Source organism: Amblyomma maculatum, chromosome 9 (genome assembly GCF_055883805.1).
Source record: "Amblyomma maculatum isolate TAMU_Amacu chromosome 9, ASM5588380v1, whole genome shotgun sequence".
In the NCBI taxonomy this organism is placed as follows: Eukaryota; Metazoa; Arthropoda; class Arachnida; order Ixodida; family Ixodidae; genus Amblyomma; species Amblyomma maculatum.
In genome coordinates, this window is record NC_139352.1 from 73618738 (window position 1) to 73689978 (window position 71241).

Sequence of the window (71241 nt, forward strand, 5' to 3'; positions counted from 1 at the left end):
GCAGAGCGCCATTTTTAACGGAAGCGCGCATCCACTGACGTCATCGTGCGCGGGTCACGTGAGTGTGACGTATTTTCGTGCGTGGCAGCAGGAGAAACGTGTGTGGGGTTGGCTGCTGCCACGGGCGTTTCTCCAGCCTCGGCCTTTGTTTTTCGCATTTTTTTTTTCATCTTCAAGTTGGCATTCGATAGCCCTCTGTCGTGTATCATTTGTGAGATTATTTGATGTCGAATGCTTTCCTGCACATGCTGGACTTTAACGCTGGTATGCTGCTTTGTCACAAAACCGGTAAAAAAACAAACAAACAAAGCTAGCCTCGAAGCTCGGAGGCTACATCAATTCTAACTTGCAATATCATCATCACCAGTACCAAGCTCGCGCTTCTCTCACCCCCCGTGCTGTCAGATAGGTGTGGATTACCGCTACACTAATCTACGCAGAATCATCTGGTCGGTCGGTCGTGCAGCGGCGCAGTCAGGTGCGGTGGCGTTGTGCTCATCCTGAGGTTCGGACCACAAGAGAAGGAAAAAAAAAAAATTGCTTGTTGTGTATTGCCCGCGAGCGCTGTACGCTAGCACACCGCCAGGCATCGGGCTGACGACGGAACGACCCATCGCTCGGCTCGTCGATTTGCACAGGTTATTTCATTCGCGCATTTTGGTCTTCCTTTTGCATTCTCGGTCGTTCTGAACTAGTCATATCACTGCAGTGCAAGCGACCGGGAAACGTCGGAGACGCGTTTCCAGAGGGCCCCATGCAACATGGAAGAGAAACGTCTTGAGAACAAGCGGCGGAAGGAGAAAGAAAACTCGAGCAAGGAAGCCGACAGCCGAGCCGAAAAGAAGCGTGAGTTTTCAATCCTGGTGCAGCTTCCAGAAACTAGGTGCGAGCGCGGCAGTGTAGCTTTCGCAACACGGAAGGCATGTGGACTGTGTTGACACGGTTTTGGCAGCTTCCGTGCTACTACGCAACTCCACTCGCGCACAATCGCTTCAATGTTAGAAGACCGACCAGTCATTACTGGAACTGCGCTCATCTTTTTACTCACTCAGTTGTGCTCAATGAATGAATGATAACTGTTGTTGCTGATAGCAGACGATCCCATGTGTCTGCGTTCGGTCATTTGCGGCTCTCACTGGAAACTGTGAGCAGACGAACGACTTGTGCTAATATTGGTATGTATGCGCATTACTCGTTCAAGGAATCCTGAAACACGACTGGAGTCAGACTCATTCTGAAGTGAGCGCTACGCTGGACGTTGGCTTCCCCGTCGATTCCAACCAGGTTACTCTCGAATGCTCCGACTGCCAATGCTCCGTCACGCTGCCAGGTGAGTCGGCACTTAAGTTCAACGAGGACGCAGTGTGATCTTGTATGCAGTTAAGGACACAATAATCGCTCGCCAGTCTATGCGTGTACCATTTATTGATGGGATGGTACAGTGTCAAGCTGTATTTAGAAGCAGCTGCTGCTTTTCACTTCAAGGCTTCTCTAAACTGCTGTGTCAGGACTGTTGAAGCAAGGGTATGACTTTGGATGACGCTTTTGGTTTTGAATGCCTTCAGGTGTGCCGTCCTTCCTTGTCGTTTTCAAATGATGAAATGGCAATAGATGACTGTAGTCAAGGGCTCAACAGAATATTACCGGTTCAGGTTACATATGTTAGACGTGAGCTGCAGCCACTTGCAAGCAAGTTGCTTGTTGAATTTTTATGACGGAACCTTGCGCAGATGGTCGCCAATGGCAATGTGAGCTCTATGCCCCTGTGGTGGCCGAATGCACTAGCCTAGTGCACAAGTCCAAGAAGGTTGTCGTCAAGATGGTCAAGCAGGACCCAAGCATCGACTGGCAACAACTCGAGGTAAGCTGTGGTGATGAATCAGGCAGAGGGCTGGGGTGTCCTTCCTGGGTTTGAACACCAACGACTGCATAGAGTATGGAATAACTTGGAATGCGAACTGGAAATTTGTGGTGAGGTGTTCCAAGACATGGAAGGAAGTGGCTGAGGTGAGTAGTTCTCGTGGCCTCTTGGAGAGAAGAATAGATTACAGGAGATATTCACTGACGTGCTCTGCGCGGTGCATTGTGGGTAATTGAGGCGCAGTCGGCCATTTTTGTGTCGACGGAATGAATAGGGCGAACGTACGTATCAAGTGCTGTCGTGCGGTTCTGCAAGCAGTGGCATCTGCAGCTATATGTTGTTTATTGAGCTATCATAGACTAATAGACGCGTGCGTGCACAGTGTGAACAACAGAAGCTGAAGAGCTGCACGAACGATTTCGGCATTTTAAGGTTCCGGAAGTACACACGAACAACTCCACTCGAACGAGACATCTCACCGAGATGCGACGTCACGTATGACTGGCACGGTCCAACTGCACAAGTATCATGGAATATGAGAAATGTATGTCAAAATGGGCTGGACTGGAATCTTCCGGATGTGCCCTAGCAGCCAGCTCTTGTCACTATCCGTGCACGACTGTTCTTCACGCACTCGGAAGACACATTCCCAGTAAAAGAGCAGTGCGGCAATGTATCGCTTCCAGTCATGGGCATGCATGCATCGTGCCGCCAACACCTCCTCGTCGTGTTTTGCTGCAATAAAATCCTTCAAAGAGGGCTCACTAAGCTTTGTGTTTGCCGTACTTGCCTCATTCGATCAGAAGTCGGATGCTCACATCGTCTGTGTCGGCTGCTAATCAAAGCAGACCGCATGCAGATTCGGTGAAGGAACGTAGGCGGGCAGAGTTTTTTTGCAGAAGGTTTGAAGAACTTTATAAACTTATTTATCTCTCATAACAAATAAAGTTTAGCTTGGCCAAAACTGCGCTGTATTTCAAGAGTTTTGTTGCAAAAGGTTATTTTGAGCCTGCAAGGCAACGAGGTGGCGCCACTGGTGTCATCGCTGTGGCCTGGGGCAGTGGTTTCTTTTGCTTCCTTACCGCCACAGACGATGCAAACATCCGACTTCTTCTGTTCGATTGAGGCAAGTACACCAAACAAGTTTTGTATAAAAAATACTGACTACCAAACGCCATTTCTATGCAGAATATCAGCTACAAAAGCTCAGTGGTTTAGTTAGCATAAACGTTGGACGGAACGCATGTAATTGCACAAAGAGCGAGTTCGTCTGCTTTAACCACAGCTCTTAACCAAGCCGCTTGTAACATAGTTGCGTTCTTCGAGTGGTCAGTAGGCTTGCGATTGGCTTCTTGTGACGAAGCTCGTCCGTAGGACAAGGAATTCATGAATGTCGCACATATTTATGCGTGGGCACAGGCCGACACTTACCGTGCAGTTACGCATATTGACTGCACACGGGTTGGTACCAAAGTTTTGTTTCGTACAGGCCTCTGTCTGCATCGCGCACACTTTGCCGATAAATCGAACTGTCACTCATGATACCGATTGAGTTTTCATAACAACGATGCTGGCATGAGGCAGAGTGACGGAGCAAACGGACGTGCACGAACAGCTAAGCTAACCGTCCGCCCCGTACTAGTACTAGTCAGAACAGGATGCAAAGATGGAGTCGGCTACATACTGACGTCAGCTGTGATGTCACGTTAATACCCCTATTACATGTTGATTGATCCAGCCATGCCGAGCGGGTTTTCTGTGCTGCAAGCGCAGAGTTTCACATGCTACAACAGATGAAGATTGATGTAGTGCTTGGTGGGGAAAATTCCATTTTTCATTTGATATTCATGTAAAGGTGGTAGCCTCAGACCCAAATCCTATCTGCCTTACATCCATATTTCTCACCTACATGTTGGCTGAATGTCAAAACAGCGACGTATAGAGTGACGGAGACTAAAAATGGAGAGGCGTCCGTGTACTGTACAATGTCAGTGCACGTTAAAGATCTTCAGGTGGTCGAAATTACTCCATAACCTTCCACTATGGCCGCCTCTTTCTCTCTTTCCGCTTTTGCTCCCACCCTCCTCTCTTCCCTTATGGTGCGGTACAGGTGTCCGAAGGGGGAAAGTGGGACAGATGCGGCACCTTTTCTTTGCTGGAAACCAATTTTCTTACACATATAGAGCATGTACATTTAAAGGAAAACAACGAAATCCTTGAATTTTTAGGCTCATAGAACGGTATCTACTGTGGTAATTTTTTTTTTGAAGGGAGGCATGGGTAGTGTTTGGGTGAATTTTTGTTTTTCTGTGGAATGCCGAGCCACCACGATGTCACTGGTTGCCATAGAAAAGAAACTGTAGCCAGGGCATGAAATCTTTTGAAAAACATGTGCAAGTTTACATCAGTTGGTGGCATAACAAAAGTGCATGCCTGCTGGGGTTATAACATTTGAAAATGACCTTGGCACGTCCTCCTGCAGGCATCAGTCAACTTCGTTAACCCTTGTAGGAAAAGCACGCAGAGTCAAGTGCTTTGGTTGTTTTGCAGAAACTTGAGGAGGTACCATCTCTACCTTCTTCGGATGAAGAGCCTAAAGAAGAAAACCGAACAGTGGAACTCATCAATCCAAAACATGACTACTACGAGAGTGGGGTATGTCTACGTTTGTCTCTACTTGCCGTGCTTGTATTTCAAGAGGAAATGCGAGGTTCTTTGCCAAGCCACTTGTGGAGTCATTAGGCCACATCTAGTTTAGCATAGTTAACCTGTTACTCCCAAGTGGGTATCTTGTCAAATGTGTGAGTAGGCAAAATATCTAGCATAGAGCAAAAACAAAAATTAATTCTTTCTTCAGATTTTTTATTCTTTTTTAATTAGGTGAAGAAAGATTTGTTAAACGCATGGCTTTTTCTTCATTAAATCATCAAGCCCACTGTCAGTTTCCTAGTTCAGAAATGCCGTGGCAAAGTTCAGCACATCTACAGTTGTGTATGTTGCATGGTCAACATTAGACTAACTAATTTGTCTAAGCTACATGGTTGCGACATCAGTAACTGCAATTCTACTTTGTTTTAGGGTAAAAAGCTTTTTGACCCACAGAAATGTAGCAGCTTTGAAGAAATAAACTGTTCTGTGTCTGTTACTCTGCAGATATGCTTTTGGAAAAAGTAAATTTACTTGTATATTCTTCCTGGGTTAAGGTGTTTGTTGCTGAATTTCACACGTTTGAATATTTTTATGGTTATGCTGTGAAAACGCAGCTTTTGAAATATAATTATTGAATCACTTAATTAGTGCATCTTTGCAAACAGCAGGGCTTCTAACAATAAATCGGCGCAGCTAAGGTAATGGAAGTTATCTACATCTTTTGCTTTTTCTAGTCCCCAATTGGGGCTTTAAGAGCCAACTAGTAAATTTTCGATAGCATAGCTTGATAGATGTACAGTCTTTGTCAAAAGTGTAGAGCCCAGGGGGTCTGCTTCGGAGTCACTTCGTGTAGCTTGTAATGGATTTCTAGTGTTCCGAATCTTTTGGTGGTAAGATTTTCTGTCCTACCCTCTACAATGGGGAAGACCTCCACTAATGCTACATCAGCGCCTCTACATGGCTGAGAAGCGGACCCCACGGGCTCTACACTTTTGACGAAGGCTGTACATTGGTCATTATTTTTTGAATGGATGATTTGAACGGAGGACCTGATACATTAACAGTGGGTTTTGTGTATTCTGGCATATACAGAGCATAGAATTGGTGTTTGTTGAAAGCTTTTAGTCAACTTGCGTGGTTGATTATTTTCGTCACAGGTGAACGGGGACACGGTCACGGTCACTCTGTTTGTCAAGAGTATCTCCAAGGAGGCCTTGGTTGTGGACTTTGATGAGAGGAGCTTCTTGGTGAAGTTTCGCACTAAGTATGGGCCACATGCTGTTTGCAGAAAGCATTTATTTGTGTTCCGTACTCCTTTATCAGAGTGATAATGTTTTGGCTGATATGTGCATACAGCACCCTATATAACATTACACTAGGATCGTGTAATTTACTGTAAATTATTTCTATATAAGTGGCAGTGTTCATAACAGAGCTTTTACATTCTTATGGGTGTTAATTTAACCTTCAAGTATTTGCACTTTGAAATAAGTACTGGCATTTTATATCTTGAGGACAACCCAGAGGGCTATGGAACGAAAAATGGTAGGGGTAACATTAAGAGATAGAAAGCGTGCAGAGTGGGTCAGAGAAATAACTCAAGTTACCGACATTCTAGTAGAAATTAAGAAGAAGAAATGGACTTGGGCAGGACATGTAGTGCGAAGAGAGGATAACCGATGGTTGCTGAGGGTAACAAACTGGATTCCAAGGGAAGGAAAGCGTAGCAGGGGGCGGCAGAAAGTTAGGTGGGCGGATGAGATTAATAAGTTCGCAGGGGTCAAGTGGATGCAGCTAGCACAGAACCGGGTTAAGTGGAGAAATATGGGAGAGGCCTTTGCCCTGCAGTGGGTATAATCAGGCTGGTGATGATGATTATTTTATATCTTGTCCCGCATCTGCATCCACATTTTTCTTTTTTTAAATCTGTTAGCTTTTTGTCATGGCCCTGTTATGGTTTATTTTGTAGCAGCACATTTGAGCTGCAGTGATGAGCTAACTCATTGTAATTATTATTTAACATTTTAAATCATTACCATACATACTGCTCTTTTTCTTGTTTCTGAAAGAAAGTGATAAATAGCATTATGCAAATCTTCTCGCGTTGACCTACAGTTCTGTTTTAGTTACTACAGCTGTTACAACCAGACATTGCTTTTTGGACAATATATCAGACCAGATTCTGTTGCTGGCAGTATGTATTTGTTGATCTTTGCTGTCTTCAGAGAAGTGTAGCTATAAAAATCAGCTTTGTGGTCGAGACTATTAGATGAAAATACAGAAAGAAAGGCAGAGAAGACTTTACATGACCGAGCAACAAAAGTTTTCTCATATGCACTTTCATGATACCTGGCTCCTTTGTGATTTTGTGATAACGAGAGTGCTGCCCCTGAAGTGTACGTCTTCCTTCTGAAAATTTCTCTACCCTCGATAGGAAGTGGTGATTGGTCATTTACTTTATACTAAATGTAGATATGCAATTTGATTTAATATAAAACAAGTTCTTATTCACTTACGTAATGTGCTTTGAAATGTTTTTGCCGCTAGATTTTAAAAAATTGTGGCGCAGAGAACTTGCTGAATGGCATGCCACTGGTTTTTCCCGATATTAATGAATGCAATAAGCTTAAAGTTACCATCCTGCCTATCACAGAACTTGAGTTATCTGGATTTTTAAAGTTGCGGCTTCAGAAACTAGCGAAGAGGTCTACCCTTGTATCTGGAAAGGCAGCTTCAAAACCTAATAATTCAAGTACAATTTGTTAAAAGCTCAGAACAAAATTATTGTGCAAGAGTGTAAGGACTTGATTTGCGTTAAATTATGTGGCATATTTGGAATCAGCACGCAAAAGTACAAGTTCACTGCAAATCTATAGTTCTTACTTGATATAATAAAACTTTTCTGGTGCAATTTTGTCATCCCCATTAACTTTTTCAAAACTTCCAACTCAAAAAAGCCAAAACACGCATTTGGGTGGCCTGAGATCCTGTTAGGACCTTTTTTAAGAAGACTATTTGGATAGGAAGAACAGTTTTATTCTGTTTCATCGTTTTTTACCCATAGGAGACAGTGGGATAAAAATTTGCTTAAGACAAATTGCTTCATGTGTTGTTCAGGCGAGCCGAACTTTTGCATCAACTGCGAGCCACGGTAGCCCCGTGTGACAGAACTCACGGGGCAACCTTGCGGCGCTGCCAAGGAAAGATAAAACAACAAAGTGCTTCTACGCAAGAAAGCTCACCCCCACAAGATGGCTTCCGCACAACTTTGAGCGGAATTCGCGGGGAATAGCCATCTTGTGGAAATGCTCTTTCTTGGTGGAATCTTTCTTGCTGGGGCGAGATTTAGCATGTTAGGCATTGGCATCATGTCCGGGTCGCATTCCGCCTAGTGCCTAATGGGCTATAAAATGCAGGTATGCGCAAAGTTTACCTGCTGGTTGACTACTGGCCACTTTTTCAACTGGCATGGCAATCAATCATCTGATTGATTGATTGATTGCACTGCATGCATTTACTGCGGTGTACTGAAAGGCATATGGTGTGCCCTTTAATGGAGTTGGTTGCAGCTATGTTGCAGAGTGAGGGATAGAGAGATAAGAGGAAGAGATACGAGAGAGAAGAGAAAAGCGCAGCTTTCCTGCTATAGGTACCTATAGTGTGTACAGAGCAGGATGGAATGCTGAAATGTGAAGAAAGAAAAAACAGAAATAGCAGCCACTCTGGAATACAGTGTGAAGTAAGATTAGAAAAAAATATACATAATAAAGGAAACAGTGGCATTTTCAAGGGTCATCATCATCATCAGCTCGACTATACCTACTGCAGGGCGAAGGCCTCTCCCATATTTCTTCACTTAACCCGGTTCAAGAAGGGTGACTTAAGCTTATTTAAGGCTCACAGTCGCTCATGCCATGCCTTAAATGCTCTGTTTGCAGAAATCATGCTCTTGCAGAAAGGCTATTTTATTTAGTGCTTTTGAGTAACTTGTATGTAGATGCCCACATGTCATTTGGCACTTGTGTTAAAGTGAATAGGTTTTCTGGTCCCGTTAAGTTCTTTTGAAAGGGAGTTTACTGTATTTGAATAAACTTTATTAGTAGATGCATGGGCAGGCAAATGAGTCTTCTCAAGTGCTAGCATTAGAACCTTCTCGCATTACAACCATGGTTTGTCTTGTGTGTTCAAACTTTCATTCGCTAAACTTCAAAGTCTTATGTCCTGTGCCTGCTTTTCATTATTTTTTTTTTTACAGGAACACGAATTCAGAATTCCTAGAACAGCACGGTGCTACAGAAGAAACAACATTTTTGTGGCGTGTCAACGTCAAGTAAGCCAACACATTTCCTCCTATCTCTGAACATCCTTGAGCTGAGTGGGCCTTTGAAAACAAATAATGTGCGGAAACTGCTTTGGGCTCGTGCAGTCTAAAATGGGATACTTGCAGTCAAGGCTGACCGGTTTCTACCTCTGTATTTCTTGCTTGCTTTGTGAATGAGGAGTGAGGAGATTAAAAAAGAAAGCTTTGAGTGTATGCTAGAAAATGGGTTGCCTGTGTGACTTGAACGTGTATTTCATGCGCTGAAGCTACAAGTTGTAGTCACATTTTTGTTTGTAGTGTAGGTTTGACATTATAACCGCCGGCAGTCCAGTGCAATTTTGTGTTCCACATGCATCGCTTGCTATGCTGCATCGCAGAGAAGCCATTCATCCTGGGGAGTGCCGGTACCGGCTGAGCCCCTGCAAACTGGAGCTGGTTCTCAAGAAGCAGGTGGCCACGCGCTGGTCCTCACTCGAACATGCTCCTCAAACTAAGAAGACCGGTGAGAGTTAATTCAGTGAAACCGGAACCTTTTAGTGCCGTGTGCTGCTTCTAAAAAAAAAAATGCCAGTTTTTAAAGGGACACTAAAGAGAAAAATAAAGTGGGCTTGCATCGATAGAATGCCAGTTCCTGGTCACAAAAAAAGCCACTCGTGCTGAAAACAGACCTGTTGTAAGGTAGTAAAGAGGAAGAACAAGAATATAGGTATCGCCGCCAAAGCTGAAGCGGCCAAGGCTCGCAACTACAAATCACGTGACGCGCAAGGGAATCCCGGAGGCTGACAAATGCGAATTACATTGACCGTTTGAGTGTGGTAGTCAGTTTTATCTCGAATATGATAACGCTTTTATCACACGTAAACGACGGCGCAAAGGAAAAGACAATGTAAATGTTGCAAGGCAAATATAAAAATATACATTTCGTCCGCTTGTTGGTAGATGCCGCTAGTCTCTAAGCTAACATGGCGCTACAGGCGTCCACTTCAGTTTTGGTTATGTTCCGGTTCAGGTACTTCGTGTGTGCTCGTATAGTTTGATTTGGGCCTGTGGCGCCTGAAATACAAGCTCGGAGCAGCAGATGTGCCTACCCTAAGTGCGTATCGAATGAAAGTCATGACTCGGCACGCACCTGCGAAGTATTCTCCGCTCCCCACGTGCCAGCAATCACGGAGTCTTCTCTTGCGTCATAGTGTGCGTCATCCTACCCTACTACGTAGTAGGAGAAAACAGTTTGAATTCGAACGGTGGGAACAAAAAAAACCTCAACTTCTTATCGCAATATCTCAGCAATATAATTAGATTTTTTGCTGCCGGATATGCGGCGACAGTGGCACCAAATGCCGTTTATTAGATTTTGATAGCATATTTGGGTGTCTTTAGTGTCTCTTTAAGAGATACCGAGGACGCCATGAAGGGAACAGAGTAGAGGTTGTTCACACGACAGCTTTCATCAGAAGCTTACTATCACACTGTAATGTAAACAAGCGATAGAAAGCTGACCACGGTATGTATAAACCACATGCAGAAAAATAAAAAACTGAATTCAAAGAATTCCAGCCACTTCTTAGCCATTTCAGGGTAAGGCTTGGTCTGATTGAATTTCATATGTCAGAGCCATTCTGCACTATCAGCTGGAACCTTCACAGACACAATCCGTGCAGAAATTTGAATGCATAGGCATTGCATGCATTTTACTTTTCACCGAGTTGACTCTGGGGATCTTGCAGAATGATGCCTTTGTTGACGTTGTATACCAAAGTGGAGACCTAATTTTAGTTTCATGCTTTCCACTCTGTGATGGCGTGCAAGACAGACTAACCATTACGTGGTATTTGCCTGCGTCCTAAATAATTTATGGTTAAATTTTTCTGTCATATTGTTTGGTTATTCAACTGAATGACTGTAATGTTAGGGGTGGGTTTAGTTCACGCAATAGTACATGTAAAAAAAGGGACTATAATTTTATCGTTTCTGGCAGTTTGCATACTTAAATAATGCTTGAAACATGTTTCAAGAGCTCGAATGACAATAAGCAATATATCAGTGATTATATTGTTACGGGGATGTACTTAATGTGACAGCACTGCGATGGGCTGAACTCGACGCTAAGACTTCGGTAGCCGTGCAGAATCTACTCTCTCAGCGTCGTTCTCTTTTTCAACGCTTCGTCGTGCCCGCGTTCCTCGATCGTCGTCTTTGTCAGTGAGCGCACTTTGGTCCCGCGTTTCCCGGTAACACTACCCCCCTCGGCAAAAGGCACCGTCCCGGTGCGTATTAGGCGTGCGGTGTGGAGGGGGAGTAATATGGCTTGAGGCGGGCGACATGTACAATTTCGGAAGTAGGTGTAGCAGTCGGTGACTTCGAGTGGAGCGGTGCAATCTCATAGGTCACGTCGGTCACTGGGCGTAGTACACGGTAAGGACCCGTGTAGTGGGGCAAAAGTTTCTGACACAATCCCACACGACGGCACGGAAGCCAGAGCAGCACCAGAGATCCGGGAGGATAGTGCACATCGCGGTGGTGAGCGTCGTAGCGGCGTTTTTGAGCTTCTTGAGAGACGGTGAGATTGTGACGAGCAATCTGGCGAGCAGCGTCGGCTCGGGCGATGGTATCGCGGGCATAGGTTGTGACGGGGCCAGCGGCGGGAAGCAAAGTGTCGAAGGGCAGTAAGGGGTCTCGTCCAAAGAGAAGATAGAATGGAGAGTACCCAGCAGTGTCATGACGCGAAGAGTTATATGCAAAGGTGACAAATGGCAGACTAATATCCCAGTCGCGATGACTGTCGGATACGTACATTGCGAGCATGTCGGTGAGTGTGCGGTTAATACGCTCCGTAAGGCCGTTCGTCTGAGGGTGGTACGCAGTGGTGAACTTGTGCCGAACGGAGCAAGAACGAAGTATTTCCTCAACAACTCGGGAAAGGAAACAGCGGCCACGGTCGGTAAGTAGTTGACGGGGAGCACCATGATGTAGTATGACGTCGTACAAAAGGAAGTCAGCAACGTCTGTGGCGCAGCTGGTTGGAATGGCGCGAGTGATCACGTACCGCGTGGCATAATCGGTGGCCACAGCGATCCATTTGTTTCCTGACAAGGACTCGGGGAAGGGCCCTAGGAGGTCAAGGCCAACACGAGAAAATGGCTCAGTCGGGATAGCAATCGGCTGCAGGTGTCCAGGTGGCAGCACAGGGGGTTTCTTCCGGCGTTGACAGACGTCGCAAGCGGCTACATAACGTTGGACAGAGCGGTAGAGTCCAGGCCAGAAGAAACGCCGGCGCACGCGGTCGTATGTGCGTGAGAGGCCAAGATGACCAGCTGTAGGAGCGTCGTGCATTTGTTCTAGAACGGCAGAGCGTAGGTGTTGGGGAACGACGAGCAAGTGCTCAGCGCCATCAGGTCGCATGTTGCGGCGGTATAGCATATTCCCATGAAGGAAGAATAGGGCGAGGGAAGAGTCACGGCTGTGTGTGCGGAGGCGGTCGATAAGAGAACTGAGGGTTGGGTCCAAGCGCTGTTCGTCGGCTATGTGAGAAAAGTCCGATATAGAGAACACACAGGGGTCCGACTCGTGGTCAGTAGAGGAAGGGGGATCGACGGGATAACGGGACAGACAGTCTGCATCCTGGTGGAGCCGACCTGATTTGTATACAACAAAAAAGGTATACTCCTGCAAGCGCAGTGCCCAGCGGCCGAGGCGGCCAGCAGGATCCTTGAGGGAAGAGAGCCAACATAGGGCGTGGTGATCGGTAATTACAGTGAATGGTCGGCCAAACAAGTAGGGTCTGAATTTTCCAACGGCCCAGACGAGAGCCAGGCACTCCCGTTCCGTAATAGAGTAGTTCTGTTCCGCTGATGACAGGAGACGACTGGCGTAGGCAATCACGCAGTGTTGGCCGCGTTGTCGCTGTGCAAGAATGGCACCAATCCCGTGGCCACTGGCGTCGGTGCGAAGTTCCGTCGGGGCAGACGGGTTGAAATGGGCCAACACAGGAGGATTGGTGAGAACAGCGATGAGGGTGGAGAATGCGTTAGCCTGCTCTGGTCCCCATGAGAAAGGAACGCCTTTCTTCAGGAGATTGGTGAGAGGACGAGCAACAGCGGCAAAGTTTGGGACGAACCGGCAAAAATAAGAGCACAGTCCTATAAAGCTGCGGACATCACGGGGTGAACGGGGAGATGGAAAAGCACTGACAGCACGAACTTTGTCAGGATCGGGTTGCACGCCGCTGGAATTCACCAAATGGCCAAGCACTTTAAGTTCGCGGCGACCAAAACTGCACTTCTTTGAGTTCAGTTGAAGTCCGGCACGGCGAAAAAGTGCGAAGATGGAAGAAAGGCGACGAAGATGGCTTTCGAACGAGGGCGAGAAGACAATCACGTCATCCAAGTAACATAGACAAGTCGTCCATTTGAAGCCGCGGAGTAAGGAGTCCATCATTCGTTCAAACGTAGCAGGGGCGTTGCAAAGTCCAAAAGGCATAACCTTAAATTGGTAAAGACCATCGGGTGTGACAAAAGCTGTCTTCTCGTGGTCTTGTTCGTCAACAGAAATCTGCCAGTAGCCGCTACGAAGGTCGATAGAGGAAAAGTAGCGGGCTCCATGTAAACAGTCCAAGGCGTCTATTCGCGGCAGCGGGTAAACATCTTTCCTTGTAATCTTGTTCAGATGCCGATAGTCGACGCAAAAGCGCCAACTGTTGTCTTTTTTTCTAACGAGCACGACAGGAGAAGCCCAGGGGCTGTTCGAAGGTTCGATGATATCGTTGGCCAACATCTTATCGACCTCCTGCTGGATGACTTGGCGCTCAGAAATGGACACACGATAAGGCCTCCGATGTACAGGTTTTGCATCGCCGGTGTCAATGCGGTGAGTCACAACTGATGTTTGGCCCAGAGAACCGGCAGCAAAGTCAAAAATGTCGGAGAAGGATAACAAAAGGTTGTGCAGGTCCTGAGCGTGTTCGGGGCTGAGGTCAGAGGCAATCATTGCGGAAATAGGGTCGGTAATTGTGGTGGGGAGTACGGATGTTGGAAGGACGCTTGAATGTGGGCCAGAGTTGAGTGCACAAATGGTGCAGTCTGTGAGAGGAGACAAGGTAGCAAGGGATATTCCTTCGGGGAGAACTTGGGGTGACAGACTGAAGTTCAGGATAGGAAGGTAGGTGTTGTTCTGTGTAACGCGTACGATGAGATGAGGAAGAACAACGTTACGGTCAAGAAAGACCTCGGTGATAGGGCAGGCAACATAGTCACCGTCAGGCACAAGCGGGAAAGGTGACAGAGGTAGGTAAACAGCAGAGTCAGGGGGCAGGCGAGCGAACTCGGTGGAGCGAAGGCGGGGTGCAGATGGAGGATGTTCTGAGCAGACAGGTAGGTCCAAACGAAGAAGGCCGCTGGAACAGTCGATAAGGGCAGAGTGGGCCGTTAAAAAGTCAAGGCCGAGGATCACATTGTGAGGGCACTGGTTGAGGACGGTGAACAAAACAGGGATGTGATGACCGGCAAGGGTGACTCGGGCAGTGCACAGCCCAGTGACGGCAGCAGTACTGCCATCGGCAACACGAACGGTGGGCGAAGCGGCGGGGGTCTGTACTTTCTTGAGGCGGCGGCAAAATGATGAGCTCATGATCGAGACTTGGGCACCAGTGTCAATAAGGGCAGAGACGGGAACACCATCCACGAGCAGGGAGAGGAGGTTACAGGGCGAAGAAATGGGCAGAGGATTTCCAGGTCGGGGTACCAATGCAGCGTCACCTCCGGGAGCTGCATCGGCTAGTTTCCCGTGAAGCGGCCGGCAGAGGACGGCGAGGAACTGCGGCTAGGAAGAGGTGAACGGGAACGGCGGGCTGGTGGCGAAGGAGAGCGACTGGACACAGGAAGAGGCGGAGTGGTATCGGTGCGGGGCGGCTCATTACGAGGCGTGAAACGGCGGTGACCGTAATCGGAGTAGCGGTCAACGTAAGGGAAACGTCGAGGTGGTGATGTCCAGCGGCTGCGGCAGTGGCGAGAGATGTGGCCAACACGTGAGCACGTGAAACAGATCGGCCTGTCGTCAGGGGTGCGCCACTCCTCAGGATTGCGGTATCGGTAGCGTGGCGTGTAGGTGTTGCAGGGTGCAGCGTGGGCGACCATGGGAGGGATGGGGCTCGAACTGTGGTGTTCCACGTTGTGGCTACAGGGGACGCCCAAGTTAGCAACCTCTTGACGAACGACGGCTTGAATGAGAGATATCGTCGCTAGGTTACTGTCCGAGGAGGGCGGGTTGGGTGCAGCAGGAGCGAGCGCTTCCAGTTCACGACGCACGATGCGGGTCACATTGTCAGTGTTGGAGGGCTGCCTTAGGGTCGGCAGATCCTCGCACGTGGAGCTAGGGGCAGTGTTGGGGAGCCGATTGAAGCGATGTGCAATGCGTTTGTGTTTGGCCTGCTCGAAATGTCGACAAACTTGCAGAACGGAGTCAACCGTAGAGCAGTCTCGACAGAGTAGAAGATTGAAGGCATCGTCGGCTATGCCTTTGAGGATGTGCCCCACCTTATCAGGTTCTGTCATGTCTTTGTCGACTTTTCTGCAGAGGGCCAGAACGTCTTGTATGTACGTAATATAAGGTTCGGTAGATGTCTGGGCACGTGTGGCGAGGTCCCTCTTGGCGGCGAGTTGACGGCCAACCGGTTTTCCGAACAGGTCACGGAGTTTTTGTTTGCAAACATCCCAAGAGGGTATATCTGCTTCGTGTGTTTCGAACCACACGCGTGCCGTGCCAGTAAGGTAGAAGATGACATTGGCCAGCATCAGCGTGGCGTCCCACCTGTTGTGCTGGCTAACACGCTCATAAAGTGAAAGCCAGTCCTCGACGTCGACCTCATCTGTACCGCAGAATGTGCCAGGGTCACGGGGGTGGGCTACGACGACAGTTGGAGTTGCGGAGGTTGATGGAGCCGCGTCGGTTGTCATCGTGACGGTTCCGAGGTGACGGCCGCTGCGGAGATCCAGTGTCAGATTGTGTCGAACCCGCGACCTCCACCAAGATGTTACGGGGATGTACTTAATGTGACAGCACTGCGATGGGCTGAACTCGACGCTAAGACTTCGGTAGCCGTGCAGAATCTACTCTCTCAGCGTCGTTCTCTTTTTCAACGCTTCGTCGTGCCCGCGTTCCTCGATCGTCGTCTTTGTCAGTGAGCGCACTTTGGTCCCGCGTTTCCCGGTAACAATATTGAAGCTTATTTTCTTTCTTCATATGGCCTAAAGCCACCAGTAATGTCGCGCCGTTGTTCAATTGATGAAACCAGAGCTGAAATTCAGTCGGGTTAGTACTTTAAAGTCTTGCTGATTTGGCCTCCAAGGGACCAGGAAAAATGTTTGAATTATTTGAAAGTTTTAATTATCAAATGTCTGTGAAAAACTGTTGAAAGCTGTTTGCAGCATAGTAATATTATTTAAAAGAACACTTGGAATATGGTTGCGTGTGCATTTGAGATGAAAAATAAGCCGCGGTGGCTATATTTTGTTTTGTTGTAGTGATTTTCTTAGTGCTGTAAAATTATAAGTTCCTCTAGTACCCTTTTCGCAGCACGACGCAGCAGCATAGTGCTCTTCACCTAACCTAACCTAACCTAATTATCTCTCTTGCATCCATGAAGTTGCACCTGCTGATCGAGTTAATAGCTGTTTTGAAGATGCTTATCTAGTGAAGCATTCACGCAGTATTGTGATTGAGCATACTCAAAGTATGAAGGAAGTGCTTAGATGCAAGAGAGAGAAATATTTGTAGGCATTATTAGAAACAGTGTGACGGCATTTCAAAATAAGAGCAGTGACACTCAAATCGGCTTCCGAAATAGTGCGACTAGCTAATGCGTGCTGCGTAGGTAACACTTTTTTTCATGCAATTCAGGTTCGAGGATATCTGCTTGTACGATAGCAGGTTTCGCCAGTCGAACCTTGATGTGATTACCTGTCCAAATTAACCCGTGCGAGTCCGCTCATGTCCGAATTAAGTGTCCGACACCATAGACCATGGGGCCAACCATGCTCCTGGTTCGAATTACCAAGTTTCAAAATTGATAGATTTCACTGTATTTAGCTGCTCATAGGGAAATGTACTACTATGGGCTGGTTCAGTTTGAAATGGTCATTGGAGCTGTCTTTGCTCCTAGCATCACAAGTGTTAATTTATTTGCAGGAAAAAAAAAATTCGAGTTCTGTTTCTAAATCTAAATTTTCTCGACATTAAATGTCTTTTCCTGCCAGAGAAAAAAACCACCCAGTTGGAAAAAACCTTAGAACCTCTTTTAACTGAGAAATAAACTTAGATCTGCTTATTCCCAGTGTCCCTTTGATCTAGGCTATTGATGTCATCTGGAACGTATGTTGAGAGCACCATGGCTCGGCACCAAGTCGAAGTTGACTCCACATGGCAGACCCTTAATGTTCAGTGTGCTGTGCCGGCTTTGTCCGTGTTTTTCCATCAGGAGAGGCTGTGCCTGCTCCCAGCAACACGTGGGTGCCCGTCCAGCGGAGCCTCCCAGAGAGGAAACCCTTGGCAGCTGTCCACCAGGCGGCGAACATGCAGCCACCCAGGCCTGACCCCTGTGCTGGAGATACCGTGGCAACTGTGCTGGATGACCCTGTCGCCAAGGTGAGGAGAAGTCAGGACAGTTTTTTGGGACAGTTAGTCTGCTCATCGTCTGCTGTCACGCATGATTCCGTTATCTCGAAAGCACAGTTTCCACATGGATGGATGGATGGATGGATGGATGGATGGATGGATGGAATATAGGAGCGTCCCCTTTGAAACGGGGTGGTAGCAGTAGCTATCATGCTCATTTCTCTACCTATATCTTAATTATTGATTTAGATTGGTTAACTAAACCATCATTCTATTTATTAAATTTTTGTTTCTACATTACTAACATTATGTCACTTCTCTGCTTTTAAGCCACCAATCTTCCAGTGTTTGTTTCCACCGCCGGTTTACTAACCCGGTCACTGGTATCTCTAAACCCCAGAGCTTCAGGAACAGTGACTGCGCCTGCATCAACTTCCGGATGGATACCATTACATTCGATACCATTACGCTCGGCTTTTCTAGGGGTGTGCGTTTGGGAGAAGCTCCGCAAACCCCACTGCGCGCCCCTCCTCCGCGGTGGGCCCAAACCCAGTTTCGAACCTTGCAGCCTGCAAAGGTGGTTCAGTTTGTCTTGCAAAGGTACTTCCTTTGAGCCTCACCTGAAGTGCTCCCCTTGAGCCTCAGCTGCAGCAGTCCCAAAAAAAAGGGCCACATAATGGGCTTTTGCCGCACAAGGCGGGCTTGTTGTCCAATGATGGAACTGATCACTGCCACATCGGAGCAACTATTTGAGACCTATGACCCCTTTCCCAAACATTTCACCCCAAAGAGCCGAGCACCAGGCTGGGGGGAAAGCTTGTACCCATTGAAAAGCCGGTGGGTACCCGGCGGCACCAGGGATCGAACCTGGTACCTCCCGAACATGAGGCGGATGCTCTACCACAAGGCCACGCTTTGGTGCAATAGTTGTGCCGATGTGGCAGTGATCTGTTTCGCCATCGGACTACAATAAGTCCGCCTCGTGCGGCAAAAGCCCATTATGTGGCCCTTTTTTTTTTCTTCTTGAACCAACATTTTGGTTCATGGCCCCTTTTCCCAAGCATTTCACCCTAGAAGAGCCAAGCACCAGGCCGGGGGAAATCTTGTACCCATTGGAAACCGGTGGGTACCCGGCCGCACTGGGGATCGATAGCTTCCAGCTAGTAGCGCCACCTAGAGGGATATAGGAGAACTATTATAAGAGCAGATAAGAGCATAGCTTAATGTTTGTTTTGTGGGGTTTAACGTCCCACAGCGACTCGGGCTATGAGAGACGCCCTAGTTGAGGGCTCTGGAAATTTCGGCCATCTGGGGTTCTTTAACGTGCACTGACATCGAACGGAATACGGGCGCTTTGCTTTTCGCCTTCATCGAAAAGCGGCTGTCGAGGCCGGGATTCGATCCTGCATCCTTGGGAACAGCCGTCGAGTGCCGTGGTCATTCACTTGATCCTGTGGCATAATACATTGCCATATTTTTCAATAGGGAAGATAAATTGCAATCCTGTTGGTGAAAGTATTGCAGAATCTTGACGATATGAATCTCATGTGGCCATGGCAAAAATTGAACAAAACCTGAATGCTGAACCGGCCATTTACACAGATCTGTTTATTGATTAGGAGATTTAACCTTGGCTGCATGATCACATCTTGCTGCTCGCAGCGCATACAGCGCAACTCCACCGGCCCATCCTGCCGTGGAGGCACAGTGATTAGGGCACTCGACTAAAGTGCGCAATTATGTGGGATCGAATCATGACCTTGGCGGCCGCTTTTCGATGGAAATGAAAAGCAGCGCACCCATTTGCTGTGCGATGTCGGTGCACGTACCTAGGTGGTCGAAATTTCCGAAGCCCTCCACTGCGGCGTCTGTCATAGCCTGAGTCGATTTGGGATGTTAATTTAACGTCCCAAATCCAGCGGCCCATGTCCCGCTGAAACTGCTCCCTCCATGTACTAGACAACTAGTGGTTGCCGACTGAGGGCGTGTAGGTCGCACACTGCTGCAGATTGTTTTCTGTGCGTGCAGCACAATTAGCAATCGGGGTGTCAAATCTGTATGGACTGTGCATAGTCGTGGTCGAGGCTGCGGTCGCGACTCTTGTGTCCATATTGTAGCGGGCCGGGAGCATGCTCGGGACTTCCGAAATTGTGTACATTGTGCACAGTGCACTCCACTCAAATATTATAAAATTTTATCGACCAGGTTTGTGTCAGCGCTATTTTACTACCCCCCCCCCCCCCCCCTTTTTTTTTTTCGCCTTTTGTAGCACCCAGATTTATATCAGCACACTGATTATTTACTAGGTCTTTTGATTGTGTGCAACCTCTTAGTTTGATATTAAGATGCTTTTGAGTCGATAATCTGAATTCTGCAAGACAAGCCATGAGGTCAAACTCAAAGAGGTGGAGGTAGGCGAGGAAAGAGTGTTCTACACTTTAGAGAATGGGATTACACATCTGCCACTTATTGCTTTGCTGACTTGCTGGTTTTATGTAGTGATAAAACAGCATAGACATTTTTTTTTTTAGCCTGTGAGCTTTAAACGGCTTTGCTCGCCTAATTAATGTTTCCTGATCAATATTTTGGAAGGTTCAGACGTGGGTGCTGAAAAATCCAGTAATGATGGCATCGTGGGTTCTTACTTTCTCCTTCTTCAATTGCTCTTGTTCCGTGCCCTGCCTGTGCAGAAGGTGCTGCCCGCCATTCAGCCACGGCCGCCACCTGCCCCTCCAGCTGTGGTGGCGCGTGGCTACACTGGCCTGGACAACCTGGGCAACACCTGCTTCATGAATGCCGTGCTGCAGTGCCTTGCCAACACACGCGAGTTCCGAGACTACTTCCTCAGTGAGCGCACTCTGCTTCCCTCTCACAATTGACAGTTTGTGTTGATGAAGTACCAGCTTAACCCTAAGAGGCACGGCTGTATTAATAGGGTACCCCTGTGACAGGTAACAGGGGTATCACCCCTTCACTGGGGGGGAGGGTTGGCAGAAGTGCTATGTGACAGAGGTAATACTCCTGTCATACGAGCATTTCGAAGGCCATCAAACCGATAGTCCATCGACTCGACGGCCGTTGAGGGCTCAATGACCATTAAGTACATAATAAATAGTCAAAAGAGCAGCTCTGAACTGTATCGAGATCTCTGAGGCCTTCGAGCGGCAGTCGCACGCATTCTTGGACACAGAGCGCTCGTAATGCTAAGGAATCAAAACAACGGTGTAATCACTGACAAATTATGAAACGTCAGATTATGTGGCTTATTTTCCCCCCTCCTCCCCCACAGAGAGAGTCCTTGCTTCGAAGCGCTGGAGCAAGCACAATACCATAGTTGCTAGTGATACAACAATAACCAGCACTAGCTCCCTTAACTCTTTCCTGCCACGGGAAAAATGGTGGTTTTTGGGTGGTGTCATCAATATTTTTTTTTTTTTCTTTAATTAAAACCACTTAGTACAGGACTGTCTGGTATCAACTGCCTAGTATCAAATTGTAGGGGAGGAATTCCTCTTCACAGTGATATTTATTGCGTGAGTGATAAAAAAAAAGACACCCTCAGAAGAAAAAAAAAGCGCGTAAAAACATCAAAATTTCTTGATACAAATAAAGCATGAAAAATTTTCAACATATACCTTTTTTACTACAGAGACCAATGCAATGCTGAAAAAAATTCTAGATTTTTGTATGTAGTATTAGCTGAGTTGGGAAAGAAAACAATAGTTAAGGTCGACGCCTGACTGTCTTCTCATGGAAAAACCGACTCTGCGCTGCCAGTGGCAAGTAATCCCTCCTGAGAGACGTTGGCACCCTGTAGGTAACAGTTGTGACCTTCAGAACACGGATTTCTTCCTATCGGCGTGCAGCAAAAGTGGATTTTCTCGGAGCATGGCTGACGACGTTTCGGGTCAGTCTGATGCAGTTACGTCGTCAGTGCTAAAATCTGAAGAGCTGAATTCGTCTTCCGAGTCATCACTGCTGCTGTTCGCATCCAAAAAACGAGCTCTCAGATACGTCAACTTCCGTGGAAACGCACCGTTTCCACGCTGAAGCGCTACGTCAACGCCATAATGCAAACAAGGAGCGCCGATTACCTGACTCCGAAGATTACCTGAATGGGCGCGGCATGGCGGAAAAAATAAAAAAATTAGCTGAGGCTTAGCTTTAGTTAAGCCCGGTAGATTGTGAAAGCAACAATAGCATGGCTACGCTGTAGTTCCGTTGCTGTTCTTCTGTTTCCTGAACGTGTCGTTGCCGTCTAGTTGCATTCTTACGTTCTTGACTGCTGAGTGAGCACGTCGACAAAGAGTCTTCACTGTTCAAAGCGTCCATTACATTCCATTCGGAGTAGTCACCGGTTGAGGACAATTCAACGTAAGCGCGACGCGCTCGTCTAGCTGCATCTTGAGCGTGCCGTCGAGCGAGACACTTCCCGTTCTTCATCTGTCTCTGTAGCCCGCTGTCGTTTCCTGGATTCGAGACGGCGTGACTTTTCTTTCTGTTTATCAGGATGCATAGCGAGTACCTCAGCTGAGCAAGCGCAAGCATTTATATACCCATCGCTTTCCTCCTCCTCCTCTCAACTGTGAGAGGTGACAGCAGCACCTCCACTCAGTAGCAGCGCGGCTCCAGCTGCAGCGCGCCGTGCCTGCCAACCGCCGCCACTCAACCACTCGACTTGGTAGCCCATCTCTCGCAGCTGGTATGACGTCACAACCATCGGGGGTCATTAAAGGTCAAACGTGCCTACCGACCGTGGCTACGCGAAGGGCTGCAAATGGGAGTAGTATTGCTTTCGCAATAAAACCAAAAGCGAAGCTGAAAAAAGGGTTCTTCTATTTCCCACTGGATGACTCCACTTTTTAAGGAGCACATCGAAAGCAGGAAAATTCGAATCTGGAAACCATTGATAGCGGGCTATCGATGGGAATAGGTGCGAGCAGGAAAGGGTTAAAAGAGCATGAATGTGATAGTCGTCTCTAAAACTATCAGATTTACTTCATGAGTGAGTAATATTAGTGTAACAAAAAATAATTGTGTTTTTAACCTTTTGGAGGTTACCGTATAAACGCGTGTAAGGGCCGCACCCGTGTATGGGCCGCACCCTGTTTTTCCGAAGGAAATATTTAAAAAAAAAATATCCTTGTAAGGGCCGCACCCAAACTTTCCACGACCCACGCGGGAATAGCCCTCGCAGTGCATGCGCACAGGAGCTTCCACGTGCTGCCTACAGATGACGCCCGAGGCCGCGGGTCATCATCATCGTCAACTTTTTCTCCCTCGCGACCACTATCCATATCGGCATCAGTATCATCAGCTCCATTTTATTGTGGCTGTCAAGGGCACGCGAGTTGTAGCGTGGCAGTTTGTTCTAGTTGTGGCTTTCGTGCGCTGTCTGCTTTTGTTCATGAACTTGCGCCCAGCGTAGCAACTTTAGCACGATGGGCAAGTACCTGAATAGCTACACAGCCGGCTTTAAACTGAAAGTAGTGGAGTTTGCTCTTGAACACGGCAAGCGTGCGGCGGGCAGAAAATTTGACGTGGACGAGAAGTGCGTCCGACGATGGTGCCTACAAAAAGATGCACTGAAGAACTCAAGTTGCAAAAAGCGCGCCTTCCGAGGCAAACCGTGCAATTTTCCGGGACTGGAGAACGAGCTGCTCTGCTACGCTATGGAAGTGCGGAACAACGGCTACGCGTTAACCACGGACATGTTGCGGGTGAAAGCGCAAGCCTTGGCGCGTGCGAAAGGCATACCGCGCGACGACTTCAAAGCTAGTGCAGGCTGGATGCGAAGATTTTTAAAGAGGAAGGGCCTGTCCCTTCGGCGAAGGACCACGCTGTGCCAGCGGCTGCCGCAGGACTATACTGACAAGGTGCTCAGCTTTCAAAAATATGTAATCGGTCTGCGCCACGAGCACAACTACATATTGTCACAGATAGCGAACGCCGATCAGACCCCCGTGTGGTACGACTCTCCCGAGAACTGCACAGTTGACGTGAAAGGGACGAAGAGTGTCGTCGTGCGGACAACCGGCGCGGAGCGCCAACGGTGCACAGTTATGCTGTGCGTCACCGCGGACGGGCGAAAGCTGCCCCCTTATGTTGTGTTAAAAAGGAAAAGGGTTCCTAAAGACGCTTTTCCCAAGGGAGTAGTAGTTCGAGCCCAAGAAAAGGGCTGGATGGACGATGAGCTTGTGCTCGACTGGGTTAAAAGCGTATGGCAAAATCGCCCAGGCGCCATGTTGGCCAAACGGTCGCTCCTCGTCTTGGACAGCTTCCGCGGTCACTTGACGGATAGGGTTAAAGAACGCCTGCGCAGTATCGGCACAGACATGGCCGTGATTCCGGGTGGCCTCACCGGAATGCTGCAACCCCTGGATGTGAGCATTAATCGCCCTTTTAAGGTAGAATTCCGAAGACAGTACAGAGAGTGGATGGCAAGCGACGATCACGAAGAGACGTTGACCGGACGACTCAAGAGGGCACCGCTCGCAACTGTGCTTGGGTGGATTGTGTCCGCATGGAACTCCGTGTCTGCGGACATTGTATTCCGCAGTTTTAAGGTGACCGGAATATCCAACAGTTTAGATGGGACTGAAGACGATTTCTTGTGGAATGACCATGCATCAGAGCACAGCAACAACTCGGAGTCGGAAGACTCCACGAGTGAAGATTGAGCCTAGAATAAATGCCGTACTGCTCGTTCCCTGATTGGTGTGTTTTTAGTAGAAAAAAACAATTTTTTTTTCGTATATTCCGTGCAAGGGCCGCACCCCGAAAATTGGCCCTCGAGTCTGGAAAAAAAAGTGCGGCCCTTACACGCGTTTATACATAACTTGTAAACTGATTGCTTGCATGCCGGTGGAGTTATTGTGGCGACTGTGGCACTACAAGACCTTGATGTGCTATGATGGAACCTCTCAGTGGTGATCGACTTTGTTGTGTAGCAGTGGCACAACCCCTTCAAGCCCTGCCGCAGTGGCCAAGGCACTTGGCTGCTGTACCCAAGGATGCGGGATCGAATCTCAGCCGAGGTGGCCACTTTCTTGCGATGCTCCCATGTGGTGTGAGATGTCGGTGCATGTTAAAGGACCCCCAGGTTGTCGAAATTTCTAGAGCTCTCCACTATGGCAGCTCTCATAGCTTGAATCGCTTTGGTACGTTAAACCCCATAAACCAAACCAAAACAACCCATTTGAATTTGAGCGCGATTGAGGATCTCGAAGGCACTTGACTCGGTAGCACGACAGGAATGGACACTGTACAACGGACGGAGACACATGTTGTGTCTCCGTGTATTGTGCACCTGTCATACCTGTCATGCAACACCAACGTGCCCAAACTGCCACGTTAGTCTAGACTCAGCAGCCTTTGAAAGTGGCTGCGTGACAGGGGTATGAGAGACAATTCTCATGCACTCAGTTGAGGTTGGCCTACCTGTCTATCTCATTAAGCGGACCTGTTTCGTAACTGATGTCAGGTAGGGAGAATGTTCATTGTCCTTTGACATTTGTTCCAGTCTTGCTTATAATGGACATTTTAGCTGAGCTTATGGGTATTCTCATTCACTCCACAGGTGCAATGCCATTGTTCATACACAGCAGTTGTGTCTGTGCTTGAATAAGGGGTTCTTGGTTGATTTTCTTCGATTCCGAGTGGTAATAATGCACGGACTGTTGTGGCTGCTGTGTGCAGGTGCCACCTTCCAAGGCGAGCTGAACCGCGAGAACCCGCTGGGTATGCATGGCGAGTTGGCGGTGGCATTTGCCGTGCTTGCCTCGTGGCTTTGGTCGGGCAAGCAGCGGTCATTTGCGCCCGCGCGGCTCAAGAGCCTTATCAGCATCAAGGCGCCCCAGTTCACGGGCTTCGCCCAGCACGATGCCCAGGAGTTCATGGCTTTCCTGCTGGATGGCCTGCATGAGGTGAGTGGTGGCGACGCATGTGTGCCGATTGGGCTGTTCGGTGGCGCTGATGCGCTGAGCGTATTGCGGCCGGTATTGGTCCTTATTTATTGGAGACCTGTCACGGGGCTGCAGTGGTTACGGCACTCGACTGCTGTGCCCAAGGATGCGGTATCGAATCCCAGCCGTGGCGGCCGCTTTTTGGTGGAGGCGAAAAGCAAAGCACCTGTGTGCTGTGCGATGTCGGTGCACGTTAAAGAACCCCACTTGGTCGAAATTTCTGGCGCCCTCCACTACGGCATCTCTCGGTGCCTGAGTCTCTTTGGCACGTTAAACCCCACAAACCCAACCAACCCTTATTGATTGGGAGGCAGAGAATTTGAAGTTACAGGTCAATGAATCACTTACTAGTTGACAGGGAAGGATGCAGTTGGAAGCAGCTTTTGCGAGAAAAAAACTGAAAGTTTGCCTTGGGGAATGGAAAGGCTTGGCAATTGTCTCACTTGATGGTGCCGTGTAGGAAGGGATGGAAGGAGTGGAAAAGGAAAGGGGGGGCAAGGTGTGCTGCTGTAGAGGGCTCTGAATTTAACTTCGAGATCCAGCTGCTGTTCTTGAATGTTCACTGATGGCAGAGTTGACGGACGCTTCACCTCCAGTGGAAGGAGGGTGATGCCTACCCACCTCTGAGCACCCTGTTGTTAGATGTGGCATGGTTTTTCATTTCTCTCTGTTACAAATGGTTTTTCTGCAGCATTGCTTGGTGTTTTGTAAAGGAATTGGCAACGGGGCTCTTGTTGGTCATTCCAGGATCTGAACCGCATCCACAACAAGCCTTATGTCGAGAGGGTGGAGTCAGCTGGCCGTCCAGACAGTGTGAGTACTGGCTAGCTCTGAACACCATGCTAAGCATGCCAGCTTTCTGGGTTGTAATTCTTGGCAGTTTTATATGGCTCCTTTTTCCGGGGAAAGTTGTTCCCGCTGGGTGGTGACCTTGTGCAGTCTCACGATTAGATATTGTACCATGCACAACATTCCAGCATTCCTTATGCAGTGTTTCAAATAATTAAGCAAGTAAAACTATTAATGCCAATGGGAGACCAGTAACCGATGCTTTATTTGACCACAGTGCTAGGTAAAGTTCTAACTGTTAGCCAACCAAACTGCTGAACAAACTTTCTGCCCTGTTTATGTGCACAGCTCGGGTGTCATTTAGTGATGTTCGGTATTTAGTGAGACCAAAAATTGATACTTAATGCTTGATTATGCTCTGATAGCTAAGCAAGCGCCTGCCAAGATAAGTGGTGTTGGTTCGTCCCCCCTTTCTCACCAGGGAGGTTAAGGCAAAAGCCTTTTTAGGCTCATTGGTGTGCGTAGAAAGTGCCTCCATGCGAGGCATCCACCCCTGCTAGCACTTGAATGAATGAAGATAGGGGAGAAAAAAGGATTGTATGAGATGGAGGAAAAATTGAATCTAGAATCTAAGTTTGATGAGTTTAGAATACAGTAGAACCTCGGTGATATGAATCTCACGGGGTCTCAAAAAAAATGCGTATCATAAAAACGAACGAGAATAAGTATGCAGAAGCATGGGAAAGGCAGTTGCGCAGATCTGTTACCTCCGAGAAGGTTTATTACGGTTGCACAGTCACTGCTCTCCACTCGCAGCGCACAAAATGCTACAGGCGACGCACGGGACGCATGCCTCCGCGGACATCTCGCGGTGCGTACAGCACGACAAGAGATGGCGATGTGCCTGCCGCACGGCGCCGCAGACTGCTCGTGATGCGTACAGTGTGACTAGCAGTCGTGAAGGCTACGATGTGCGGCCCGTGCACGCCTGCCGTTGCGTGCGCCGCTGGCTACTACTCACGGCCGCGCACCATTGCAAACCTTTCACGACATGGAAAACGATCGCGATCCGCTCGCCTCTGCGCGTTTCTCACGGCACATACATCATGACTGGAGATGGCGACATGCGGGCCGCATGGCGCCGCAAACTGCTCGCGGATCGCGATCGCGGAGCCAGTGATGTCTGGTCCGTGCGCACCCACCACGTACGCCGCCGCCAGCCACGGCGGTTGCGCAGTCTGCAATTTGTTAGCCACATGCCGCTGAAAGCTTTTCGCGGCGTAAGCCCAAAAGGAAATCGCAACGTCGGCGAGGTGTGGACCACGTGTCACCGCAAACTGCTTGGGATGCATACATACAGCGCGGCTGGTGATCACTGAGCCAACGATGTGCGGGCGGTGCGTAGTGTTCAAGGTTGCGGCCGCAGTTCACGCGCTCGTATCATCCGTTGTGACGCGGGAGAGTGTTCGGACCATCCAAAATTTTGCACATTGTACACAATGCACTCTGGCCAAGGAATTTCGCAAATTCGTATTAACTGGATTCGTGTCACTGAGATTTTACTGTAATTAGTTCATTAATTAGAGCCACAAATTTTGAATTCGTGTCGAATTATCACCGGATGTCGACATAGTCAAGGGATGTGAAAATAGCTCGGACATCGAAATAGTACAGAAACATCAAAGTTGGGTTAGAAATGCCGGATTTGTGTCAATATAGGTTAAAAACGTGGAATTAAGATTAATTAATTAATACCTAACAGTGAATGACCTGTAATTTGGGTTAGAAAACAAAAACTTGTCTGATGACATCACATCCAGTGGAAAGATGTTGAGTCAGTGTGAGATCTTTCAAAATGAGTAAAAGCTCCAGATTTGTGTTACATTAAATAAATAAACATCTAATTAAGCATAATCAATACTTAAAATCACTGAAGGGCTTATAATTGGGGTCGCTTTGTCTCAAAAACAAAGGAACCTGGATGGTGACGTCACATCCTTCAAAAAGACGCGGCAAATAAGTATGAAGAGTCACATAAGGGCTTTTGCCTTACCGCACTTGAGAGGTGTCAAAGTGCCTTCAGCGAATTTTCTCTCAGGTCGTTGCTGATGAATCGTGGAGCAACTACAAGCTTCGCAACGACTCCATCGTGGTGGACCTCTTCCAGGGCCAGTACAAGTCTACCGTCATCTGCCCGAAATGCCACAAGGTGGGTTCAACAGGTTCTGTTTTTTGTTTTTTTTTGTCAGCTCTGATGCGTGATGCATATTTGAGTAATTGATTGAGTAAGCTTTATTTCTCGTCACAGCGAGAAATTGGCTCTTGGCTCTTGTAGACAGCCACGTCGCCATTACAGATAAATTTCCATTCAGTGAAGGAAAACTCAGAGCTCTACGAAGGCAAAAGTAAGTAGGGTGCTCGATCAGGCAAAAAAAAAAAGGGGGGGGGGGGGGGGGGTGTTTGTATTAGCATCCAAAATTGGATGCTTTTGGTATTGCCTTGAGGATTTGCAAATGGGAAAAAAAATATGATACATGTCGATATGTTAGCACCGAATGAGACATAAACGGCAACTGAAAGGCAAACACAAATGTAAAAATATTGGTAGCTGCTGGTGATGAGATATGGGTAGCTTCCATTGGCACTTCCTAAGTACTATAGTCTTCCCATATTCAATGTGTAAATCGAACGCTGTAGTATTCAGTGTCCCTCAAATAAGGGTTTTTTGTTTAGCTCTTTGCAGTTGTCTTGTTTGCTTCCAATTTCTTGCTGATTACCAAACGTTAATGTAGATTGTAACAGAAATTTTATGATCTCTTTTAATGAAGCAGGGACGTATGTCATGTTTGTTATATATATATACTTGCAGTTCAGTGGTCTATCTACACGCAGGTCTCCATCAGCTTTGACCCCTTCCTGTACTTGACGGTGCCCCTGCCGAAGAGACAGCGGGTGTTGGTTGTGCACTTCTTCCCGCTCGACCCACATTCTATGCCAGTCAAGGTCTGTATGTCAGCCTTTCAAAAGAGCTCTGTTCAGGAATTCTGACCGCACTTTTAACCACGAAGGCAGCTTTTCTGCAGGTTTCAATGGGTAGCCTCAAGGCTACTCCTTGAAGGAAAAAGCTAATATCATACCTTCCCTTGCTCCCACAGTTTTCCTCCAAAGGAACACTGTGGGAGCGGGGGAAAGTGTGATCTTAGTTTTTCTAATGCCTCTCGATTAAAAATTATGACAATCGTTATGAAAGGATTCTGTTGGATGTGTATGCCAATGAGGCCTAGGCTCAGATATTGCACATGGTAAACTGTGCTTTCTTCACAATTGCTTATGAAAATATCTGTTTTGAGTAAAATATGTATTTCACTTTTAGTTTTTCTAGTCTATAATTGCATTGTGATTAATGAAAACAATGTCAGGACTAAGTAAATCTGTCAGCTCAGTCTGTCCTCGGGGTCTCTTTGAACATGAAGCAAATGTGTCTGTTCAGCTCTGAAACCTGCCTGCGTTTGAAGCCATTGAAAATGCACGGTGCAATGTTCACAACCGTTTTTTTATTCCTTATTTGCCTCGCATTCCTTATTTATCCTTTTACAGCTGCGGGTCAGACTGAACCATGATGCTAAAGTCCAGGACCTTAAAGAAGAAATCTTCAAGAAGACAAACGTCCTCCCTAGGAATGTATGTTCTGGATTGTATATTGATGCTTTGGCTGTTTTCCCAACTGCTTGTTGGTAGTGCATATAATGGCAAAGGGCACTGTAATTGGGCTTGCCTCTTTTTAATTAACTATGGTTGCTTTAGTTTGCCCGTGATTATTTCGACTTCCTACACAATCGCTACATTTTATCAGAAAATTAATAAAAACCTTAACTGACCATTTACTTAATTGGTATTGAATTGATATTGAATACAGATATTAAATATAGAATTGGTGCTTCCAGCTGCACATACTCGAAGTCTACAACCGGAGGATCTACAAGGTCTACGGCAAGGAAGAGAGCCTCGGTGGAGTGACTCCCAAGGACCAGCTCTTTGCGTGAGTGTAGCTGCGCCGTAGCCCACGGATTTTCAAACCAGATTCTAAGGAACCCTTGGGTTCCTTGTGAAGTGCTTTCTGCATTCCCGAATCAGTGAACCCGCACACTTTTCATTGTCTACCTCTTCTTTTTAACGTGTTGGCATAAAAACTCCGCTCTGGCCCGGTGGTGTTGATTCTGCAAAGCCTCAAGGCTGTTTTGATGATGTCACAGGGTCACAGGGGTGGAAGTGTTGCTCCAATTGCTCCATTCTGCTCCAGAACACGGGAACACGGGAAGAATTTACCAGAACACGGGAACAATGTCACAGCACCAGGGGCAAAGATATAACTCATCTTGCCTTGGGCTTAATACAAATAAAATTTTTGTAAGGGAAGGAAGTATGGAGCAAAATATATATTCGTTCGCAAGTAAATTTAGTATGAGCCACAGGTAATTAAAGATAGATATAATTGCAAAAAAATGCACTGTGCGTGGGACGTAGCGCCTCTTCTTAGCCTTTTGAATCGCCAGTGGAGAGATTAGCGAGAGCAGTAAACGAAGCAGATGGCATAAACTACTGCTAGCCGTAAGGAAACTTGTCTTGCTGCAAAAAATACAGTCTTTGTAATGCTTTTACTATGAAAACAAGCCACTACTTCAACATGGAGCCCTTTTGTCCATGATAAGCATGTCAGGCCTACGTCAGACAAAATTATACTTAAAGCGTTATGGGTTGCTACGCCAAAGCTGTCAATCACTAGGAAGCTTCTCAAGAGTGTTGGAAAGGCATATGGCCTATTGCAAAGATATTAAAAATGAGCCCGAGTATTGCTCTCAAGCAAAGAATGATAAACTATTGGCAGGAGGCTGTGAAGTAAATCTGAAGGATAGTATATCCTTTAATGTCATCTGTCTGCATCCCAAAGCTGCTCCAAAATACTTTAGCCTGCTTCCACCCCTGTAGACCTCCTCCATGTTTACAAACAAAAAAGGCGATAGAGGTGGTTCTGCAGTCATCTACAATCCCAGAGTAGGCAAAAAGCACGAGAGCGGCACTGGCGCCAAGCTTGTCAAGGCGCGGTATTGTAGTCTGAAGGCTCCTTTTTGGCAGACAACATAACCAGGGCTCAGGAATTTATCAGCCCAGGCATAGGATCAAAAAGGATCATGTAATACCCCATATCAGGGGACTTTGAGGTTATTCTAAATAAATATGCACAAGATAGGGAGATTAGTATCGCTGCATCAAAGTGGTGGACTCAACATTTGAATCTATCAAGTCAAAGTAGATTAACGCATTAGGTCAGACTAGGTGTTCAGTAACGAAGTGCACCAGAAAGCGTTCAGTTTGCTGCTAATCTGTTCCAAGTTGTTGCTAAGGTCAGCCAATGTTATATATCTTTACATACTTGGGCTGTTTGTCTTGTCAGAGGTGAGTACGAAGTTGGAAAGGCATTGAGCCTGCATAACAATGAATCAGATTAGAGATTTTGTATTTCAGAAAGAGAAAACGGCAATTATCAAAGGTGCTTGACCTTAAAACCGTGCTCCAAAACCTAATTAAAATGCTCCAAAACTCGTTTCATTGCTCCAAAGCTGTTCTAAAATGGCTTTATTATTGCTCCCAAAGCTGCTCCAAAATGCTCATGTCTGCTTCCACCCCTGGGGTCATGTGACATTATCAAATGCTCAGTGGTAAGCTGTATGTGGCGTCATAACACCACATGACATGGTTGAGTTGGCAGGTATGCTTGCAGCTGTCAGTTAGATGCCCTACTTAAAAAATAATTTCAACTGAAGCCTCGCAGCTGGTGTGGAGGGACTGCAATAAAAGTGGAAGAACGAGCAGGGAATGAAAAAGGTAAAGAGCGTAGGTCAGCTAGGGAGAGGGGAGATAGGAAGCTAAGGGAGCGTCACTTGAGAGAGGGAGCAGCCGGATGGAAAAGAAGGTAAAGAGCAGAGCGGTGGTGGCCAGGGGAGAGGGAGATAGGAGGCTAAAGCAGTATGGTGGCGGCTTTTTTGATATGCCGTTGCAGCGCCTGTATATACGAATTTCGAAAAAACTTTGCCCGTAAGTTCTGTTTCGTAACCTTGCATTTAAATGTAGGATACCAGGAAAAAAATATTTTTCACATTTTTTGGTTTAAGACCCTTATTTTTTTATCTTCTAGGTTAGGAGAAAAACCTTTTTTCGAATATGGGAGCAGCCGATAACCTCCAAGAAGCATGATGAGTATAGTGGTGACAGTATTTTTGAGGCTAGAGAATGTGCTTTTGAATTCTGAGCATCTTGCGAGTAGTAGCCAGGTAGCAATGATAAAGACAGGCATCCAACTTGTTATGCTGGCCATTGGGAAAAATTGCAGAGATTTAGCTTTAGCTAAGCTTTAGGCTTAGCTAAGCTTGTGTTAGGCTTAAGTAAGCCTAACACACTCAGTAGGCTTGGAAGAGCTCAATTACGCCAATTATGCCATTCAGACTTCATTTCGTGACCTGTGCTTGGGTGGTCCTAATTAGCTTTGTTCTTGACCTTGGTTATGGTCAGTCATGGTAGTCATGGTCACTCATAGAAAGTGATGGTATAACCATGTATAGCAAAGCTACGCTTGGTTGATGCCATTGCAACATTTGGTTAGGCGGACAGAAATGTAATACAGAAATCAGTGAAATCTACTGTGCTGGGATAAAAGTGTGCACTAAAAAAGAAAAAGGCTCGACAGTGTTACAAACGCAGAGCAGTCAGTCAGTAGCAAAGGTCGTTTGGAACAACAGAGGTGTGCATTTGCAATTTGAATGCAGACTAGAATGCTAAATTATATGAACAAAAGCTGTAGGCAGAGCTAGAAAGAAATGAGGCCGGCAACTCACGCTGGCCATTGACCTAAATGCATGGCCAGAAAAATAAGTTTTCTTTTGTATGTAGCTCATGAAGAAGTTTTTGCGTTGTTGGCGAAGATGCAAGGCAGTACTGGCAGGATATGTGTTATTTTGTGTGACCTGTGTTTTGGTTTCCCCTCTCCCAGGTTTGAAGTCCTAGACAAAGAAGCTGCACGGGAAAGGGTGGTGGAAGTGGCCGTTGTCCAGGCAAGTGCTTCCCGCGTGGCTTAATACTAGTTAACACAGCATACTTCCTGTCATTTGCCACTCTGCTGTGGCTGCATATGTTTTGTAGCTTTGCACACGCCATGTGATTGAAATTGTGTCACCACTTGTATAGATATATTCTTATTCGGATATATAGGGATGTGTGGCTCTTGTTCGAGAGTTGTCTGCCTTGGAGCAAAATAAAAAAACACGTAGATGTAGCGTTTTGGGGCCTTCTATTGGGCTCAGCTCTGGCTGCGAGCAGCAGTCATAGTTAGCCGATAAAATGGGGCCGCATTTTTGAAGTTCACGCTGAGCAGCGATTCGAGCTCAGCTCTGCGAAGCAAGCAGGAGTTGCAGAATTGTTTTTGCAAGAAAATCGCAATTCGTGTATTCAGCAGACAGTGTTAGGCAATGAGGGGATTATTTTGACAGACTAAATGTGGAGGATGCTACCAGTGCCGAAACAAAACAAAACAAAACAAAAAAGCATGCCAGATGTTTGTTAATTTGTAATTTGTTTAATTTGTGGTGCCGGTCAATCGGAAATGAACAGCATAATCACTCTTAGGCTGTAATTGGTTTGAAAGTAGAGGAGCTAGGATCTGAACCGATGGCCTCCAAATTTTGCGGGCGATGATCTACCTACCGAGTTACGAAGTCTAGCCTGCTTGCCCAGGCTTGAGCGGACCTGCTTGCTTGAACGGTGCAGTAACGAGACTGTTGTCCCCCATTCCTAGAGGGCGCTGATGCCTGCTCTGGCAAGCACGTGCTCTTCGTGCGGCAAGGAGTGTGTGGCGGAGCACGACAAGCTCAAGCGTTGCACCCGCTGCTTTCGTGTGGGCTACTGCAACCGGTGAGCTGGGGGGTTTTGAAGCATCGCTTTTTTTTTTTTTTTTTCTTTTACACAAGTCAGCTGTGAGGCTTTTTTGTTTATGCCATCCGCACTTTTTAAAAATTTTTTTCCATGCACGGCGATGCTGTTTTCCAGCACCTGCCAGAGCAACCACTGGCATCTGCACAAGAGCGCCTGCAAGTTCTCCCCAGAGCTGGTGGGCCAGCCGTTCATGCTGAGCTTGCCCGCGTCCCAGGCAACTTACCAGAACCTCTGCCGCCTCATGGAGGCCCACTCCAGGTGACCTTCCCATGATGCATCGTGATTCTTTGGCGACACCCGTGCAAAACTCCTCTGCAGATGATTACGGCTGCAAGCAGTGGTGAACCAAGAATTCTCCTATCGGACCCTGAAAATTCTTACTTTGAGCACTTGTTTCGTGCGTGCTTTTTCTTTCTGTGAAATTTCGTAATGTTTCATATAAGCCTAGCTGTTCATGTGGATTAACAAAGGGTATTGTGCAGGAACGTTGCAGAGGATGTGTACAAACATACTCACACACAAAAAAATAGCATCGTGCATTTTTTTTTTCAATTCCAAACATTTCCTCCTAATACTTCTTAAGCCCCATTTTAGACGAATTTTCCTGAAGGATGAAAAGTTCCTCAAATGGAACACTACTGGTTGCGTATTGGAACACTATTAGGTGTGTATGGATGCAGATGTAATCACTTTGAAGGCAGTTGCACTCCACCCGTAGTGGCTTCATGCAGTCAAAAGTGTTTCACTCTTAGACAACGCTTGAGCAAACACCACGAGTCGTTACTTTTTCTAGTCAGCCCTGCATTCACGTTTTCTACTTGGGCAGGCTGCAGGGAGGTCTCGTTAATTTCAACTCTCTTATTAGTACAACCTTCATACTTTGTTCCAATCAGTATGTGTGCCTTAGAGAAGGTCCCCTTTAGTTTGAACTCTAAATGGAATACATTTTTGTTCTTCTTCAATTGTCGCCAGCCAACTCTGGGTGCAAATGTGTGCATTGTAAATTTGGGTGTGTTCCACTCCCATTCCAGTATGTTCCCATAAGCATCTAATGGTCTGCCTCTAATCAGTTAGCTGTTGTGGGAGGTGCGTGATAGAGCCAAATTGCGCATTGTGAGGGTTAACTTCCCTAAGCGGCAACCAGTGGGTTGTGAGGGTGCCGTAGTGGAGGGCTTTTGATTGAATTAGACCACCTGTAACGTGTGCAGATGTAGCCCAGCCCTTGGGTGTAGTTTGTACTTCGCCGCTATCAAAATGCCGTCTGCAGCCTGCATTGAACCCGGGTGCTCTGGCTCTGCAGTCAAGCGTCCTAACCACCGAGTTTAACACTGGGGTGGGTTTCTTTGTTTCAGGCATTCTGTGAATGTCTTCCAACCGCCGGTAGAGTCCAAACGATCTTTGGACGCAGCTGCAGGTGCGACCAGCTGCAACAACGAAGTGGCTAGTGACAACCAGCAGGAAGTCGAGACGCATGTGAGTGTGTTAGCGTTTGCGTTTAACTTCGTGCTTCTAATTTGGCCTTGATTTGGTCACATTATAAGCTGCTTTGTCCGGAGTCCACACTGTGGACCGATTTTTATGTCGAGTGCTTCGGCTCAGGTGTGTTGCCTATATAAATCACCATCGCAGTGTGGCTTTGGGCTCCGTATTGCTGTTGTTTCGCAGGGTTTGCGGCGAAACATGGATCGAGCATTGCCACATAGTACCCCAAATTTCTGAATTAACCGGGCTGGCACAGGCCGCCAGTTTGAATTATCTGGCCAGATTTACATTGAAAAATATGGGACCACAGAAAAGCTTTGAATTATCCGTGAGTTCGAATTAACCGAGTTCGAATTATCGAGGGTTTTACTGTATAGCTTTTACAAGCTTGGAGGAGCCGTAAAAAATGAAGTACAGGTATGATCATCGATTTTGGCAAGTAGAATGCTCACATTGACACCAATTTTGATGAGGATGTCAATGATTTGAATAGACCGTTGAGAAGAATTTGCTCCCCGTGGTTTTTAGGATGTGGCTTTTTTTCGGCCAGTGCTATGACCATCTCTGGGCAGTGTTCTATACTGGGAGCATATGTACAGTACAGAAGCAATGCAACTTTGTACTATCTGGAGCTGAAAGGAACAGATGAATTTAGCCTACATGTGGCAGGAAGTAGTACAACTAATGGTTGTCTATTAGGGAGGAAGGCTATACGGGAAACAAAATATCATGACTGCAATGAGGTGGTCACATAATTTCATGGTGAGAATAGTACTTTCTTGACTTGACTGACAATGGTGATGTGTATGGACTAACCCAGGGTGACTGTTCGAACCAAGGCAGTGGAGACGGCAGTGGAGCCATGTTTACTGTTACGAGCATAAACACGGAGAATGCTGCCTGCAAGACTGACTTTGTTCTCGAAGATGAAGGTGAGAGCCATCACATTCCTTGCCTTAACTATTAGCTTCTTGGGCAAACTGACTAGTACAGAGTTGCACTAGGGTGGGGTGGCTGTGGTCAACTGGGGCACACAATAAAGCGCTGCTCTTTATTGGGAAATCAAATCATTGCATGCACTGCCGTTCTGATACATGAGGGCAAACTTGACATCTGATCTGAGTGCCACCGATGCGCTCCCTCTGTTTTCTTCTCGCTGTTGCCAGGGAACGAACCCTTGGACTTCAGCGGAGTGGTCCGCTTGGCGATGGACTGGAAGAATGACCAGCGTCAGGGGAACTACGTGCTTGTCGAGTCCAAGGAAGTGGTAGGTGGCGCACGGCGGGTGTCTCTCAGGGGTCTTCACCTCGTCCTATAGCCATAAGCGTTTCTTGCCTCTGAATTGCTTGCCCATTTAGGCTCAAATTTCGTACAGATGGGACCTTTACTGGTTGAACTTAATGGTGAATTGGTCGAGCAACAGTGGAATGCGCTAACACATTCGTCAACACAACCTCTTGTTTGGTTTAAAAGAAGTACGAGTTCTTTACCGTTGAAAATGTTGGTTCCGGGCAATGTGGCAGCCTAATATGTGAGATGAACCAACTGGTAGCTGTAGCCTAATATATCAGATGAATCAACTGGTAAGGGAAGGGCTATTTTCTATGGCTGGAATTATGGCCTTTATGGAAACTGCCCGCAGAGAACAACATGTCTCAAAGCTTCATCTCTCTCGACTTTGCCCAAAGCCTTCTACAAAAAATTAACTTCACATCAAATTTAAATGCGTACTTCTTCAACGGTCTGCGAGTTGGCAGCATTTTTAGGGAATAAATGGTGGGCGAACTGCTGGCTGGTTATTTTTGGAGCTAACCGATTTCATAAGTAGACTCTGCAGCTTCCTTCCACAATGGCTGGGCATTCATTTATTTAACGATTTCTTTCTCCTTTCAGGAGTATGCCATGTCCGATGACGACCGCAACGTGTCCATAAAAGGTGCGTTCTTCACTTCGTTTCTGTGTGAGTTGCTGTATAAGTTGCTGTATAGTTATAGGCTGTGTGCTTGTGTAATGTGATGTATTTGGGTTTTCCGCTAAGAGCTTGTAATGATGATGAGGATGATGATGAAAACATTTATTGACATTGGCTTAGAATAAGGGAAGGCTGGTCGGGTCCCTAGTCCGGGACACTGTTGGTAAAAGCCACTGCCTGTGCCCTTTCGACGAGGGCTCGTTGTTCCTTGAGGTCCGAGCTGGACAGGGCCGCCTCCCAGCCTTCCCACGTTGACTGATTTATTATATTAATACTGGTATTTTATTGACAAGCCCATACCATATGGTATAAGTTTGCCTTCTGGCCACAAAATTTGCACTGTGCCGAAAAGGATTCTGGCTCAATGGCGTGAAGTGTGGCTGGATTATTAAATGACATAGTTTGTAACCTTCGAAGGTGACACTCTTCTGATTTACTAAGGCCCTTAGCGGGCTTCGGGGATGTCTGCCTTTCAAGGCGCGAATGCTGTAATATCTCTGAATATGTTGTTAACGGAGAGGGTGAGCCTAAATCGGCAAAGGAGGGCGTAGTAGGATTCCGGGGAAGAAAAGCTCGGGTTTAAGCGTGTGCGCACTCGTTTCTTTCAACTCCCTGGTGATCTGGTACCCATATTAGCTCCTTCTGTGCAGCTGAAGTCCTACATTGACTCAGAATTTTCCCGGCTAGCGGCGTGATTCTGCCACGCATATAGTTTCTATAAGCCGCCTGGGAATCTGTAACTGTATTTCGATGCGGAGTGCGTTCTTACGTTGGCCTTGCTTTTTTTTTTTTTTTCTTTTTGACCAGCTGCCATGTCTGAAGCTCCGCATCTTTGGTGCATTGGCACGCTTGAAGCCTCCACGGTACATGCAGTCATTTTTGAAATAGTGTATGTCAAAACATCTGTTCACCATGCTGTCGAAGAATGCTGATAAGTTCCGTTTTGCACCTCGTGTGTGTCTGATGCAAATGTTATGCATGGTGACAAGGATGACATGAAGGTTCATATCGCTTCGCATGTACGCCAGGGATAGAGCAAGCCATGGACAACCAGCAAAGCTTGGTAGTTACGGATGAGAAAATGTTAGCGAGCTTGTCGTCAAAAAAAAAAGAACTTTGAAAAAAAAAAAAAATGATTCTGCCTTCTCGCCTCAGATGTTCATTCCATGAGGGTTTTCATTCAAACCCACTTATAACAATATTCAAGTGCCTTGAAAATATCATTCTTATAACCGATAATTGCTATAATCGGGTTAGGCTGAAAAAACAAAGAAAGTATTTAAAGTGCACATTTAATGGGGACGAGTTAGCTTAGACTTTTTATTTCATAGCGGGAGGAAACCCGTAGTCCGTAAGTGTTGTCCATTTCACTATCTAGCCGATTTAGTCAACATCTTTCTGCAGGGCATTCAACTGCTGAACATAGTGCATTGAAACGTTCTTAGCAAAAACAAAGTCCCGCAAATAGTCAATCATTCTCAAAGCCTCCTGGTGAGATGCAACCTGCACAGGTTCCGATTCATTTTCGTCATCACTACTGTCAGCGGTTCTCCGTGCCAGTGACTGCACCGATGATAACCTTGTCTGTCAGCTCTTCATCTGTCGCGACAGTATCGTCGGCATGTAAAAATTCCTCAAGTCCTGGCACGTCGCTGGGACTTCAAAGTTCGGTCATCGCTGTGTCAGCAGGAGCTTCGCCACCTTCCACATCGCCGGCATCCCCAGCGAATCCCACCTTTCTGAAGCAGTTCATGATGGTGGAGGAACTTCTACCCATGTTCCAAAAATGAACTGCTCTGCCATCAGGAGTGAAGTCTTCAAGTCTGATGCCTGTCGGTGTTCTCGGACTACCCTCCATTGCTGTTCACGGAAAATCCAGGGCCAGCAAAATCATGGCAACGATGATGGCACATAGATAACCACGCTAGAAAGACGTGCACGAATGCTGCTGTATGACTGCCACAAAACGTGTGCAATCACGAAGCAGTGACCTGGACAAGGCAAATACGTGGAGGATAGTGCTGCGCACAACGGTCAGCGCACCCACAAAACGAACTGTTCAACCGTGGAGATGTAGAGAGGACTCGAGTTCCGTAGGTAGCGGGCAGTCTCGAGGGGGAGCGCTCAAAGCTCTCCCTCAGAACGGCCGTGCCTAGCAGCGCCTTAATCCTTCTGTCCTCCTCCACGGGGGGAAGCGCTCTGTCCTCCCCCGCGTCTCCGTGGCATGCAAGCTTCCCCGGCGCACCCGACCAACGCATTGGCTCGATGCGGTCTGTCTCGATTTCTTTTTTCCTTTTTTTTTATTGTCGCTGCATCGCTGTCGTCGGCGTCTCTGTGTACGCGCGCGCTTTTTTGGTCAGCGCGTTTCTGCGTTTTTATTGACTCTGAGTGACCATATTTATTTGATTGTTATAAGTGGTAATATAATATGACATCATTGTAATAACTAGTTTATTTTACCATAGGACACATGGCGAACCTGACGATGCAGCGGCTGCCCATTGTTATAATCAATATATTGTCATAAGTGGGTTTGACTGTATGAAAGTCTTCAGGTTGTAAGGTATGCCTATTGCCTAAGTGCTAAATGTGCAACAACTTTATTTTATGTGAAATTAAGTGACATATATGGCGGGGTTAGCATTCAAAGATAGATTTTCTGAAAAATTCATAAGTGCTACTGCATTGGTGAAAATTATTTAATCCCCCCCAAGCAGATTTTAAATGAGCACGGCCCATCGCAAGCTGACTGTTATTCTTGGCTCTCGACAAGTTGAGCTGATTACACGTCTTGTGGCAGCGTGTGTCCATTTTGTAGCCGAATATGGCTCGTCCAGCACAAATTTTTGTTCTGGTGAAAGATGGTGATATGAGCAAGAACAATAATTTTGTCTGAAATTCAGTAAAAAGAAATTTCTGTTAGAATGTTAATGCAGGTGAGACACGTCACGAGCCCAGAATTGGTTGTGTGCTGGCAATTGATTGGTCCTATGTTGGACCAGAACAGCACCAATATTGGACGATAGTCTGTGCCATCCGGGTTACTGTTACTGCCTCCTCTGAATTTGCGTTCTTTTAGCAGTGTGTGTGCTGCTGCCGTGGTTGGAGAAGCAAATATGCTTGTCTGCGCAGAGGAAGACGACATCACACTGGACCAGTGCCTGCGTCTGTTCACGGAGCCCGAGGTGTTGGACCCGCAGGAGGCGTGGTACTGCCCGGGCTGCCGAGAGCACCGCCAGGCCACCAAGGAATTCTCTCTGTGGCGCCTGCCGGTGGTTCTCGTCATACAGCTCAAGCGCTTCTCCTTCACTCGCTCCATCTTCCGCGACAAGATCAACAAGATGGTTGACTTCCCGGTCTAGTAAGCGCGGAAGCTTCTCTTTATCGATGAAGGCAAATTGACTGCAGTCAAATCTCGATATAACGAATCCCGCGGGACTGCAAAAAATTGTTCGTTATTTGAAATATCGTAATGAAAAATCTGCGATTATAAGTCAGCGGTGAAACCTAGGTGTGAAAATGATGTACCTTGCAGTAAGCGCATGTGTAGACAAGTGAAACCTCAAATGAAAATGTTGCACTAACTTCAAAGCTGATTTATTTGAAGAAGTAAATTATTTTCTTCTGCTGGTGTGCAGCAAACAGGATCATGCACTACATTACACCACTACAGCACATACACCTTCCACTTTGTGCAACACCTCATCGGTGCGCGATTGCAAGAGGGATGAAAGTACGAACTTTGTCCATGCGCAAAGAAGCATCAGAGTTCGATATGACCTCATCTTCAGTGCTCCCTGAAGCTTGAAAATCTTGTCTTGGTCTTTCAAAATGATCGTGCCAGGCGATGGGGCAATGCTAGCTGTCTGCAAAGGCCAATTCGCTTTTTCCCTGCATCAATTTCTTGCATCTGACATGGGAAAAGGTTAATTAGAAGGTGTTAGAGCTGTGTTGGTCCTGCAGGGGACATCATTTGTGTGACGGTGATAATTACTGGCAGCCACATTCGTCTTTCAAAGGTGAGAGCTCCATCTTCCACAAGGTAAGGGAGCATTTGGAGGGTGTGTAATGTTCACTGATGTGACAAAGGCCGTTCTGATCATAGAGGAGCAACAATTGGTGGTGAGGTGCTGGAAGAAGCACTAGAGAGGGGATGGCAGGAAGGAAGTGCGGCCAGTTTGAAAGGTTTGTAACAAATGGTGGTGTCCTAAAAATGTACCTTTCCTCTCTCTCTTCGCAGTGGCCTGGACATGAGCCCGTATTACTCTGGCCCCGAGACCGTCGAAGGGCCTCCTCCTGTGTATGACCTGTTTGCCGTCACCAACCACCATGGTGGCATGCTGGGTGGCCACTACACCGCGTTTGCCCGCTGCGTTGATCCTGTCGACACGCGCATGAGTGAAATTGGTAAGCAGTGGAAGCGAAGGGGGGGGAACAGTGTTCCTCTCGTTTGTTTCGGTTCGGGTTCAGCTCCAAGATGGAGGAAAACATTTGGGTTCGGTTCGGTTCCGGTTCCGGGGGAAAATTCGGTTTCGCTTTTCGGTTTGGTTCCGGTTCCGGGCGAAAATTCGGGTTCGGTTTCGGTTTTTGGTTCGGTTCCGGTCCCGGTTCGACACCCTGCCTGACACGATGCGTACGAAACTTTGATATGTCACAGCTGTTGCTTGCATGGTGAAACCAAAACGATGGGAGGGAAATAAAAATCATTTTCAAATTGCCTACTGGTTGCAGATGAGTAGCATGTGGCAAGTGATGTGTGTATCCTATTTATTGCGTTGCATAGAATTACAAAAACACACAATCAAAATTTAGTGTTAGTGCAGTAGAACCTCACGGCAGTAAACTCTGATGCTGTAAGGTCCCTGATATAGTAAAAACAAATTGCGGTCTCATTTTGTCTCCCATGCATGACACTATATTTCTTATATAATAAAGACACCTTTAATATGAAAAGGTTATAGTAATAAGTATTTTGGTTGTGGTGACATAATTTCTACTGAATGATTCGTGCAGTTTGAGATTGTGGGGCCAACACTCATAGCAAATGGATATTAAAGATATGATAAAACGGCTCCTTTCATTTCTTTTTTTGCCGTGGCGGGGGAATATGGCATAGCCACAAAGCTTTTAAGGCATGGGGAGAAGTCATTGAGCCAAATGTTAGATCGCGATTATCTGTGAGTTGCCTCTGAGTGTGACGAGGAGGGTAGTGCGATATGTGGGGGAGCGAAATTCCAAACGTCCTAAGCTCAGTATGAAGAAATGCAGAAGAGATGGAAAAATCATAGTCGAGTGCAGGAGGAGTGAGACCAGCATATTTTATGCAATGCCTCTTTCTTGGGCAGGGTGGCGGCTGTTTGATGACAGCCGCGTGGTCGATGTCCCGGACACCCGGGTCGTCACGATGTCGGCGTACATGCTGTTCTACCGGCGCCGAGGCACTCTCTTCGAGCTTCCCACCTTGGTGCCGCGCCCCGTGTCCTCTGCCGCGAGGCTCGTGCCCGTGCAGTCGCAGAAACTTGTCAAGGATCAGGAGAATCTACTTGACCAGGAGCTGGCCTGCCTGAACGACAGCAACAACAACCGGCACGCCACCACCTGTGACAGTTCCGATGACTCGACGATGGAGGATGATGAGGACGACATGAACAGCCCTGATTGACAACGGTGGTACTGGAGTATTAGCAACTTGCAGCCACAACAGCCTAGGTGGTTTTGAAATTGTTACATTTCTGTTTTGGGAGAGGAGCGCTTGTTTCTTGTTCTTTTTGACCTCTGCCCTCTGGTTTATGTTTTCAGTGAGCAACTTTTTGTGTGTTGCTTGCTGTGGACATGTAAACAATCGAGAGCAGGGCAGCTCTGTCCATGCAACGTTCATCCACATGCAAGATGGTGAAAATTGTCCGCGTCTGACTTCAGGCTTGGGAGTCATTGTCCTGTGCGGTGTTTAAATTGCTTTCTTTTTATGTGTGTGTGTTTCTTGCAAGACATGTGGTTCTGCGAGCAGCTCTTTCTATTTCCGAGAACGACTGTTCACTCCGTGCAAAAACCTCTAAGATCAGGATCTATGGAGCTCTAAGATATTTATTTAGACACACACCATTACCTCCGATCCGATTTTGGTCCCTGGAGGTTCTTTATGACATCGGGATACTTCAGAAAAATTGCATGGTGTCCCACTTTTCAACGAATTAAACACTGTTGCATGTCTCTTCAAGTAGCCAGTTCCCGCTGTATTGAAAAAAATTGGAACTGGATGAGGCTTTTGTTTTTTGACAAAAGAAAAATTCAGCAATATGTCTTGAAGTTCTTGCTTCTTTTTTTGTTATCCGGGAGATTTTCCCTATCTGCATAGCGCCTTTGTTTACGTTTAAAGGCCTAGACAGTACTTGTCGCCGTCATCCCTATGCAGTCCTGCCATATTTCGTGCTGATGATCAGTGCACAGCGAAAATCTAGGGTTTGAAAAAAATGAATTACAACAATGCACACCATCGACTGGTAGCTCAAAATTTAGCGAGTTTTCTGTTGTTTAGTGATGTCAACCTGTCTTGCGATAAAGGCATGCATTTCAAGCGTTGAAGACTTCGGGACAAATTCTGCTGGTTTGCTCTTTAATGATGGCTTCCTTATACTGTTTAGGGTAGAAAAGCAAAGTCAGGGTAACCATTTATGCTGAGCCTGTGTTTGCTGTACCCATACATGTTTAGTCAACTCTTTTCGTTATTTCTGGCCAGTCTCCCTTCTTTACTCTCTACATCTACGGCAGCTTCTAATTCATGCATCCCAATGTTCAAAGCATGCAGAACCTTGGTGGCATAATGGCCGTGCACGTGTTGTGTTCATCTGTGGTCTGGGGTCTGGCCGAATTAGGAAGCGCTGCCACTGTTCTGTTTTGTTGCTCATTTTTGTTGTTGCTGTTCTTGTGGCAAACTGTAGATTATGTCTAAACTTGCTCATGTGACAGAGCATTTTCCTCAGGCTTTCCAAACGCAACAAGCTTCACATGCAACTCATGTTCAATCTCTTTTTACTGTGTAACTCGCAAAACAACTGTCTGAAAAGGATGAAAGTTAGCGAGATGTCCTCACACATGGTTCAAAGTTCAGCGGTTCGTTCAGACTGCCTATCGGAGTCAAAAGTTTGATGGAAACCTGCTTGTAGGTATCGCCTACCACAAGAAATATGAAATTACATTTGCGAACAAGGCTCCTGTGTGGGAGCCAAAACATCAGTTCACATTTATTTTGGTCGGTGCGTTTTATTTTTCATCCGACTGCCTATTGCAGGTTCATGAATGTCTTAATTGCCAGTCTAGAATGTTGCCAATGTGTAATTGCCGCTCTAGAACATGGCATTCATTCTCTTAGAGGGCAACTTTGCCTTGAAACGTACAAAAATGTTAGATGCTCATGCTTTATTTTAGCCTCGCAGTGTTCATGTGACTCACTCAGAAAAGACGAGTAAGACCATGAAGTTACCCGTACTTTGTGATAGCTATGTGCTGAGCTTTGAATGGGTCCTAAAGACTGCTGGCAGGTAAGGACGCTCGAAACATATTTTGAGTGAAATTACCTTCCACAGTAAGATACTGATATGGTATATTGAAAGAGTGAGTGAGCTTGTTTTCCTCAAGGAACCCTGGGAGGCTGTCAATCATTCACTACGAACGGCTGAACTGATCTGCAGCTTTTCCTAGCTTTTCCTTGCAACCTTCCAGTAGGGAAATTGTCGTGTCTTGTCTCATGACTCTGCTGTTTACAATGAAATAGGGGTGTTTTACCCCGTCAGCACCATTTATAATATAAAGATGATGCCTAAGCTAGTTGATACTAAATATTCCTGGGGAGTATAAAATTTTAGTGTTGGGGGTGGCTTTCAGCATGGAATGAAAGACACACTAATGGGCAAAGCAAAATCGACCTAGGTGGCTACACTGAGGTGCCATAGATCTTGTGGTTGCTAATTTTATTATTGGTGGCAGCCACAGTGTGCATATTGACTAAGAAGTCTCAGCGTCGGAAATTTACAGTGCCGGGCCTTTCTCGCTTTTCTTTTTGATGAGATTATTTGCGTTTCCTGCCACCTTTCTTGCCCTGCGGTTGTAGCGTTCCCGATTTACGAGAGCATGGATCAATCTCCATGCAGTCCCTTTGGTTGCAGGAGGAATATTCAGAGCCGAAGGGAATTTGGGACTTCTGTGATTCTCAGCAACAATCGTCTTGTGGCGTCAGGAATGCACTCTATTTCCGTAAGCGTGGTTTTGTTGTCTACCTTAATTTATTACCTTGTTTTCTTTTAATGCCTATTGTAAGCACTGTCACATGCACAGTCTGTCTTGCCGCGTATGTGGAATGATTCACTTCCTTGCTTCAGGCGCACAAATGGTTTTGAGTTATTGCCAGTTTGAAACTATGGACATGCGTAGCAGCGCAGCTACATTTAGAAGAGCTGTTTTATTCCAATTTTTCTTGATTTTGCTGAAACTTAGATGTCCCGTTTTTCAGGCAGGGTGTCTGGAGAAATTGGAAATGCACCATACTGCTCTAAAAAGAAAGAAAAGAAAAGCTTTTTAAACTTGTGCCAAGAACGTATGAGTCTTGTATGACTTTTAGTGGCTCCGGTACTTTAATGCTTAAATGCTAAAGTATGCTTAAATGCCGTGATGTACCGTGACCCAGACTATAGTTGTCTAGCACATCTTTAGGGACGCACCAGTGGCATTTTCTTTTGAGTGGTTTCATTTCAGTGCATGCATTTTTGGGTCATTCCCCAAATCAATATTTCGAGGTATGCTTATCTCTGTGCGGTTCGATTCCATCAGCATAACATGCTAAGCTGTAATTAACCCAGCAGTCACAGACTGCAGGCAGTGCTTCTTCACCTCGTGTGACGTTTCAGATGCTGCCATGCTGTCCGTTCTCAATGTTCATTTTTCTTTTCACAGTGTTGTCTCTCTACAACAACAGTGTTGTTTATTTTGTTTAGTTATTGATGTGAGTGTGGAGAGCATTCGATCTTCAACTTGACGTACGTCTTGTGTGCACATGTCTGCCTTGTACCAAAGCTGTATATATTTTTACCCCTGTGGTTTGATTTGTTGTTTTATCAATAAAATTATGGTCAAAGAACATTAGATTTGTTTGTGTGGTGCACTTTATATTTCTTTCTAGTGTTGTTTACTACGCCTTGCCGCGGTGGCTCAGCGATTAGGGCGTTCAACTCAACTTTGAACGCAAAGGTGTGGGTTCAAACTCGGCTGCAGCAGCCACGTTTCCTTGAATGTGGAATGCGAAATGCCAGTGTATTGTGCACGTTCAGGGCACCTTAAAGAACTCAAGGCAGTCGAAATTTCCAGAGCCCTCCCCATGGCATTCCTCATTGTCCTGTTTGGTTTGGGACATTACTCTACAAAACAACCAAAATCGAAATTTTTCACTGCTTTGTTGTTGCCGTGACAGGCTGTTCCCAGGTCATTTAAAGAAGTCATTTTGCACTGTCAGGCACCACAGTACACTTCCATCAAGATGAACTTTGTTAAGATGTACTTTCAAGTAAGATTGTTTGAGAAGGACACTTTGTGCATGCTAATTACAATGAACTTTCACAGCTGACTGCACCCCAAACATGCAGCTCTACTATAGAAAAGAACAATGCAAAAATGACCAACAATTGCCATACCTGGTGCGGCAAAATTTGATATGCGGCTCTCCAACTACCTTAGTTTTGCACTTCTCGACTTGACAAATTACTAAATTTGCGCCCCTTTTATAGCACACGTCATCCCAAACACAAAGCATATAATAGGGCAGTTATTTTAGCCCACACAAGCGTGGCAAAATTGCAATGTGCCTAGAGTTACTCTGAATACTGAAGTAAAACTTGTTGCTGGACTAGTTGGTTCATGATTGTATGGAAGAAGAGTTACTCTGTATACTGAAGCAAAACTTGTTGCTAGACTAGTTAGTTCATGATCGTATGGGATAAAAGTTAGCGAAAAACAGACTAACACAAGACGGAACACTGCACTTCTGGCAACCGATTCTTTTATTGAAAGACGCATATAACAGGCACGTTGTTGCATCACCTATCAGCTACCGTACTCGTTGGGAAGCCATGCAGTTATCCAAGGATAAAGAGGTCCATCTTTAAGATAGGCTGGCCTAAAACGATTAAAAACGACCGATGACTTTACAAACGACATATTAGAAGGGATAAGAAAATAGTGGTACCAAAGGCAAAATTTGGATTGTTAAAACATTTACAAAATAAGCTGCCAGCAGACTGCAGGACCAGGGATTGCATAGATACAAAAATAGTTTCGATGAGCATGCTTTTCTGACTCTTAGCACTTGCATATATTATGAAGCTTTCTCGGATGAGTGCCACATTCTTAGACTGTTTCTTAGTATTGCTAATGCTGAAGGCCAGGCAGTAACTACTGATATATAGTCAATCCGATTCTTGACGCCTTGCCCCACATTAAAAACAAGATCGGAAACAGCACCTTGTACACAAAGCTGCATTTCTCTCAGCATAGCCTATTTTATTTGGGGCCTGCAGTAGAACGCGCGCGCGCGCTCCGGACGGGGCCTACGTCGTCCTCTGGACAACGGCCGCGCAGCCTAGGTCCCCGCTCGCCGTTGCCGGCCCGCTGGTTCCTTGCCGGGCCAGCGCCTTGATGACCTGCTGGACGGCCCAGTGTTGTTCCTTTTGATTGTCGCTCCCCGAGGCTGCTTCCAGTCGCGGCGAGATCCTCCCAGACCTAGCTTCTTCCTGGTACTTGTTGCAATTCCACAGAATGTGTGCGAAGCCGGCTGTACGAAAAAAAAAAAAAAAAACGAAAAGAAAAAAAAAAACCAGCCCCTGAAAGCGGTGTCCTAGCTGTCTTCCTGTCTTGTGTTCATCTGTTCTGTGCTAACTTTTCTCCCCATGTTTCTCCCATACGATTACTCTGGATATCTAGATACGACATATGCAGCGCTTAGCGCCTGCAGATCTAAGTCCACCATATTTGCTCAGTCATGACAACGAAACTATTTCTAGGGGCCCTAAGACGCCCTGCACCAAGGAGGTTATGTAGCCCTGTACTGCCAGTACTACTAGACCGCTGGGCTTCATGCAGAAAAGTCTGGACAGAGCTATAGTGTGACCGTGAGTGTGACAGATACTGTGCTTTTCCCTTCCTGTGAACCAATTATTATTATTATTATTATTATTATTATTATTATTATTATTATTATTATTATTATTATTATTATTATTATTATTATTATTATTATACAATGATGCGATGCACGTGGGAATCGGGCATCTATCCGCCTAATTATTATTTTACTTATGGGAGCTGTGTAAACACGTCGAAAAGTTCACAGTGTTCCCTTCCTGCGCTGATTTTCCACGAACATTTGCACGCCGTTCGTGTTAAAATAACGATAAACATTACAGGAAAAAATTAACTTGCATGTTTATTATCTCTACGGCAGACCATATTTCCCCGATCAGATGTGAGGTCTGTTCGATTCAGAACTGGTTCTCGGCATCAATTCTGAAAAAGTTTAGCTGGTGCCAGTCAGGTCCCGGCGAGGTGCAGTTCCAGTTCTGTGGTTCAGGCAAGGAGGATATATAGAACTTATATCCTCCTTGGTTCAGGCAAGGAGGATATATAGAACTCGTTGGGTTCAGGTACAGCTAGGTACAGTTAGAGTGACTCTAGGTACAGCTAAGGCTCCTTTTAGGTACAGCGCGTCAGCAGCGCCACACATTACTGGTGCGACATTTTCAATCGAGCCTTGTCGTCTGCTCGCTCGTTTCCGTTGGCCGCGAGCTGTAAGTTCTCGGGGTGCGGTTATGTTTGTGCCTCGCGAGGCCGTGGACGGCAACATCGCCGAAGTCATTTTTAAGGCATTTCTGGAGTCCTCCGACGGTGAAGACAAGGAACCCGACGCCGTGCTTTCCTTCGCGACAACACAGTTATTACATCGTGGTTCCGACCGAGACCGATCGACTGGACAGACCGCACTTTACCAAGTTCTCGTACAACTGAAGCGCTCTCGCTAGATATTTCAGCTTTGAACTCAGGAGGCTATTCAGGTTCTCACAAGAGACCTTAGAAGAACTCGCCATTATCCTGGATAATGACATCAGATCCGTCGACGACGAGAAAAAATGTCCGTAAGTGGACCAAGATGTTTACAAGCATCTAATCGGCAGCGCGCGTCGTCTGCTAGCGCCGTCAATACGTGCACCACTTTTCTGCACCTCCTCCTCGGAGGGTGCCGCGGTTCTTTGCACCAGAGCGGCACCACGACTGCACCAAAATCAATCGCGGACGATGGTGCCGGGAATGCTGTGAATTGAGCGCTTTGATGCAGCGCGCCGTGAACCGGTTCCGGTGGTGCAGAGAACCACTGCTCAATCGAACGTAGCTGTAAATACTGAAACGTAAGTACTCTTCTTTACTTTTTTTTTTTTTTTTTTGCTGCTGCTGCTTGCAGTCCGGCAGCTTAGCAACGTTTTCATTAATGCTCCAGCTATAAAGCTCGATCGGTGAAACCATGCTGCTATATAGTGAACTAAAATAATAATGCGCCGATTTTACTATGCGTTAAAAAAACTATAATGCGGGACATTTCAAGGTTCCTGCAATCGCTCTTCACGCGGTGAAGTTCGTTCAAAAATAGATCTTTTAACTCGGAGAAGATAGACATGCCCTCTTCGTCGAACTCTGGCAGTAAACAAATTAAGTACAGGAAGCCATCAAACTATGCCGACCGATGCAGCCCGCATCTCACAAACAGGAGGCATACCGCAAGTGCGAGTGAACAGTTCGCATTTGTATGATTCCATGATGTCTCCGCTTTTTGTTTCAGCATCGCAGAAGGAAATACCATTAGACCAGCTGAGCTAGAGCTGCTTCTGGTATGATAAACGACACCAACCAGTCACACGCTAGAATGTGTTGTTTAACATAAATGCCATGCCGACGACAGTTGTTAAAAAACGACACTTCGTAGCTCCAGTTTAATTGGCTTATCTAATGCTAATTTCTTCTGTGCTGAACATGGGAGACGCGGAATCAGTGCAAGTGCGACGTGTTTACTCGCACTTTCGCCTGTTTAAAATTGGGTGAAGATATCGACTGCGACAGATTTTTGCAGACATCACGCGAAGGTAAAAAATATTGTACCTACTGAAAAATCTACCGTGGCCCTTTTGGCCCAACTCCAAATCGAGGTCGGCCTAGTTTTGTTGAGGGAGTTTGGGCCAAGGTCAGCCATAATTGTATGCACTTCTCGACTTCTCTAACACGTCATCGCACGAGCGCCGTCCGCCATTTTTTTTGGTCATGCGCGCGACGCTGCATAACGCTGCCCGGTCGTTGCATACCATACCAAAGTTTATGTGTGGTGGAGTCACACGACGGACGAAATCGTGAAGCACTATCGCGATCTGGCATTGCGTGACTATAGTGAGCTAGAATATTCTAGCATACTGTAGATGTGACCAGTCAGCGATTTCCACCGCTTTGCTTCCGTTCGCGAGCAGCACGAACGACACTTTCCTTTTGATTTTATTTTTTGTAGCGGAAAGCATTCCAGCCACACCCTGATGCCCAAGCATGTACAACGTAACATGTATCCTACTAAAACGCCGGAGGAAAGCGGGCTTTGAGGGACTAATTAGTACGGCCGCAAAGCAGGCACGAACGGGCGTCGCACAGTTCTGTATATATCCCGATCATCCTTAGCCCGACGCTTAGTGCGCGCAGCGGTATGTCTGGTCAGCGCCTGGTCTGATACCCACAGTTACAGGGAAAAGCTGGCAAGAGATAATTAGTAACGTGCAACAGCTTGAAGGTATTCCTCGCCTTCCTCTAGCGCTTTAGTGCGTTTACAGTCAAGCATGCATACAAGTACCGGGAGCACAAGGGCAGCAGTCCGAAAGGTTCTCCTCCAAGTGTTGAAAGTAGCATGTTTATGAAGTTGTCATTGAGTAAGTGTGATCACTTGCGCATACACAACCGCGTTTATATCACATCGAGCGGGACAGTCAACATTGCAATTCTTTAGAAAAACGATGCAGCAGAAGCAACAGTGCAACACCCGCCACAGCAGGCGTCTACCTCAAAAAGTTGGCAGCAGTGCTGTTCTCGGAGTTTTTACACCTGCAGGACCTATTGCCGCATCAGTAGACAGCGCAATTGACCATTATTGTAGCAAATTACAGAGTTCACAGCACCTTGGATCTTCCGAACTACTCAAACGAAACCTCAACAGACGCGACGACGATGACCAAGGCTATGGTGGACCGGAAGCGAAAATGCTTCATTTTTCCCGTCGTTCCCCGCGCGGCAATTGACGTCTCCAACGTCAACATTACAACATCGCTTATATTGGCCCAACTCGCTCAACAAAATTAAGCCGAGCTCGATTTCCATTATCGGCCTTCAAAGCCTCCTTTAGACCAACTGACCTATCGGTCCTCGATCCTGGCCCTATGTAGGCCCGACGTTGACAAAGGCCCCAACATGGTTACTAATGCGGGGCCGAAGTTTGGCCAAAGTCGGAGGCTGACCTTGCAGACATGTCTTAGCAATGCAAAACATTGCCTGAATAGTTTCAAATGTCAGTCCCTAACTTTGCTCACAAAACACGCACATTCTTTAAACGCATTTTAAACATGGCGAATGCTGGGTGTTGCAGCGATAGGCTCTTTAACACCGTTTTTTAAATACGCGTTATTTAAAAAATAATTTTAATAATAATCGTAATAAACTGGTTTAGTTTTGGGGTTTAACGTCCCAAGGTGACTCAGGCGATGAGAAATGCCGTAGTGGAGGGCTCCGGAAATTTCGACCACCTGATTGATTTATAAGAAGGGAAATGCGCTGTAACTGTCTCACTAGTTTTCTGTGGACACCTCAACCGTGCCGTAAGGGAAGGGAGGAAGTAGAAATAGAGAAAGAGGAGCCGTAATGGGGGGCTACGGAGTAATTTCGATCACCTGGGGATCTTTAACTTGCGCTGACATCGCACATCACATGGACGCCTCTTCGTTTCGCCTCCATTGAAACGCAGCCGCCGAAGTCGGGTTCGAACCCGGATACTCCTGCACAGTAGTCGGACGTCTTACCACTGCACCACCCCGGCGGGGCGAACTGAAGTTCTTTAACGTGCACTGACATCGCACAGCAAAAGATCGCCTAGCTTTTCACCTCCACCAAAAAGCGGGGGCGAATTTGGTTCACATGAAAGGAAAGGCGCAGTATCTGCCACACTTGTTTTGTAGGAAAAAAACAAACCTAACTGATTTATTTATTTTTAACTGATTTATTTATAGGAAGGGAAAGGCGCGGCAACTGTCTCACTTGTTTTCTGTGGACACCGCAACCGCGCCGTAAGGAAAGGGAGGAAGTAGGGAGTGAAAGTGGAAAGAGAGAAAGAGGAGCCGTAGTGGAGGGCTACGGAGTAATTTCGACCACATGGGTTGTTGTTGAAAACCTTTATTTCCACCGAGAAGAAGCTCCGTTTCGGACTCCCCGGCACGCAGGCCTGATGGAGCCTTACTCAGGAGCCTCGCGAACTAAGGTCTGGTGAATATACATTGTTGCTTCACGGCCTCAGCCGCCAGGCGGATGGCTTGCTGCTGCTGAGCGGGGTCCTCGCTTCGCAGCAGGGTCTCCCAGGCGTCTCTATCTATATTTTCTTTAGCTCCTGGGATGTTGTTACATTCCCAAATAATATGATCTAGAGTGCCCCATCTCCCATATGTTATGCAATGTAGATCCTTTTCATCTTTTGAAATTGTTGCATATACCCAAAAGGGACTAATATGATTGCCCCCTTGTAGCCTCCTCCATGCAATTGCCTCCCCGTTTCCGAGGGAACGGTCTGGCGGCGGATAGACCCTTCTGCTTAGTTTATAGTGCTCTGTAACCTCTTTATACGAGATTAGGCTATCTTTTATATCCATGCAAGAGGGCTGCTCGGCAGCCGCCCGGTGATAGAGAGCTCGGGCAAACTCGTGAGCAGCCTCATTCCCTGCGATGGATTCATGTGCTGGTATCCATATAATTTCCACGTTGCGTTCAAGCGGCCTAGATTCGAGGACTCGTTTAGCTTCTTCTGATATTCTTCCCTTCCCAAAATTTCTGACTGCATTTTTGCTATCGCATAGTATGAATTTAGCCTTGGTACCGACACAAGCGAGCGCTACTGCCAATTCCTCCGCCGCGTTGGCGTCTCTCGTGCGGCTTGAAGCCGATACTACAGGTGCTCCTGTTCCGTCGACTACTGCGGATACGGCTGCTCCTTGCCGTCCACATGCAGCATCTACGTAGGCCACTTGTTTTGCTGGTTGTTCTCCCATTCTTTTCTCGTAGGCTGTGGCTCTATGCCCGCGCCTCTCTCTGTTATATTCGGGGTGCATATTTTTTGGCATAGGCGGGACGCGTATCCTGGCTCTTATCTCTTCTGGGATATCCACTGTCTTATGAGCAGTGTATCCCGGTTTGATGTCTATCCATTCTAGTATTTTTCTTCCTGTTTCAGATTGGCTAAGTCGCTCCAGCTGAGCTATTATAACTCCCTCAGCTAGCTCGGCCCATCTGTTGTGGATACCCATTTTCTCAAGACGTTCCGTTGATGTGGATATGGGAAGTCCCAGAGCCCTCTTGGCACATTTCCTCAGTATCCTGTCTAGTTTATCTATGTTCTCTTTGTTCATATTTAAGTACGGCGTTGCATAGCAGATTCTGCTTGTTATGTACTCCTGTGATATTCTTAGGAAGCTTCTCTCTTTTAGGCCTCTCCCTTTTACTGCTATCCTTCTGAATATGCCTTGCACTTGATCCGCATATGTTGCTAATTTCTTTATGGTATTGGTATTGTTGCCTTTATGATTGATAACCATACCCAGGACCCTCATCTCCTCGACCTGCGGCACCTCTAGGCCCTCTACTACCACTTAGATGTTTATTGGCTTTTTGTCTCTGCTGTTGGTGTTGTACCTAAAGAGCTCCGACTTCTGCGGTGAGCATGTTAGTCCTCTGTCGGCTGCATACTTCGCCACGGCGTCTGCAGCTCTCTGCAGGCTCCACTCAATTTCTGCATCACTTCCATTGTTCATCCAGATGTTAATATCGTCAGCATACATGCTGAACTTTATTCCAGAGATCTCATTCAGCTTAGCTGGGAGGCCTCTCATTGCTATGTTGAATAGAAATGGAGATAACACGGCACCTTGAGGGGTTCCTTTGCTTCCTAGCCTTATGCTGGGAGACTCTGCGTCCTGAAATTTAATCACCGCCCTTCTGCCCTGAAGAAAGTTCTTAATGTAATTGTATGTTCTTTTGCCTACGTTTACTTCCTCAAGACCTTTTAGTACCGCGTCATGTCTGATATTATCGAAGGCCTTTGTGAGGTCTAGGCCTAGGATCACCTTAGTGTCTAGCCCTTTCTTGTCTATGATATCATGTCTTAGTCTGAGCATTATGTCCTGCGTGCTGAGCTTAGGTCTGAAGCCTACCATCTCATGCGGCCATAGGTTTTCATCCTCCATGTATTTTGTTAATCTCGCTTGCACTACGTGTTCCATGAGCTTCCCCACACATGATGTCAGAGAGATTGGTCTTAGGTTTTCTAACTTTGGTTCTTTCCCCGGCTTAGGAATGAGAATCACTTCTGCCTTTTTCCATTCGTCCGGTAATTTACTTTCTTTCCATACTTTGTTTATGTATCGTGTGATTGCTTCCACCGAGCCTTCATCTAGATTTCTAAGCATGACACTTGATATCTTATCTGGTCCAGAGGCCGAGCGAGTTCTTAACCCCGCAATAGCTGCTCTGACTTCTGCTATCGTGATATCTGCATATAGTTTGCCATTCTCTGGACCCCCATACTCCGCTTGTTTAATTTCTGTTGTTTCTCCTATGTATATTTCTTTGAGTCTCTCCATTAGTTGCTTATCCGTCCCATGGAAAACGTGTCTCGCCTTCACTTGGTTGATGCTAGCTGTCTGTTTTGATTTGTTCGGGTCTAGGAGGTGCCTCAGTAGGTTCCACGTTTTGGCTAAGCTCATATTCCTATCCATTTCGTCACACGTGCTGCACCAGTTTTGCTCGTTAAGTTTTATCGCGTAGGTTTCCATGTCTTCCATATGCCTGGCTAGCGTTCTTCTTAGGTTTCTGTTCCATTTTTGGGATTTCAGTTTTTTTTCCAAGTCTCTCCTTCTCCTTCCACATACTCATTAGTTTGCTGTCCATTATTTCCGGCGTGTCTTCCCCTTCGGCAGCCATTTCCGCGCTATTAGCATCCTCTCTAAGCTGTTTAGCCCAGGTATTTATATCCTCAATTTCTTCAATTCCGTGGTCTCCCCGAATTGCTCGGAATTTATCCCACTCCGTTATTTTGGTCTTTTTGATCTTCCTCAGTTTCACCCCTTCTCCCACTTTCGTGGCTATTATGTATTGATCACTGCCCAGGTTCTCCATGGTGTTGCTCCACTCGACTTTACTAGCATTTTTACTGAAAGTGAGGTCTGGCGCCGTGTCTCTGGTTACACTGCCGCCGACTCTAGTGGGCGCACACGGGTCTGTGTGTAAGGTTAAGCCAAGAGTTTGGGACTCTTCCAGGATAAGTCTACCTTTTAGGTCCTGCCTTACATACCCCCACTCTTGATGCGCCGCATTAAAGTCTCCCACTATCACCAGCGCGTTCAACCCGGCCAATTTGATGGCTTTCTTGAATATCGTTCCGAATTTGGTTTTTATATGACACAACAAACCATCCTCGTAGCGTCAGCAAACGAGGAAAGGGCAGTGAAGTACCAAGGAGCCAAGAAACTGGTGATCAGAGGGAAGACCGTGGAGGTGAACAACCATGCACCGATGCCGGAAGACGCGGGAAAAGGAGTCATCCACGGAATTCCCATGACCATGAGCATGGAACTGATCAGAGAGACGCTGGATTACGACGCTAACCCACCGATATTAGGCGCACGGAGACTCGGGGACTCCGGCTCGCTGCTGATTCTATTCGAGGGGAGCGAGGTGCCTGACATGGTAAAGTGCTTGGGATCATTTAAAAGATGCTGGAGATACAAGAAGCTGGAGGTGTGTGTGACGTGTGACCGACTCGGACACCGAGCCGACGTATGCCCGGACCCGACGAAAATAAAGTGTCGCGGCTGCGGGAAAGAAACCCGGAGCAAGGACACACGTGTACTCCCGTATGCCAACTATGCGGGGGAGACCACATGCTGGGCGACAGCAAGTGCAAAAAAATATACAGGAAGCCATTCGTGCCGACGAACAGACTGGAAGATGAAAAAGGCGAGCTACGCTACCCAAGAGTGGGCCCAAAGGAGTGCCTGCATCTGGAAGGAGACCCAACTCCGGGAAACCCAACCCCCGGCCGAGTGTGGTACTTGCGGACGACAAGGAGTTCCCGTGCCTACCCTCCAGGGAGGACTTGCGACTACCCAAGACGGGGCACCAAACGGCAGCGGTAAGCTACGCGAGCAAGACCACATGGGGATCTTTAACATGTGCTGACATCGCACAGCACACGGACGCCTCTTCGTTTCGCCTCAAAAAAAAAAAAAAAAAACCCTGAACCGCACCGTAATGGATGGGAGAAAGAAGGGAGTGAAAGTGGAAAGAGAGAGAGGTGCCGTAGTGGCTGCGGAGTCTTCACTGGAGGTTCCATTCCCTGCTAACTAATTTCGTCTCCGCTTTTTGGTGGAAATGAAAAGCTAGGCGCTCGTGTGAAACCCGGCCCTCATGAGCTTTTAGCTGGCTGTTTGTTGCTATGCTGTTTTGTGTCGACTTTGCTGGATGGCGCCACGCGTGTGGGTAACGGTGTAAAGGAAGATTTGTTGTCTGATTTGTTTTGAATTTTGGATTTCGAAATGCATCCATTAGCTTCAAAAACTATACAGGTTTTTGAAATTTTTGTTCATTTTAATTTTTTCTTACTATCGCTGTGGTCCTATCCCTCAGCGCCCTCCGCCGTCCTTACGCAAGACACGGAGGATTACGAAATCATTCTTATGAACCCGGCGCAGAGAAGTGGTTAGCGCGCTCGTCTGGAGAGTGGAGGGATGGAAGTTTGACTCCAAAGGACGTTTTAAGGCGAAAGTCTTTATTGCCTCATCGTTGTCGTCAGCAAAAGTGTCATGCTTTTGCGGCGGCTTTGATTGGTCGAGACGGGATGACGCCTTGGAGGTCTTGACCAATCACAAAGCAACACCACAGTATGCACGAATGCGTCCCTTATATGGCCATATGCCAATCAATGATCAATTACTATTTAATGACTTAATGATTATTAATTACTTAGTAATGACATTAAGTAATAATTACTAATTAGTGACGGTTGCATAATTACTCACGGTAAAACTACGGCAAGATCAACCACACAACAGTAAACGGAAAATACAAGGAGTGCGATCTCGTCGTTGTCAAGCAGAATTCACTGAATAAATGCACTTGCAGAATCTGAGAGTAGTCGCTCGCTTTATTTGTAGCAGCATTCATCGCTACATGCGCAACAGTCGCGTAGCTGAATGCAGCACTCAGGCTTTCGCCTTTCATCACTTTAGTCACCAAAGTGTCCTCGATTTTTTTTTTCGTCTGGTCACTTTCTGGTCACACGAAGCACAGAGTAAAAATATTTAGTCATGATTTTGTGCCTATAGCCATGACCAGAGTCAGTCTCGTCTTGACCTGTGGACTTGAACGTTTGACCTGGACTATCCTATTTTACCTTGATCTTTGACCTTGACCTTCAACAGTCAAAGCGAAATCGTCTCTGACGCTAGCGTTGACGCCATGACAAGTTCCGCGGCATTACGCTGCAGTCTCGCAGCCAATCAATAAAAGCAAATTGAATTCGTCACACATGTGTCTTATTTACACGGCCACACAAAAATAGGTGACAGAAGCGCAAAACTTGTGCAACACTGCTTTCGCCCAATAGAATTTCAGCCAAAGTTCACAGCATTTTAGTTTTAACATGTTTTTATTAAAATAGAGAAAACATAGAATTGTGGAGAGGCCTCTCAAAGCATAACCTAAACTGGTTCAAATTAATCGAAACAGATAAACAAAGAAAACAAATCTCCGAAAAATAATTTAAATTTAAGTTTCTAACAGGGACACTAACGTCATCAGGACATTAAGTTGTGCTATTGGAGGAAAGTAATTTTTGTGTCTGAGATAGACAATTCGTCCTGCCGTCTATCTTCTTTTGTACTGGCCATTACCCCAGGGCACAACAACAATAGTCTGAGGTCGTATGTTCATCCGCAGCCTATGTCAATGCCAGAAACGACGACGAAGAAGAAAGGCTAGGCGACTAGCCTACTGAGGTGCAGCAGCATCTCGATCGCAAAATTCATGCCCGGCCTCCGGGGCACGTCCGCGATGAGACTTCGCCCGTGAAGCTCCAAGAGTGAGGGGAGCCCCAGCGGGTAAAAATTGTACCGAACGCCTGATCACTTCAACGTAGCGGCGCGGCCTATCACATTATCCAAGACCACCGCTCGGTAGTGCTTCCTATCATTCCCAAATCCCGCATCGAGGGAAGCCACCCTACCGCCATCGGACTAAGAAAAAGTGCTGCGCGGCGGGGCTTCAGGTGAGGCCATCAACATGCCACTACCTCGCCGCGAGAAGACCACGTACAACGACATCCGGCAGCCAAATACAGAACAGGTGCCGCATATACCGAGTCTGCCGGAGGGCCCCGTCTGCATCAAGCAATCAGTCAAGGAGTACAGGGACCGAGTGATGCCGGATTGGTTCCAAAAGGTGAGCCATGTTGCCAACTTTCAAGTGTAACCGCTATGAGTGTCAGCATGTGAAAGTGAAACCTCAAATGTGGCCAGCAGTCATTGTTTAACTGTGGAGGATGGATCCAGCCTTTGTGGCTTCAAAGGTTTGTGATAGGAGACTGCGCGTCGCAGTAGCGGCTCGCGTGCACCGGGGCGCCATATATAATGTCAGCTGCTGGCGTAACTTGAACGTGAACCACGGTTCTCTTTGTTAGTTTACCTTAACACTGCGAGGATATCATTACACAGTTTCATCACAGCAGAAACGCACTAATATATGACGTATACGCGCACGAGCCGAGCGGCGCCGACGCATGCGCAGTAGCTTGTTCCCCCTTGGCTACTGCGAATATGCACTATGCACCTCTCTATGTTCGAAGTGTGCCTTGAAGCCACCCATATATGATACGGCGATGGGTATGCTCGGGATAGACAGGCCTGTTCCGAAACATATTCGATCCCTTCCAGTACAGGCTTGCATAATGAACACGGCCTTATCTTGAAGGTCGGCCGATGCGGCAGTTCTGAGGTAGTTTTAGCAAACCGGGCCTTGAAGCCCGATTTCGGAGACAGCCTAATTGGCTCTCTCATCTAACTAATTAAGGTTTGTGTATGTTTGTGTAGTTATCGTCACCGATAGCGAATATTATCCCCACAGTGCACTTTTGACCATAGCGATAATAGAGTTCTTGCATACGGGACTTCACGCTCGTACTATTAGATTTCGTCTATCGTTTAGTGAAATCAGTTTTGCATCTTTTGATAGTTATAGCTGTCGCTCGATAAGTTATAACACTGTACCACCACGCTTCGCTGTTTAACACGATTATTCACGTTGTACGAATATTTGCACAACCAGTGAATATTTGTAAAACTATTATTAGCTTCGCATTCGCTTTAGTACTGTGAGTACGTGACTACTCGATTCGTGTTTGATTTGGTTCGCCCCCTTAGAAAAAAACAACAACGTGCTTTTTGTACACTCTTCAATAATTCCACTCGTCGTGTTGAACTGTAACTTAAAGAAAAATTAGTTCCGCTAAACGTATCGGCTTAGACCTTTAAATGGCGAAAGCTGATTGGCGTTAGAGGCCTAGAAGTCCGGGGGGCTGGCAGGCTAGTTCTCTGCCCTCGCGTGCATGCTTGGCCCTTGCGGTATTCGGTTCTATCGCGTTTGTGGCACAGCTAATGGACTCCGGGCTAAGTGGGTTTGCTGAGACTTAAGACGCAGAAGCCTCATTTGCTGCTTCATCGTACCTTCACTAACAAAGAACCCATGGCAAAACGACTGCTAAACGTCAGCAGATCGATCGCAGGACAATAGCTGCGTACAATTCACCAGGCGAGTTCTTGTTGTGACTTCTCTAAAACAAGACTGCGAATCGACCACCGCCGGTTAATGCCGCAGAACAGCTCTCGGCTCTTCTCCATTCCGTGGGCACAGCTGATCGATCAGTGGTGTTGGAGTGGAGCTCCGCCTCTTTGTTAGCTCTCCTATAGGTGGCCAGCTGTACTAACGAGGCTTGCCTCTTTTCTGACTCTCCGGACGCTCCATCTCTAGATGAGCTTCAAGCTCAGTGAAGGTCGGACAGGGACAAGTCTCGCATAGTGTGCTACGATGAATTGATGCATGACCACGACTTACTGACCATTTAGGACCACTTGACTAACTGAATGCTTTACTAATTATGCGCCATAATTATGATAGTTAATTAGTTCATTGTGATTAAAAATTGAATGTTGCGGTACGCCATCAAGTCATATATCGGTAGATAGCATAAGTCGAGTATAACTGTACTGAACTAAACGCAGATCAATTAAGGGGAAATTAGGGTGCTCGTTATAATACATGAAGGAACCAACAGTCGGCGAGGTCAAAGAAAGCGTTGGGGATGGTACTTTTGTCTTTTTTTTTAATGTTTGCTTAGATGATCACAGAAATTAGTAATGTAATCTGTTTATGGGAAGGGTAATTAAACACAAAGTAGAAGAAAAACAACGTGCCGATGGTGGGAACCGAACCCACGACCTCCGAATATCGCGTCCGGTGCTCTTCCAACTGAGCTACATCGGCCGCTGTCCCCCCTGCTACTTGCTTGGGTATATAGTTGTCTGTATACGAACCTTGAGAGTGTTCACCAGCGCCACCCTCTGCCATAGCGGCGGACGTAGAACGTCCTTTGTTACCGCCAGCGTCACGTTCTGGCAGTCTTGAAGCCATAGGTAGCGTAAGAGGGTTCTAGCACAGCTTTCGCCCTCGCTCTTGATCACGTTCTACGTGACGCTGGCGGTAACAAAGGACGTTCTACGTCCGCCGCTATGGCAGAGGGTGGCGCTGGTGAACACTCTCAAGGTTCGTATACAGACAACTATATACCCAAGCAAGTAGCAGGGGGGACAGCGGCCGATGTAGCTCAGTTGGAAGAGCACCGGACGCGATATTCGGAGGTCGTGGGTTCGGTTCCCACCATCGGCACGTTGTTTTTTCTTCTACTTTGTGTTTAATTACCCTTCCCATAAACAGATTACTTTACTAATTTCTGTGATCATCTAAGCAAACATTAAAAAAAAAAAGACATAAAAGTACCATCCCCAACGCTTTCTTTGGCCTCGCCGACTGTTGGCTTCTTTCCTTCATGTACTGAACTAAGTGTAGGCCTTAATTGAATAATTAGAGTTAAAATTGAATTTTAAGCTACAGAACCAACTGCTATATCTTCGGATAGTTTGTGTCGAGTACAACTACGTTGGAATAATTGCAGATACAAATTAATTGCCACTAATTAGTTACCTGTGACCCAAAATCTTAACTTCATACATCAATTCATAATCGTTGGATAGCTTTAACCTAGTGCAATTGTACTGTCAAATAACATGTCATAACTACAGTTAGTCGACTGTGATTAAAATAGAACTAGTTGCAACATTAAATCATGTATCATTAAAATGTTTCGATATGTACAGCTATTCGAAATCGTGGGTGTAACCAACATTGAACCTCTACAATTTTTTTTCTGCATGCTGTTGGGTAACGGTAGATTCCATTGGGAATGGTACTGTAAATGTGTATAGAAAGCTAAATTTGTTTTCTCGCTGTAGAAGTTTAATTGAAAACACTGGTAAGAAATGCTACCATTTTTATTAGAATGCGTTTTCGTTTATTGTTCTACGCTTACGTAGCATTCCTGCTGTGGCTGTGATTTCAAATTCTTCATCCCGAAGTTATTCGGTTTGTTTGCTGGAAAAAGAGACAAACAGCTCATATCTATTTTTGCATAACCACCAGGTCACGGAGGAAGCTGACAAATGTCAGAAGCTGAAGCGAGGCCGAGCCCGTTACGGGAGGGACGGCGGCGGACCATCGGGCGTGTCACAGAAGGAGAAAAAGGAAAAATCCAAGAGCAGCGTACGTGAATCTCTTCGGGTTTTATGTTCTGGAAATCGATATTGCAAGTTGATTTGTGATGATATACATTCTAAACACGAATAAGCACTTATGAGTCACAATAACCTCATACAGATTTCTCATACTAAGGTCATACAAATATCATTCAACGTATGAGAAATATATGATTGTATGACACTTGTATGAGTTTAATATGAGAATTAGTATGATAAATATGTATGAGGTTATTGTGACTCATACGGTTTTTTCGCTAGGGAAGGGAGTAAAAAGGGGTGGCATGTTCTCTATAGGGCACTACCTTGTTTGGCCATGGCATTCTCTCTATGCTCTGGGGTAGATTTTAATCGCTAGAAATACAGAATACCTATCGACAATGGAAACTTATTTTCGCTCAGAACATACGAAGCTAGATCTACTAATTAACAAGATTTTTAGCCGAGGTTTTAATGCATTTTAATTGGAAACATCAAAACGCCTGGAATAGCCGTTGAAAGTCTCCTGCCAATGCTCATTGCATAATATAAGTATGCTTTGAGAAGGGAATATGCCTCTGCTTCCATTAGTATTGTATTTCGTATATATTTAATAGTGAAAATCTTGCCCAGGTCTTGAAGAGAATACGAGGGGCGTTAATAAAGTTCTTATTATAGGCACGAAGAAAGGTAGATACTAAAATTCGGCTTGAGTGAGAGTTTGATCATATTCTCCTCCACTCATGTGTACAAGATGGCGCAGGTCGTCAACTACACCTCTTCACTATTTGTGTTCCAGAAGAGCATTCTTGAAACATCACTTCCTCGTCGCCCTGGTAGTGTTTTCACGTAGTGTGTTGTTAGTGGGAAGAAATGTGAAGTTATTTCGTGCGAGGTCGTATGGACGATGATGCAATATTTCGTCGCCTAAAAGACAGCCGTCACCTGTGCTGAGTGAAGCAGTAAATTCTCGTGCATGGAGAAAGCAAAAGATCTCTCGTAAGCGCGCAGAAACCGTCATCATGTGAAAGTTGCTGTAAAAATAGTGTACAAAGAGTCTGCGCTCACAGCAAAGTTGTCCACACTCATTCGGCAGTTATTTACCGGCCAGGAAGCGTTAGAGACTCGGCTCTTGTAGCAGTCTCTGGTACATCAGACAAAGACTGCTGGAAACTCTGTTCTTGGCTTTATTTAAGTAACGCAAAGTCTTCTGAATCTTTTAACGACGTTTATATAGGCTTGAAAATTGTCCTTATGCGCCGCCGTTAACTGGGTATGAATCTTCTTTCAATGGCGGTTCTTCAAATAAAGAAAGTGGATAACTGGATGTGGTTCCAGTTTTCCGATGGATGCATGGTATTTTCATTTTTGACACTCTATCGGCATTTTGCATTGCTGTATATACCAGAGTTTCTTATACTCCGCTAGATGGATTTACGTTCATATTGTTGGCTCTTGTGCGCCTTTTTAAAAGTTATGGTACTGATAATACGTAAATAAACACCTCTCGTACTGTGTCCGTATACAAGGGAGTGCGCTAGAAGATGCATGCTGCTCCATTTTGCTCCCCTGTAGTGTAAATTGTGCTTCTAGTGTATGTTGCATAACGGAATGTAACGAGTCTTCCTTGTTAGTACGTTAACCGTAATAACCGCCAGGCGTTTGTCATTGTACTCTGTGGTGCACTCCGCTATTGAATATTAGCGTTGCTGTGAAGCGAGAAAGTTAGTGAAAACCGAGAATATCATTCTGGGAGGCAAACAGTACGGTCTCGGTGCCATAAGCACCTACGAAGTCCATATTAAGACACCTTAGCATGTAGGAGCGGATCCCGCACTAAGAGCCGATTCTGTACCAACATTTGTCTGTATATTGTTTTCGCTCTGACAAATCTACCACGCTGTCACAGGCTAATATCTTTACTTCCCTTGTATTACGTGAAAGCGATAGGGGCCTCCAAAATACGTACGTTTCACCACCAATCCTTTCAATTTGGCTGAAATATTCTTTTAGAAAGGCGCTGGGGGGTCCCTCATGTCGCTCGGGTATCTTCTCTGCTTTTCTTTCATTCACGAGCGAACCTTCGTGGCTTCTGATGGCTTGTAAGAAGGTTCTCCTTCTGCTACTGACAATTAAGCTCACAAGTAGTTTATTTTTTACGTAGTTAAAGGGTCGTTCTTGAGTAAACTCTCCACGAAATGAGACGCGATAGAACGGCAGAATGAGACACGTGACTGGCTGCACCTATAAATCTGCTTCTCTTAAAGTGCAGAGAGTCTGCCAGATTTAAAAAGCGTTGAAAGTTAGCGTGCGTGCGTGCGTGCGCGCTCGCGTGTGTGTGCGAGTGTGTGTGTGTGTGTGTGTGTGTGTGTGTGTGCGAGTGTGTGTGTGTGTGTGTGTGTGTGTGTGTGTGTGTGTGTGTGTGTGCGTGTGTGTGTGTGTGTGTGTGTGTGTGTGTGTGTGTGTGTGTGTGTGTGTGTGTGTGTGTGTGTGTGTGTGTGTGTGTGTGTGTGTGTGTGTGTGTGTGTGTGTGTGTGTGTGTGTGTGTGTGTGTGTGTGTGTGTGTGTGTGTGTGTGTGTGTGTGTGTGTGTGTGTGTGTGTGTGAGCGCGACCGCGTGTGCACTTAGAATCCTTAACAGCGAAACAAAATGATCCAGCTCTGCACTATTACGGTTTTCTAGCGCGGCCTATATCCAATGCATTTAAAGCAAATTCTGCGAGCTATTGTCGCCTTTTTGCCAAGTGGTTCGGGGGAACCAGGCAGCGTAGAACAAAAAACGTTCTGCGAGTTCTTCCAATGCCCCTGTATCGTCTCCGTTAGCCGTCGTGGACATCCCTTATACGGTTATATCGATTATGCCAGAAGCAGGGCTATTCAAAGGCACTGTCAGCCATGTATGACCATGCAGGCCGTACCGGGTGCCCTACTCTGCAATCAGTGCCGAGGCCAGGGAGCGGCCGGTGACCTGTACCGGGGTCCTCTGCTTAGCTGCTACTACCGCGAGTACGCTCGGGACGCCGGCGTGTGCCAGTCGTTTGTGCCGCTGCTGCACACGATGAGGCAGAGCGAGACACTCAGGGCGCACCAGCTGATGGCCCCGTGGAACAGGCGCCCACACTCCCTGGCACCGGCACGCTATCTGATCAGGTAACGCCGGGGTGATGTAGGCTGTTGTCTGGCTAAAAAATCAGCGAAGCACACACACACACACACAAAAATGGGGGGGGGGGGGGGGGGGGACAAAAGAAAGAGGCGACCAATACAGCGCTGAACCTTCCATGAACGTTCGCCAACTTCTCTAACTTGCGATTTAATTGACTTATGCTGGTTAAGCTGGCTGTCTGACGGAGCCCTATGGTTCCGTAAGCCAGCAGCGCTATTTAACCGTACCACGGGAGGGCAATGAAAAGGCTTGAAGTAACTTTATAAGACAGTGCAGTCAATCAGCTTTGCGGGAAGAAAACCCGCGAGGTAAATTCAAGGAGATACTGCAGACAACTGTTTTCAATTTGATTTTTCATTAAACATTCGTTCTCTGCCTCTTCATGGATATGTTCGCTTGAGTCGATGCATTCCCTGTTGAAGTAATTGATTTAAAAACATCGAACAAGTTTTTCCGCCACTCGATTCAATCTCATGAGACCAAAACCAAAAGCGACTCCGTGATGATCGCTTGCAAGACAATGGCGATGCGGCCATCTTCAGTGATCCATGCTGGAGGCACTGCAGTTTTCTCGCCAAGATGGTCCGCGGTGGCGACATCATCATTTCTTTTTCTTTTCTTTTTAAGCGAAAGTTTCTACTACTTCCCTCTGTAGCTTCTTCGCCGTGTGTTTGTCCTTGAAGGAGAAACCACGTGGCATATATGACGTCACTCAGCCGCCGCCGAAACCGAGGTAACCGCGCGCTCGCCTCTGCCCAGTCACGTGACAACCATGACGTCACTCTGGAGCCGTGGCTCTCGCTCTGTCTAGTTAGCCTACGCTGCCTCTTAGCCGGTACAAACGGATCGCAACAGGTCTCGACAATCTAACGGCAGCAGTGGTCATGGATGATCCAGACGAAGAAGCATAGTGTGGAGCGGGGAGTGAGGAAGAGGATATAAACGTTAGTTATGATATCCTCACGAAACTCACGTTGAGCAAATTGACAAAGTTGGCGCGTGTACTTTCGCGTAGCAACTGCCATAACGTAGCGGATAGCGGGAAGGAACACGGCAGCAAGAGACGGCTGACAGCCAGGCGGGCTGATAAAACTAGAGAATTTGCCGAATATGCTCGCTATGGGGCTCAGCTGTGTGTCCATCTCGGAGGGGAATAAATTATATTTCTATAATGTTAGCAGGATGTCCGCAAATGACACTGCGGGACACAGATAAAGCAATTGGGAGATTACTTCCCACGCGGTGAACGTATAATTAGGCAGACTTAGCGATGATATCTCGCCGCGCGGCGACACGCCGGCATAGTACTTCAGAGATTGGCGTTCTGCTGCTGAGCACGCAGTTACAAAATCGATATCCGGCCCCAGTAGCCGTGTCTCGACGGCATATGTAGATTTCAAAGACGATCTATCGAGTGCTGGAACTTCGATGCATCCTAAATAGCCCTGGCGCTGTGAGCTATAGCTATTCAGAGACGTCTGCTGTATGGCTTCGTATTACTTTATTAAGAAGTTTCTCGTCTCGCGCTCTTCATCTTCTGAGACGAGCTTTGAACTACTTCTCTATTTCATTTCACTAATAAACTATAATGTGATAAACTGTCGACCGTCGGTTTTGATACATGTTCCAGATTTGAAACGTGTGTCCTGAGATGCGGTGGAAAGCGAGGGGGTAGGGAGGAAGGGGCTCTGCGACTGGTTTGAAGATGATGGGCAGCCCTTGTCGTGAGTTAACGGCAAAGAGAAAGCCTACATAGTTTCGGTTCAACCAACCGTATATTGTCAGACCGCTTTCAGGCTTCTGTACCTGTGTCGTAGCAGTGAGTAGGTATGATGGCCGACGCGAAACTGTCGTGCAGTCACAGTAAAACTATAGCATTTTTCATGGGAGAGACCATTTTATCTTTAACGAAACGCCAAATGAAATGTTTTGAAATCAGGAAAGCTCTGAAATGCTTAAGCGGATTTCTCGGCATGTAATAAGGGAGTGATTGCTGATATCATCATACTTCATGTGCAACTACTACTATGTTACAAATCTACTCGAACTTGAAGATTCACCTATACTTCTGACCAGCTACCTGGTAGGTGCTCCTGAGAAGCTGCTTTGGTGGGGTGAGCCAGTTTTCCTAATAAGTCATAGGTGGTTCCGAGCAGGCACTTGTGCCGTGGATTGAATGTGAGGGACCAAAGTCGATTTGGGCGAGATTAAGCGACATGACTTGAAAATAATTGCGCAGCGCGCGACAACATGGATACGAGGATATATAACTTTTGTGTGTCGCCAGTCTACTTCACGTTCATTCTAGGCGTTGAAATGTAGATTTCAAGCTATGCACGGGGTACTTTGAATGTCAAGGGAAGGCCGGACTTTCTCAAGCCTCACGTATAAGCAGTTTTTACCCGTCACCCCCTTTTCTCCTTGAGAGGCAAATAAAGTTTGATTTGATTTGACTTGGTTTGACTAGGGGCAATCTGTAACTGCAGTCAGCATCGATATAAAGGTAATTGTTCTTGTGTAAGTCCCACTAGAAGAAATACTAGTGTGACAGTCACTCATTATATAAAAGAAAATATAAAAAATGAGGGTGAAAGATGCAGAAAAGAGTAATCTTGCCAGGTCTTTTTGCTGGTCAGGGTTACGGTTATCACTTTAAGTGAGCACGTTGGCCGTAAAGTGAACTGTTTTATATTGATTCCGAATGCTAGATGTGTAATGGTTGCTCAGGAGGGAGTGAGTGGGGTTTTGTTCCTTGACACCCAAGGGTCTGCGCTAAGGAACTTTCGTGTCTCTTCTTTTCGCAGGTGAAATCGGACAGCCAAGAGGGCTCGTTACCGGCACCGAAAAATAAGGTGTCGAAGAAAACCAAGGACAAAGAGAAGGGCAAAGACTCCACGGAGGTCGAGGCTGAGGCCGAAGCTGAAAGCAAATAATTAATCGTTAAATACCATGTTGGGCTCTACTGCTAGTTGTTCGCTCCATGCACATATTCACCGTTGCAGCATATCATTCATGGCAATGTGACATAGACGTCTCATGCGCTCTTGTAGAATTTTGACGCGGTAGCGTCAAGTGGAATTTTACGCGGGAAACACGGCGTTGTGAGCGAAACGTCACAAACATGGCGCTGGCAGGTGGTAGCTAGCAGCTGCAGTTATGGCCTAGGAGTTGCCAACTGGAGTTCCTCATTTGAATAGGGAAGATGGAATAAGAATCAACCTTCCAATGTTCTTGAATGTCGAGTCACGCACGCTATTTTATACTCCTATGGCCACGCAGGCACATTCATACGGCTTGGTAAAAGCAGGGACATTTTATGTTTATGTCGGCTGGTAGCATAGGCTATCGTGTAGAAGCGGAGCTTGGAAGTCCCCCATTCTTTAAAAGAACAGCAACAACAGGGATGATCTAGAAACAGGCAGGTTGGTATACATACGGGACGTCTTTTAGAAGTGATCATAACCGCCCATGATTACACAGCGCCCTAGCTGAGCGCGCAGATTCATGGACAGTTGTGATAAAACACCTTGTCTCTCATTACCGTCAACCTTTTATGCACACGCATACTTCAACGCATACACCTATTTAGGTGTATGCAAATGCGCTAGTCTTTTCCCGCATGATTATGTTTTCTCAACGGTAGGTCGCCTGAGAAGCGTCACATGGCGACAAATAGCAGAGATAGTGGCAAAACGAAGAAGGCCGCAATTAACGCCGGCTCTTGCCGTAGTTGCTGTGGTGCAATGAGTTAACGCTGCGTTATCAATCTCCAAAACAACAGTTCGATTGCGATAGCAATACTGCTCCAGGTTTCGAGCCGTCACGTGGTTCCGGCGTAGGTCACGCTAGACCTTGAACAGCCGAGAAAAAGAAGATGATGAAGAAGAAGACTGGTAACAATTAGCTCTCGCGTCATACTCTTAAAGGATGAGCATAAGTGTCTCCAATAATGTAGCACCTTACACTGATAGGGCGTGATAGGGGAATAATGTAGCAGGCAAAAGAAGCTTCCGCCGTTGCTATCGAAATTCAACTAGGGTTAACCAGAGTTAAACTACAACAATTTTTTTTTTTTTTTTTTTACAATTGACAACGATAAAAATAACTTTTTCCCGGGGATGTGTTCCCTTAGGTTGATGTTTTTGAATATACGTAGCCGTAAAAACAGCCGTATACGAGCCGGGAAGCAACTTTAAATGGTCATGCTCACACTATTTAATTCCATAACTATTTCGGTAATTATTTGCAGCCATCAATTGATGTGTGTTTCTTTTAGGTTGCTTCAGAAACACTTCTGCGCCGGAATCGCTGTTAAACTCGTCGACATGCGACCAGCAAGGAGAAGGGAGTTCCGGGACTCTACCGTTGAGAGAACGGAATTACGCGTCGCTTCTTGCTCGTTCTTCTCAGTGCACCGAGTACGACTCTATCCCGCATGGCCCAAATTGTCCAAACTCTGTGCTAACTTAGAAAATTGCCTTTTCTTCTGCCCCGTTACCATTTAGTCCTATCATTTTCCACATAACCCTCCACCGACGTGGCGGGCTTGGCTAGCCTTGGACCCAGCTGACGGACCAGCTGGCCTTACATGGTGACCACGGCCAGGGCATACTCGGCGCTCAACATTGTGCTGAAACTTGAAATAAACCTCTCTCTCTCTCTCTCTCTCTCTCTCTCTCTCTCTCTCTCTCTCTCTCTCTCTCTCTCTCTCTCTCTCTCTCTCTCTCTCTCTCTCTCTCTCTCTCTCTCTCTCTCAATTGCCTCATTCTACATTCATTTTCTATTCTTTCTGTTTTAATGCGATAGCGTTGAAGGCCCAATTCTCCACAAAACCTGGTGCTCTAGTTGTCCGGTTGGCCTTGCGTGAGCGAAAAATCACTGGCATCGCCCTGGCCGTGCTCTGACTGGTCGTCGTATTACGTCTTATTAGAGCCTAGGAACCACGCCGCTTCAGAACTAAACACAAAACTGCTTTATTGAAATCAGCCCCGCCGGGGTGGTGCAGTGGTAAGACGCCCGACTACTGTGCCGGAGTACCCGGGTTCGAACCCGACCTCGGCGGCTGCGTTTCGATGGAGGCGAAACGAAGAGACGTCCGTGTGCTGTGCGATGTCAGCGCACGTTAAAGATCCCCAGGTGCTCGAAATTACTCCGTAGTCCTCCACTACGGCTCCTCTTTCTCTCTTTCCACCTTCTCTCCCACCTTCCTCCCTTTCCTTACGGCGTGGTTGCGG

General features: G+C 46.6%; 2 protein-coding genes across 2 annotated transcripts; both read left to right on the plus strand.

The window, feature by feature from the left end:
* Positions 1-401: 401 nt before the first annotated feature.
* LOC146179430 (ubiquitin carboxyl-terminal hydrolase 19-like) lies at positions 402-44704 on the plus strand. Its single transcript, XM_084579067.1, has 26 exons — positions 402-638; positions 710-846; positions 1202-1330; positions 1731-1861; positions 4412-4516; positions 5668-5774; positions 8766-8840; positions 9209-9333; positions 17302-17468; positions 20129-20285; positions 25137-25363; positions 26150-26215; positions 28290-28400; positions 29084-29194; positions 29789-29872; positions 30136-30230; positions 33237-33297; positions 34038-34153; positions 34289-34432; positions 35527-35647; positions 36477-36588; positions 36823-36923; positions 37550-37592; positions 40761-40989; positions 41869-42035; positions 42974-44704. Exons 2-26 carry the CDS (start codon positions 762-764, stop codon positions 43288-43290), a joined length of 3186 nt encoding a protein of 1061 aa, XP_084435193.1. The 5' UTR covers positions 402-638; positions 710-761; the 3' UTR covers positions 43291-44704.
* Positions 44705-59282: 14578 nt separating this feature from the next.
* Positions 59283-68940, plus strand: LOC146179431 (uncharacterized). Its single transcript, XM_084580193.1, has 3 exons — positions 59283-59441; positions 62751-62870; positions 68812-68940. Exons 1-3 carry the CDS (start codon positions 59283-59285, stop codon positions 68938-68940), a joined length of 408 nt encoding a protein of 135 aa, XP_084436319.1.
* Positions 68941-71241: the final 2301 nt, after the last annotated feature.

Coding starts and splice junctions, on each gene's coding strand:
- LOC146179431 (XM_084580193.1), top strand. CDS start 59,283: ATGCCACTACCTCGCCGCGAGAAGACCACGTACAACGACATCCGGCAG. Junction 59,442..62,750: donor TGCCGGATTGGTTCCAAAAG/GTGAGCCATGTT, acceptor CATAACCACCAG/GTCACGGAGGAAGCTGACAA. Junction 62,871..68,811: donor AGGAAAAATCCAAGAGCAGC/GTACGTGAATCT, acceptor TTCTTTTCGCAG/GTGAAATCGGACAGCCAAGA.
- LOC146179430 (XM_084579067.1), top strand. CDS start 762: ATGGAAGAGAAACGTCTTGAGAACAAGCGGCGGAAGGAGAAAGAAAAC. Junction 40,990..41,868: donor ATGGTTGACTTCCCGGTCTA/GTAAGCGCGGAA, acceptor CTCTCTTCGCAG/TGGCCTGGACATGAGCCCGT. Junction 42,036..42,973: donor CACGCGCATGAGTGAAATTG/GTAAGCAGTGGA, acceptor TTTCTTGGGCAG/GGTGGCGGCTGTTTGATGAC.